Consider the following 72089-nt stretch of genomic DNA (forward strand, 5'->3'; position numbering starts at 1 on the left):
CCAAGTCTCCACTAGGTTAGCTAGATACAGAGTACCAACTGGTGTATTCACAAACCCTCAGCTAGACACAGGGTGCTCATTGGTGTATTCACAAACCCTGAGGTAGACAGAGTGCTGATTGGTGCACATACAATACTCTGGCTAGATATAAAAGTTCTCCAAGTCCCCATCAGTTCAGGAGCCCAGCTGGCTTCACCCAGTGGATCCTGTACCAGGGCTGCAGGTGGAGCTGCCCGCCAGTCCCCAGACCCACCTGCACTCCTCAGCCTTTGGGTTATGGATGGGACTGGGCCCCACGGAGCAGGGGGCAGTGCCCATCAGGGGGGCTCAGGCCTCGCAGGAGCCCACTGGAATGGGAGGAGATCAGACATGGCCAGCTTCAGGTTCCAAGCCCTGCCCCACTGGGAGGCAGCTAAGGTGCAGTGAAAATTTGAGTGTGTCGCCAGTGGGCTGGCACTGCTGGGGGACCTGGTGCAACCTCCGCAGCTGCTGGCCCTGGTGCTAAGCCCCTCACTGCCCTGGGCTGTGGGTGCTGGCTGGCCGCTCCATGTATGGGCCTGTGGAGTCCCCGCCCGTGGCAAGTCACACTGGCCACGAGTGCAGCCCAGATTCCCGCCTGGCCTCTTCCTCCACACTTCACTGCAAACAGAGGGAGGAGGCTCCAGCCTCAGCCAGCCCAGAGAGGGGCTCCCACTGTGCTGTGGTGGGTTGAAGGGCTCCTCAAGCGCTGCCAGAGTGGACGCTGAGGCCTGAGGCCGAGGAGGCACTGAGAGTGACGGCTGCTAGCACATTGTCACCTCTCACTCTCATTAAATAAGAGCATGGAATGTCAAGACTATTATTTTAAAAAGTTACAGTTCAAGAGCTCCTTCATTTCTCAAATTTGTTGTTGGCATGAACCAAGAACAATGCCTCCAGTTTCGCAGTATGAGACGGAAGGAAGAAATTGCTATTTAGTTTGTCTCTGTAGCCCAAGGTCATTTCCCAGACTGTGGTATCCAATTTGGATTGCTCTGTAAACAGCACAAATGTTAACCAAATAATAATTTGTACAATGGCATGTGTTAGGACAGATAAAAGAGAGAAAGCTGATGCCAAATAGCTACATAGCCGGTCATTGTATTTTCTTCTCTAACTCATTCTGGCAATATTAAAAAGTGGTTGTGAGCCAATGTCCCAATGAAAAAAAAAGAAGTATTTTGAGCAACATGATTAGCTATCTTGTAATGCAATATTTGAGTACACAAGGATAAACATAGTTGGGCAAAATTCTACATCTCACTGTCTTTTCCAAATTTTTTTTTTCCTAACTGTGCTTTATCTTTGATATATTTCTACTACCTCCTGTTGCTTTCAAGTCACAATTTTTAAAGATTTCTGTTTATAAGTATCTGTTAGTTAAGGTAATCTGTTAGTTAAGGTTAGTTTATAAGTATCTGTTAGTAACATGTGAACTCACAAATTTTGTCCCTAATACAAGTTGATTCCTCCTTACATTTAGTTTAAAGTAGATGTTCCTGATCTCTAGGCACCTTCCATTTTATGGCTCCCTGATCTTTATGTGACTTCCAAAGTCCCTGCAGAGGGGAAAGAGTAGAGAGAATCACATTTGGAAGGTTTTACTGGCCAAGCCTGAAAGAGGCACATATCATTTTAGCTCACATTCCATGGCTACAACTCAGTGGCACAGAACATACCTCTATAAGGGAGATCAGGAAATATAGCCAAGCTATTTGCCTTGGAGCTTAGGGGAAATGGACTGGCTTAACAGATATCTCAACATTGCCACCAAGCATTTCTAACTTGAGGTGAGCTAGGAAAATTACGTTTTAATTATTTGGGGAGGGTTTAAAAATTCCTGGCTGAATTAAAATGACAGGTGAATTATTGTGGTTTACCAGTGCTCTCATAGATGTCTAAGAACACATGTATTCCTAATCAAAGGAATTTACTAACAGGTAATGTCACGATTATTATGAGAGCTTAAGTCCACTTAGGAAGCTGAATAGTGTAGAAAAGTCAAATACTTCTGAAACATACGCAATTCCTTGAAAAAATCTTCTTGAATCAAAGCACAATGCACAGATGTTTCATTAAAATATTAATAGATAGTTTTGATTTTTAAAACCTTTTCTTATAATTTTTGTTACAAGACCTGTGTATCTAACTTCTAAGCCAGCCCCCTGACAGAAACAAATTTCATAACTTTCCCAAATGTGAGATTCCATTTCCTTTCAAACCATATTTCATTCTTAGGAGATAGTGTTGCAATGAGCCACATTTAATAGTCTTATTCAGTGGAAAACATTTTCAAAATCACCACCTTTTTGAGTATCCAAACTGTTCTCTAGATTCAGAGAAATAAAAGAAAAAACATGCTATAAATATCTTCATTAAGCAAACGCTATGCAGAATAAATGTGCTCTTTTCTCACCTCAGTGTAGTTTTCAGTATTAAGAACAGTGATTATGTGGGCAAATTAAGGTTTTGGTTTCAAAGAAAGTACATTTTCTTAACTCAAGGATGAGATTAATTTTTTTCATATAGTAAGAATGTATTAGAAATAAATATTCATGCTAGTAAATATTAATGGCTATGATCACAGTTAATTGTTGTATGGTGTTCTACGTTATGGGACTGAATTATATTTTACTTAATCATTCCTCTTGTTAGTCATTTATTTTATTTTATTCTATTTGTCAAATAAGGACATTTAAAATTTCAATAGTTTTGGGTAACAGGTAGTTTTTGGTTACACAGGTAAGTTCTTTAGTGGTGATTTCTGAGATTTTGGTGCACCTGTCACTTGAGCAGTGTACACTGTAGCCAATATGTAATCTTTTATTTCTTATCCCCCACCCACCCTTCCCCCCAAGTCCCCAAAGTCCATTATATCATTCTTATCATTCTTATGCCTTTGCATCCTCATAGCTTAGATCCCTTTGTGAGTGAGAACATACGATATTTAGTTTTCCATTCCTCAGTTACTTCACTTAGAATAATGGCCTCCAACTCCAACCAAGTTCTGTGAAGGCTATTATTTCATTCAGTTTTATGGCTGAGTAGTATGTCATGGTATTTATACACCACATTTTCTTTATCCACTTGTTGGTTAGTGGGCATTTAGGTTGGTTTCATATTTTTGCAATTGCAAATTGTGCTTCTATAAACATGTGTATGCATGTGTTTTTTCATATAATGACTTATTTTCCTCTGGGTAGATACCTAGTAGTAGAACTGCTAGATCAAATGGTAGTTCCACTTTTAGTTCTTTAATTTTTATAACTGCTTATGTAGTTGCCTTTAGCACAAGTTTACAGTTCAAGTATGCAAATTGCTTTTAAAAAACTAATGGTACTTACAAAATTTTTGTTTGACATTTTTTTGGCTAGTTCTTCTTGTCTCTTCTCTTCATTCCAAATTTCTACTTCTTCTGTTTCCAGATCTCTTGGCTAAAAGACAGAGCATCTTCCTTCAGCAAATATACTCATACTGTAACCTAAAACATAGAAGTCAAAAAAAAAAAGATTAGAAGAAAGGCAGAACATATGTGATTCCTTTTAGTTTCCTGCTGGGATGTGTATGTATCCCCCTAAAATTCATAGTTGAAATTCTCACCCCTAAAGTGATGGTGTTAGGAGAGGGGCCTTTAGGAGATGATTAGGTCATGCATGGCATTGATGCCCTTTTAAAAGAGGCCTGAGAGAAACACCTGGATGCTTCCTCCATGTGAGATTAAAATGAGAAGAAGCCTGTCTATAAGGAAGCAGGTCCTCACTAGACAACAAATCTGCTGGCATCTTGATCTTGGACTTTCCAGACTCCAAAACTGTGAACAACAAATCTCTGTTGTTTATAAGCCACATAATCTATGGTCACAAGGCCTGCTTGTGGTTTGAATTACTGCCAAATTACTGCTATTGAGCTTACCAGAATCTTTCACATTTTTCCCTTTAAAATAACAATAATAAATCTCTCTTTGTAATTATTGCAATCCCATCTTTTTTGTCTATATGTGACATAGACCCGCAAATCTGTGTTATGGTGGGAAGATTCATTGGAGAGTCACAGGAAGCATTTCTAGCTAGATTTTCGTTCTCAGGGTTTGTATGAAAGCTGCTGGCTACCCAAGAGAGAAGAAGGGGAAAGGAAGGGCATGAAGGTCATGGCATGAAGAAAGCAGTAGTAGTAGTAATGAAGAAAGGACAGAGGGCACTTCTCCTAGGACCCCTGGTTTTTTAGGGTTCAGTGGTAAAATCCCACCCACAAGTAGAGAATGAGCAGATAATTTTCAGACAGCAGCTCTGCAGAGGGTGTAATCACATCTGTGAGAGAGGAGGCCCATCTGCCCCTGTCCACTTCTGGCTATGAGTGGATAAAATGGAGTGCCAATACTTTGAACGACAGTTGGGATACTGCAGAATCTATAGTTTTGTCATATCTGCAGATTAAATACATGCATTTTTTCTGTTGAGTAAACAATATCAATATCTTGAGCATGCATTTAACTGAGGAACATTAGTCTTCCCATGGTAGTATGTTTTGTCCTAGTTGAGATGAAATACACTCAAACTGTGACCGTGTGTTAGAAGTGATCCATCATGTTATACACATGTCAAACAAAATCCCAATGACTGAAATACCATTAGCATAAAATAATCAGCCAATCTATAGGTACTTTGGAATGCACACTTTTCACTCGTTTGCTTATTCCTTTATTCATTTAATTATTTTTTTTCAGGTTTTAGTCATGTGTCATTTTTTTTTCTGTTCAGAACTTTGCCAGGTTAAGAAACAAAAAAAAAAAAAACGTAAGAAGTGGCCCTTGAAGTAGATTCAGTCTAATGCCTTTGAGACACTTATTGACCCTTATAGAGTCAAGTATTAAAAAGCATTGTAGCCAGAATATATTTGTGAGCATATGAGGTACTAGTGCAGAAGGGATTTCAGGGTCCTTCTTACAGCAAATTCTTCTTCTTCTTCTTACACTGTGCTCCTCTAGCACCAAAAACATCCACAAGGGAGGGTATGATAGCTTGGATATCTGACCTTCCAAACCTCAAGTTGAAGTTTGATCCCCAGTGTTGGAGGGGGGGCCTATTGGGAGGTGTTTGGGTCATTGAGGCAAATCTCTCACAAATGTCTTGGTAATGAGTTGAGCTCCTGCTCTGTTAGTTCCCATGAGGGATGATTCTTAAAAAGAGCTTGGCACCGCCCTCCACTCTTTCTATTCTATTACCTTGTGATCTCTGCCCACACTGACTTCCCTTTACCTTCTGCTATAAGCGGAAGCAGCCTGAGGCCCCTAGTGGAAGCAGATACCAGCACCCATGCTTCTTGTACAACCTGTAGAGTCATGAGCCACATAAACATCTTTTCCTTATAAATTTCCCAGCCTCATGTATACCTTTATAGCAATGCAAAACAGGGTATGTCATAAGCGTTGTGAGGTCTCAGTGACTCATGTGATCTAGTCAATTTTGGATTTCCAGAGAGACCTTTTTTTTTTTTTAAAAAAAAAGAAAAGTTCCACTGAAAATAGATGTAATGCTATATATTAGTGTAATGTAAAACTAAGCACAGAGCAAGTATTTTTACAATTGCAAAGTATCCTTAAGTTCAATAAATTTACAATTAATGTAGTGAGTGTGTTTATTGAGGCAAACACTCATAATGCTATTTTCAAAATAACATGAAAGGAGAGTCACAACTGATTCAGCAAAATATGCCAGTTACCCAAGGACTTGTTTTCCATTCTAAATAGGTTCATTATAAAGTCCTGAAATTTTAATGGACTTTGGTATTTGATAGCCTTTGACCAAATAGAATGCCGTTATATAGTGTATAGTGACATTTCTTTCATATAGCGAGAGAGATTTTTTTAAATAATAAGAAAACGGCTCTGTGACTTAAAGTAAATCTTAGAGCAACTCACTTTTCATTGTTATCTGATCATTGACAGTATTAGCAAGCTGTCCCTTCTGTTCCATGTGATACATCCAAGAACACAGAGAGGTGTTCTGCAACAGCCACTCAGTGCACACAATTTTAATTCAGCATAGAGTGTCATAGACCTTGCTGCTCTCAGTTAATGTCTCTCCTTTTAATTTTGCTTCCATGATTGGTCTGAAATTTGGTACTACTTAATTACTACGATCTTTGGTTTCCCTTCAAGATTTCTATTTTAGATTCCCTGTGAATTTGCCTCCTTTGGCCACTTCAGGCTAAGTTCAGTTCCATCTGAACTTCTCTACCTCTGAAAGAACCTCTCTTTACTACCTTCTCATATTTTTCACTCTGTCAGCAGATTCTGGGCAAAATTATTCCTCTTACAGCATAATTTCACATAGCTATTGTGTGGAACATTGCTGTTTCATTTGCCTTAGGAAATTTAGGTTTCCTAATTATGGAAATAATAAAAAATGAATTAATTAAGTGATATTTAAAATGCAATTATTTTAAAAAAGGAGAAAACATTAGGACTTGTAACTTTAGGACACAAGCTTGATGAACATGAAAGACCACCATGATTTTTCAGGATACAATGGCACTGAAGTATATATCTCTCGAAGTTCTTAGATGACTCCAATGTAAACCAACATACTGCGTCTGATTCTTTCCCAGGTACATTAGGGCTCTGAGTAAATTACCTTCCACATGAGAAGTAAAATTATTGCAAAATTGTGATCTCTGCTTGCTCATGCTGGGATATTTCTTGTTGCTATCAAGGAAGTTGTATCAGATATATGTCCAAGTTACTGGACTGAGAGGAATTGGTATGAAATACGACCTGAGGAGAATGAGGGATTTATCAGTGTCTTCATGTTACCTCAATCTTTTGCGAGCTCTTGCAGGTCAAGAGAGGGAGGCAGGGGAAATCATAGCTGCATGGTCACAGGTATCATTACCCTTCCTTCCTCTGCACACAATGGGTCTCCTTGGTAACACATTTTCTCTCTTGCCTTTGAAAATTGTTATAAAGTAGAAACAATTTGGGTTGTTTTAGCAATCAAGATGACTAAAACCAAGGCCAGGAAATAATTGTTTTTCTCCCCGGTAGAAAAAGAGCTATCCCATGAATGTAAGTTAGTCATGAGTTAAGCATTTTACTCATACTTGATGCATCCTGTGTTTTCACAGGACCTTGATATTGGCGTCTCATAAACTGGGTTTGAATATACCTTGGAAACCCAAGTGACTATTGCCAGGAAATCCACGTGACTGCTGCCAGGAAAAGAACAATTCAAGATTCATTATAAGAACCAATTTTAGGGGCGAGGAAATAAAAAACTGGGCATGGTCCATTTTCTGCCTTGTTTTCTGTTAAGTGGAAGGGACCACAGTCTTGTTAGTTACCGATCGGAAAATGGTACAGAGCAGCGCTGCAATTATTTAACACAAATTTACTGAGACTATGTAAATATTAAACTTGAAATTACTGATAAAAAACGTAGTGTGTCAACTAAGGATTTTTCTTGCAATCTTGAAACTAAAAAGAGGCAATGTATTTAAATAGATGAGGATCATGCACTTCATTCCTTCCAGTCCTGAATACAAATGAGGTGACATTAGTATCTCCCTGGCCTCTGGATCCACCTAGTAATATAGTATCTTTTGCATCATTTAAAATAACATAAAATTACAGCTGAGAGTCTCTGGGGATGTCACATATGACAGCATGAAAGTGTTGTAATCCATGCTCTGCTTTAACCCTTTGGAGATGCCCATTTCTCTCCACAACCCCTAAAGGCATCCCACAACTATTAATACTCTTTCTGGCAGTTCTTGCCCTGAGAATGCTGATGTCTACAACCAGGATTTTATTTCTTGATGCTCCAAATAGCCCTGTTTATATTGAGGTCCTCCATGCATTGAAAGATGAGAAGGCTCCCACATCTCACAGAATCCCTGCGTGTACAGTTCCTTCAGATTCTGCCTATAGGCTTGCTTGCATAGACTCAGGCATAAATCCATGAGGCTTGGCAAGATCAGTAAAATTTTAAGCGTGACACCATTCTTCAACTTCCTAATCTCTTTCCTCCAGTCACTCATATGCAACAGCTCACCCTTCATTTCCAGTTCTAGCTCTTTGACTCCATGAGGAATTCTTTTATTCTTAAAATAAACCCTTAGGAAAATTTGAGGAATGCAAACCAGCAGTTCCAAAGGTGTAGTCCATGTACCTCTGTTGCGGGGTGGAGGGGGTCCCTGAAACCCTTTTAGGTGTTCCATGAGGCCAAAAACAATTTTATAGACAGAAGACTTCCTTTCATTTACAGTGTTCCTAGACTGCCAGAAAGTTTGTATTCTTGACATGAAGTGAGCACTCTTGAGGTCTCCACCCATCACCCATACTAATCCCTCTGAAAACTGAAAAATAGCAGGATTTGCAGGAGCTAAAAGAGCGCCATGACTCCATAAGAAGTCCAGTGCTAAAACTTAAGAGACTTTGGTTTTATGCAGGGCAGGGTGACTGCCCTGTATTGCAAGGCAGAAAAAAATCTCTGTGATAAGAGATAGAGCCGGTACTCTGTGAGACATCTGCCTGTGCTGCCCATGAAGCGAGACCTCATGATCCCTGCCAAGTGGGTCCTCACTACACTGCCCAGCCCCTTTAGCTGGCTGGCCCAAACTGAACCAGCTAGAGACTGTCCTTTAGTAACTTGGAAGGAGGACAAAGAGGATCTAGCAAGTGTGCACACATGACTACATTGACTATATTTGTCATGTATAACAGCAGTAAAAATGTTGTTTTTTTAGAAAGAGAGAGAAGCCTGAGACAGGCACAGAGTAAAGCAGAGATAAGTGACCATGCGGCCCCAGAAAGTGAGCAGCAAGAGAGTACCTGGGCACCTTCAGTGTGGGGTGCCCTCCAATTGCTCGTTTCAGGCTTTCACGAAGAGGGTTTCATTCCCAGTTCTTTCATTCCATAAAACATCCCTTTCTACAAAAATAAATTTCCCTTTTTAATTTAAACTAACTTGAGTAAGTTATGTTCTGTAAGAAGCATACAATTCCTGATGAAGTTAGAAATTGATCAGAAAGGGCTGCTACTAGCCCACATGACACCATTGAGTGAGTTTTTAAAAAGCATTTTTTTGTTCTTCAAATAAAATACATTTCAAGTCAGTGTATTATTTATATAGCAATTATATAAAGTATATATTATAACATACATAATTTACATAACTAATATATAAATTATATATAATAATTAACTATTTAATATTAATAAATAGTCATGTATCTGCATTAGTAGAAAGCACCTGTGTGTAATAGGTCATTTTTTTTTTCTTCTAGTTTTTCTTCAAATTCATAAGATATGGTTGATATGGAGGTAGAGGGTAGATTTATATCTTGCCCTGTTGGTGACATACCTGTACTTATAGTTTGCTGAAAGTAGTAGCTCTGATTACTCTTCTCTTTTATTCTGGTATTTCATCAAAATTTTCAATGTTCCATTTAATGATACAGAATAGTGTTATTACAGTTTCTCCACTAACAGTTCTGGTTTTCTTTAATCCTGACATCTATGATGAAATGATACAGTGTGAAGCAGGTCACTGTGTGCTGAATACCAACTTCTCTGAGTCTAGTGAGACGGAAGGCCCACAAATACAAGTTACATGAAGCGAGTTTATCACTTGCAGATAGGCAGCAATACACAAAAGAAGTCTTGGATTCATTTCAAACAGGTTCCCCAAAGTTCAAGAAAGCTTCCTGGGCCAGATGGAACATCAACTCTGCATGCCTCGCTTGAACAGCGGCTGAGGACCTGGAAAGCAGTCACCCTAGGTTTCACATCCTGGGACCACTTGGTTCAATGCACTGAGACGTTAAAGCACAGTAAGGCAGGGCGGTGAGGATCCACTGCTTCTGGGGCTGGGGACCTGCAAAAGAGTCTGGGCTGTTCTAGCCAGTTCTCCACTTGTCTTGGCTGTTACATTCCAAGCACATTCTACAATTATTCTTGAGGACGACACATGAGAACCTAAGGGGTGGGATGGTGGGGGACAGAACATGAATCCGTCCAAGGCCACCAAGGGAACTGTCCTGCATATAGCAGTTAGTATGTTATCTTAAACTGTGTAACATTTTAAAACAATATGCATCTAAAAGGTTTTTAAATTTGAATGAAGTTATATTTTAAATAATGAATCCTGGAAGCAAATAATGTTGCACTTTAGATGCCAAACTGTTACAGAGTAATTGTTAATATGAATACATAGAACACTTTAATAATGATAATAAATTTTATTGAATAGTGGCTTACATCATAAAATTACTTGTATATTTAATTTTAAAATTCAGCAATGTAATTTTAGTACAATTCAAGGAGTATATGAAGCTACAATATGAAATATCAAACATAGCCACTGTGCTAAAAATAATAGGGGCTCAAAATTTTTTTAGAATATGGTGGTTAATGGTAAGTACATAATGTGAAATACAGTCTCTTTGTTTAGAATATTATTTTAGATGTTGTTAAATCAACAATGTCTTGATTATTAAACAGATATAGATGTGTATATATATATATATATATATATATATATATATATCATGTTAGAACAATGCACTGTATTTCCATCTGCCTAAAAGTTGGTATAACATATTGACTTCATTAGAAAGAAGCACTTTATTGGCATCATAATTTCAGAATTAAAAACCTAATTTTTATATAAAACCTGAAAATATTATCAGTGTGAGCTTTGTAAGTTGCAATTCCCAACATAATTCTTTGGCTTCATACTTAAATGGGTGATTTAAAAAACAATGAAATAAAAAGGCCAAAAAGTATCAGAAATGTTAGCAGTTCACAAATACCATGAAAAAATATTGAGTGTATAATAGAGTTCTGGAAACAACTTTACATTCTCTATTCAAGGAAGAACTCTCCAAGTCGATTTAAGCTGAGCTAATGCAAAAGTCCTTAGGTGAGAATTATTCAGAATGTTTCAGAAACAGAAATAAGGTCAATGAAGCAGGAACATCGTGAAAGAAAGGGAGAAGGAAGAACAGAGCAGAGGGCAAGGCGATGTCCTTGGCCAGGGAGGGCCTTAAACGCCAAAGTGGGGAGACTGGATTCTATTTCAAGGTTTATGGGACATCACTAGAGAATTATAAGCAGCAATGTCCAGGTCTGGTACATATTTTGAAAAGACACTTTGGCTGCTCTGGTGGTGGATAGATGGGGATGGAAGAACAGTGGAAGCTGAGGAGATCAGTCATCACTACAGTAATTCAGATGAGCAATGATGGAGTCTTGGATCAAGGTAGTAATATTGAGAAACATGAAAGAAAGGAGATTTGGGAATTATCTGAAGGTAGAGTGAAAAGACTTGTGTATATTGATTTGGGAAGAGGGAAAAAAGTGATTCCTAGGTTTGAGGCATGGACAACTGGGCAGTTCGTGTTCTTATTGACTGAGACTGGGAAACTGAGAAGGAGTTGCTTGGGAATATAGAGAATCAGGAATTCTGTTCGGGGCACTTCATGTTTGAAGTATCTGGGAAACAAATATGTATAGATATATTAAGTAGTCAGTTGAATACATACATATGAAATCCAGGGCTAATGCTAGACACAGATAAATTTTGAAGTCATTGGCATACAAGAGATATGACCTGCATGAGAGTGTTCAGACACGCAAGGAAGGCATAGGGACATTGAACTGAGACATGTTAAACTAGAGAGTAAAGAAAGGATGATAAATCAGCAAGGAACAGGCAGCTTGGTAGAAAACCAGGAAGGTGGAGCCAGGAAAGAAATGAGAAAAGAAAGTGTCTTAAGTAGTAGTTAGTGATCAACTTTACTGAATGCCGACGAGTGGATAAGTACAACGCGAGTTGGGATGGGACCATTGGATTTGGCAACATGATGGTTTCTCAGTTTCCTTGATAGAAGCAGTATTGGTGGAGTGGTAAGGACAGAAACCCAGCTCAGGTGCTCTGTAGCTAGTGCAGGATTCTATGCTATGGTCCCATTCATGTATTAGGTTGGTGTGAAAGTAATTGTGAGTTTTGCCATTCAAAATAATTAAAAGTAATGGTAAAAACTGCAATGACTTTTGCGCCAGGCAATGTTCTGGTTGGGAGAGAATAGCATTATGATGACTGGAAAGAGATTGTCTGGAGAAATCAATTATCCTAGGATGCTGCAAAAGGCTTTTATCTGCATCCCAGCTAGGAAAAGTGATGATACAATTACTCCATGATGAATTTCATAACATAGAGACTCATTGGTTGAGCCTACATCATGATTTTTTTTTGGTTGGCACAATCCAAAACTTTATTTCTGGACCCTAAAATTTGAATTTTGTTCAACTTTCACGTGCCATGAAATATTACCTTTATTTTGAAAAAATTTTCAGCCATTTAAATATGCAAAAATCACTCTTAGCACATGGACCATACAAAACAGGGGGCAGGCTAGGATTTTGGCTTATGGATCAGAATATACATCAAGTAGTTAAAACTGTGGTTAGGTTTAGGAATATGAAGGAGAACAAAAGATAAGGTTTTTTTCCCTTTCACTTTTAAATTAAGACATACTAGGCAATAGAAACTTTACAGGTCAGACCAAGTTGTCTATTAGCACAGGCTCAGGGTTTTCTGGGACAAGAATAGACGTTGGATTAAAGCATTTCCCAGATGAAACTAATTACAAGTCTCCTAGTATTGTTCTTGTAAAATTATATCAACTCTAAAATCTCATGCCCATGTTTCCTCAAGTCCATCATTACCTACTATCTCTTGGCATCCTTTAGCTGTATTTCTCTACTTCTTCTGCACTTTGGGGGCCAAGAGTAGGCAAATTATATTACTTAGTTTCCCTCGTACAGTTTTCTTCTACAAATAAAAGGCCCCAGTGGAAGATCAAAGGTATGAAGAGAGAAAGGTTAATCTCTTTTGTTCTGTCTCTGCTCTAGAAATGTTTCTGGAAGAGGTTATATCTCTTCAGAAAATCCGTGTTGGCCATAGGGCCCTCTCCTCCATGGTTCTGGTATCATGTTATGTAGTCCCTCTTTCATACTTTTGTGCTCAGAAAACATCTAATCCTCTCTTTTGTTCCCACGTCCCTAAGAGTCATAAGCCATTTCCTACATTACTAATATTTGGGTCATCTCTCTATTCCCTTTTTGCTCTCTCGGTTTTTTCAGCTCCTGTGAAACAAAGTTGCCGTATCACATTCCCTCGATTTGAAATATTAAAATGTTTTATGTTATTATTATTTTTTTACTGGACCCTAACCAATCCACCTCATAAGCAGAGCCTTCTTCAGCACTCCAAGCACAAGAACAAAGGATAGCCACAGACTGCTAAGTCACTCCTCGGAGTTGCTATTAAAGACATGGGGTGAGGACAGCCACTCACTGGGCAGAATGTAGAGAACACAGTTCATTGCCAAAGAAATGAGTCAGCAGAACAATGTTTATAAAATTCTGATATAAGTCACTGACCAGGTGGTGTTGCTGTATAAATCCATGGATTTGTCCAAGGTCTTGAAGTTTTAGACAGCTATCATTCCCAGACAACTGTAAAAAGTTGCCGTCTACGTCCAGACCACTGTTGCTTATGGCAAGGATGCTTTCCTCCCGGCCCTATAAGAAGAGAGAGGGACTGGGGAGGGTATTATCCCCTGGACTGCAGACCTACAGGTAGTCTAACAGACACAGGATGGGGCATGCTTCTCTGTGGGATGATGACAGCTGGGAAACCCACACCTACTCTTACCTTCTTGTTAGACATGGCCTTGTGAGTTTCCACTTTTTCCCTCAAATAAAGCCTATTCCTCAATCTGTTCCATTTGCTGTTCTGTAATCTATCATGAATCTTAATATATGACAAGTAAGGACCCAGATAAAGCCAAACTTGCATGGCTGGCATGTTTGAAGTCATAAATAATTACAGTATGAAATTAATAACAATAATGTATTACAGTTGACCCTTCAAACACAGGTTTGAACTGCATGGGTCCACTTATAAGCAAATTGTTCTCAACCAAACGAAATAAAAAAATACAGTATTCACAGGATGTGAATCCCTTGTATAAGGTGGCCTCGACTTTTTGTATATAGGTGGTTTCTGCAGGGCTTTAGTATGCATGGATTTCAGTATGTACAAGGGTCCTGGAACTAATGCCCCATGTATATGGAGGGGCAATTGTACTTTAAACCTATAGAATTGGCAAAAATTAGAAAGCCTCATAATCGTAAGTGTTGGTGGGATATGGGAACGTAGCAACTATTGTGTCCTGATAGCAGGGGTAGTGTGGATGAACTTAGTCAAATTAAGTACACATAAACATTATAGCCTACCTCTTTCTGAGCATTTTTCGCCGAGAAGTCTTTATGCAGGCCCCTCATGAAGGACACATATTAAGTATACTTATTGCAGTGCCATTTGGGAAGGCAGGGAATAGAAGAACCTAGACTGTCCATCAAAGGAGAGTAGATAGGTGAAATGCAGTGGAAGGTTACTATGGATTATTATGCAGCAATGAAATGAAACAGATTAGGTGTACACAGAGCAATACGGAAGGATCTTAAAAAATTGAGCTCAGTGCGAAATGTGAATTATATAACATGATATTATTTAAATTAAAATATGTATGCACACAATATAATATAAATTTTACTTAATACCTAATGCAATATGCAAAGAAAAATGTACTAAACAAATACATTTGAATGGTTGTCAAAGTGGATAAGGTAGGTATTTAGACAAAAAAGTAAAAGAGAATATATAAAGGAGAAAAACAGAGAGATCTTACATGGCCATAAAATGATGTCGTACCTTGAACCTCAAACATGATTAACTCAATCACCGGCAATTATGTAAACACACAGCCACAAATGCAAACATATTACATGCTAATTAATTTAACAATCTAGATGGAAAACATACATTTTCAGAAAAAATTTTAAGATTGGAGAATAAATATAAAATTGAAATGGCCAATAAACCTTAAATAAATTAGTATATTCACCCAACACTATCTCCTCCTAAATTCTAGGTTAAGACAATTTTAGATAAATTTTACCAGCTTCCAAGAAATAGTTAATTTCTCTCTACTACATGCATTTCTAGAAAAAAATACAAGAAGTAAAATTTCACAGTTCATTTCGTGAGGCTTATATAACCTTAATTCCTAAAGTAGATAAAAGTAGTAATTGAAAATAAAGAAAATACTGGATTTTAAAATCATTTTGTTGTTAATTTCTAATTTTACTACATTATGGTTTGTACCAGTTCATCATAGTCTATAAGATATTGAATTGGGGAATTACTGAAGCTTTCTCTATGGACTCATGCCTCATGCACTTTCTAAAATAGTTCACATGTGTGTGAAAACAATGAACATTTTCTGTTAAGTGCATATGTCTAACAAAGCCTAGCGATAACGAATAGTTCAAGCTTATTGATCTCTGCCAATTTTTTTGTTTGCATCATCTTCAGCTTTGGAATGGAATGGAATTGACTAAAATCTTCAGGTATAATTATTGTTTTATTTATTTTTCTGCAGTTCTGCAGTTGTTGATTTATATATATTTAAAAGTGCATCATTAGGTACACATATGTGTATGACCATCATATCTTCTTCTCTGATTGTAATGTAAAACTCTTTGTATTAAGATAGCATAACTGCTACTAGAAAATCCTAGATATTTTATAAATCATCAATGATTTAGTAAAATATAAAATTCTTTCTATCTCACACAAAGAGTGATTAACTCCAGACAGGTTGGTGTGTTCCTCAAGGCCATTAAGAGACCAAGACTGACAATCAATGCTACCTCCAATACATAGCTCCCAAATTTGCCTTGAGCATCAATATTGGCCAACATACGTGGGACATAAACATCACACGTGACTTTTAAGGGCCAGGCCTGAAAGTGATATACTTCTGCCCATTTTCCCTTGGCCAAAATATAACTATAGGGCAACACCTAACATCAAAGAAAGCTGGAGAGGTAGTCTTGCTGTGTGTATGCTTCAAATTGAAATAACAGTCTGACTGGTTTAAAAATTATAAGTTGATTTGATTTCTTTAAATACTTTAAAAATATTACTTCATTGCCTTCTTGCTACTAAAGTTACTGTTAAGAATTTTCATATGGATCTGGTTCTGTCTTCTTTGTAAAAAGCTTTTAGAACTTTCTAATGTCCTTATATTTTATTATAAGTTCTACTTTTACTTCATATGATCTTTTTTGAATACCTCTATTTTTCATATGTTGGTAGTTCTGTTTCTATCATCCATATCTCCTAGCTTTTTTATGTATTACTTCTCATTTCCCTTTCATGCTACCTTTGGGAAGAGTTCTTCAATATAACTAAGTGCACTAATTTAATTCTTAACTGTTTTCATCCTACAATTTATTCTAAACTATCGCAGCTACTTTACTTGGCAGAACTAACATTTTCATTTCCTATATATGATTTCTTCCTACTTCACAATACTTTCATCTTTTTGTTTTTGAGACTATTTATCAAGCTTGTCTAAAATTATTTCTTTATTTTTGTAACTGTATTATGTGATATTCATTGTTATTTTTGCTTTCTTTGTTGGAAGGATTGCTCTCCTGAGTCTACTCATGCTGCCTTGCAATTCTATACACTCTTAGAATGTCTTTCTGTTCTGATGTGTAATGCATATTGGGGAAAAGCTAAAGCCTTGGTAGGACCTGTCATCTCTGTGAGTTTAAGGAAAGGGCAGGAGAGGAGATAGTGCACACAGCCCCAGGCACTACAGAGCCACTCTATAAACCATCAGATACAGAAGGATTCACCCTTAAAGTCATTTTAGACAGAAGCAGATTTAGAAAAGGCCATTCCCTTGATTTGATATAAAGCCTGCTGTTTGGAACAGAGAGGAGGCAAAGAATGAATACCTGAGGGAAGCTCATCTTTCCATAACTGTTTACATCAGCCCCTTGCTCCAGCAGTACTTTTGTGTTACCCTTGAGTTATTTTCAGTATTTATTATTTGTTTTTCCAAGACCAAGCAACCTAGGCTTGAGGGAATTCTTACAGTGATGGGGCGGACAATGATTGGAGGGAAGAATAAAACTTAATGCCTCTCCTCCAAAATATTTCCTCACAGATGAGATGGGGCATTCTTAGCCAGGTGCTAATGCCACTTGTACCAGGGTCCTTCTCCACACTTTCCCAGATGCTTTCAGTCAGTCTGGGACTCTCAGGTGTGCATTAGTTTTTCAAATCATTGATTCCTCCTATCTCCTGTAATTTATGCAGGGCTAAGTCAAAGGAGGGAGAAAGAATAATTCTAAATCAGATTATTTGCTTTTAATTAGGATTCTGTTACTTTTGGGTAAATAGAAATATCAAATTTTACTGTAATCAAATATTTTGTTTTTTTGACTTTATTCCATGTGGTCTTCCCTTCAATCCAACTCATTTGGGAGATACAACAAAGACACATTAGAAACCTTTTCAGACACTGGTTTTCTACTTTTTGACTAGGAGGCACATAACAGTATGTGGGTGTATGTGTGTGTGTCTTCTGTTACAGTGTCAAAGGTGAAGAATTTAAGCAACAAGCCACCTGAGAAGTCAAGCAGAAGCGTTTGGCATTGTTTTTCTAGAAGACATATCTATTTTACTCCATTTATCCATTTATTTTCTGGATAGTAGGGAGCTATTGAAGTTTTGTGAGTAAAGAATAAATGTGAGAATAGTAGTGTTTTCATTTGATTGCACTGTGCAACATACACTGGAAGAAAAGATGGTAGAGAAGAAGAAGGCCATATAAGAAGCTATGCTGATACTTCAAATATGAGATAATGGTTTAGACATGGGTTGTATTCACTTGTTTGTGTTGCTATAAAGGAATATCTGAGGCTGGGTAATTTATCAAGAAAAAAGTTTATTTTACTCATGGTTCTACTCTGCAAGAAGCATGGTGCCAGCATCTGCTTTTGGTGAGGGCTTCAAGGGGCTTTCAATCATGGTAGAAGGGAAGGGGAATAGGTATCATACAGTGACAGAGAAGAAAAAGAGAGAGTGGAGGAGAGGCCAAGTTCCTTTTAACAGTCAGATCTCAAGAGAACTAATACAGTGAGAACTCACTTATTGCCAGGAAGATGGCACCAAGTCATTCATGAAGGATCCAATCCCATGATCTAAGTTTCTTCTACCAGGTCATGACTCCAACACTGGGGATCAAATTTCAACATGAGATTAGGAAGGATCAAACATCCAAACTAAATCATAGGTCACTCTAACACAGTAAAAAAGAAAGAACAGAATGAAACTTGAGGACATTGAAGTTGGAATAAGATGATTTAATGATTATATGTGAAGAGAAATTAAGAGACAATAATAATTTTACTAAAATAATATAGAATAGAGAGAAAATTGTTTTTGATATGGAATAATGACCACAGTATAGAAATAGAGGAATGGGTTTAAAACTGTGTTTTAGGAATTATTATAGGTCCTTAGATATATTTCAAGCCTTATGAAAGTCACTGCACTTAATTTAAAAAGAAATTATTATAAATGTTGATATAAAATAATACCCTCACTTAAATGCGTAATATATAAATTTTATCTCATTGACAGCAACCAATGGCTTTAAACCTGAGTCTCCACACTAACCCATTTTTAGTGTGTGAAGACTAAGAATAAATCTGCATGTTTCCTCTGTATCTACTAATCTAGAATTCTTATCAAATATTAATCAGAGGCTGTTGCTTCTCAATGGTGTTTTGTGAATTTAGGCCTGATAACATGGACACACTATATACCTGCATTCCATGCTATGGTTTGAATATTTGCCTTCCAAAATCCAGGTGTTGCCAATGTAATGGCACTAAGAGAAGGGACTTTTAAGAGGTAACTAGATCATGAAGGCTCTTATCCGAATGAATAGACTGGATGCCCTTATAAAATGGCTTGATGGAGAAATTTTAGAGAGAGTTGTTCCCTTCTTGCCCTTCTTCCTTCCACCATTTGAGGACAAGGTATTCTTCCCCTCCTGAGGATGCAGCAATAGCGGGCTATTTTGGAAGCTGAAAGCAGCCTTCATAGTTCCACCAACCTGCCAACACTGTGCTCTTGGGTTTTCCAGCATCCAGAACTGTGAGAAATAAATTTCTGCTCTTTATAAATTACCCAGTCTCAGGCATTCTGTTATAGCAACCACATGGACTAAAACAATCTACATGCAAAACAAGTTACAGAAATCTAGCTGAACTGCCATCCACAACTCGATGTATGTATGTAACATACAGTCTAGTTATCACATTTAAGGACTTTATAATAAGTACATACTATTTTGTTAGTTTTTTTTTTTTTTTTGACGGAGTCTCGCTCTGTCGCCCGGGCTGGAGTGCAGTGGCCGGATCTCAGCTCACTGCAAGCTCCGCCTCCCGGGTTCCCGCCATTCTCCTGTCTCAGCCTCCCGAGTAGCTGGGACTACAGGCGCCCGCCACCTCGCCCGGCTAGTTTTTTGTATTTTTTAGTAGAGACGGGGTTTCACCGTGTTAGCCAGGATGGTCTCGATCTCCTGACCTCGTGATCCGCCCGTCTCGGCCTCCCAAAGTGCTGGGATTACAGGCTTGAGCCACTGCGCCCGGCCTATTTTGTTAGTTTTAATCTGATTAAATATTGGGTTTCTCTTTAAGACTTGGGCTACACAATGGACTCTAGATATAGAAAGATTTGAAAGTTACTGGTTTAGAACACACTACGAAAGTTTGGAGAAACAGATGAAAATAACAGAACATCGGGAATGTAGGATTAAAAATTCTGTTGATGATTTTGAGGCTGGTGATTGATTTGAAAATAACTCAGGTAATTAAAACTATGAGAAGGTATGAGTATATTAGATGCACCTAAGGTATGAAGGGTGAGAAGGAGAATAATCTAGGGCTAAGACAGAAGGGAAGTCAGAGGCTTAATCAGGGTTTAAGGACTTTAGATTACTGGTCTTACTCTGAGAAACCAGCTAAAAAAATGCAGATCTCCACTGAGGTAATCTCTTAGCTTTATGCCTATTGACTCTAAGACAAATGTCTGGACAGTAAAAACTAAACTCCAGAGAGTTTAGGAAGTTGTTAAAGGGGACTTTAAAATGTCTGGTAGAAGGAAAAGCCTGCCCAAAAGAAAGTAGTAAATGGCTAAACTGATTCTGTGATAAAGTGATGGTCCAAGAGAAAGTGTAGGTAACACATCTTTCTTTCTTTTTTTTTTTTGAGATGGAGTCTCGCTCTGTCACCCAGGTTGGAGTGCAGTGGCGAGATCTCGGTTCACTGCAGCCTCTGCCTCCCAGGTTCAAGCGGTTCTCCCGCCTCAGTGCCTCAGCCTTCCGAGTAGCTGGGACTACAGGCACCCACCACTATGCCCGTCTAATTTGCGTATTTTTAGTGGAGACGGAGTTTCACCATTTTGGCCAGGATGGTCTTGGTCTCCTGACCTCATGATCCGCCCGCCTTGGTCTCAGAAAGTGCTGGGATTACAGGAGTGAGCCACTGCGCCGGCCACAACATCTTTTGAACTGACCAGAATGAGAGGGAGGGAAAGGGAGAGAGGAGAGCAAAGGAAGAAAGTAAAGGAAATGGAGAGGAATAAGGAGAGAAAGACTTCATTTAGTATCTGAGGTTAAAATAAATCTTCACTATGTATTTCAAGTATGTGCAGTGTCAAATCTGGAGACAGATGGAAAAAGAATAATAAAATGGCATTCTGTTATACTACAAGTTAAAATCAATCAAATTGAGAGGTGGGAAACTGGAAAATAAGACTGGATAAAACCAAAGAGAGAATAAATGCAAAATAAGTCAAAGGATAATTGAGCACATAAGAAATGTATAAGAACTGGAGTTCCATCAAATTTCTCTGGAGCATGAGGAAATGCAAAACTAAACTAGGAGAGAAGGAAATGCAAAACTAAACTAGGAGAGGAAAAGAGTAGTTTCACAACAAGCCATGCAGGAAAGGAGGGGGGATTTCAATGAAGTGAGTCTGTTTCCATATTCCATGCTCTGGAAGTTACTTTTATTTCTCTCCCAGGAGATGGGAACACTTACATTCCATTAAGGATCCCAGGCAGCTCTTGTCAGAGTTTATATTTTTCACTCTCAATTTTTCTTTCTGATTGGAGGAAGTATTTTATCGTCTGACTTAATAAACTGTGTAGAAAACTTGCTGTTGAATTCTAGCGTCTTTTCTAAAAGTCTAAGAAGTGATTCAGCCGGGCTTTGGGCAAAGTAAACGCTTGTCTTTCTGTTTATTTAACTTTCTAAACTTGTTGCTTTTCTCCATATTGCATAATGAGTAAGCTTGTGCAGTATATTTCTGTATATATAATCTATTTAAACATGCATACATATTTATATACAGAGAGAAAGACTGTGAGTGCAATTTCATGAACTGTGTCTCTGTGTGTTTATGTATGCATAATATACAATTCAGGAGGCTTTAGTGATGATAAGAATAGATTCAGTGAAGCTTAATGTGACACTTTCTAGGGATGGCACATTTCACAGTAGCATAATTATACACATAAACTGCTTCCAATTAAGACTTGTCTAAACCAAGTTTTGCCTTTGAGACTTTCTAATCTAGAAAATAAGTGCAAAGCACTCTTGGGCCATAATCACATTAAATTATCTCAACTTTCCCATAAGGAATGTACACAAAAATAATCTTCTCTCGAAGCTGGAAAAATTGAGTCAGAATGATGAATAGTTCTTTCAAGAATCTATCATAAATCTAAAAACATGCATAAAAATTCATGGAAGTTCCTGCTCTCTGTCTCTGTTTTCTTAAGAAGAAAGTCTACTTGAACCCACCTGCAGGTTCAAGGCAGCCCCAAATGCTAGAACCATTTCTGGTTTTAGGTGGAAGGGATTTATCTTGTGCTATGATCTGGGGGACTAAACACAGCTGGAGCAAATCTGGTCCTTCCATTGTGTGTTAGTTCTGATAACATTTCCAGGACAGAACTTCTGTTTTGGAAACCTGCTTTGCCATTGTCAGGCCCCTTTGAAGTCCAGTCCCAATTTCCAGGTGCCCTGCTTCTCACGGCCAGACCTCCTGTCACTGAGTTCCACATCAGTCCATGGTGCTCTGCTCTTCTCACTTGGGAAGGCACGATGCCATATCCTCATGGCCCCTGGTGAGTAACTGCCTAGCCTCTGGTCTTCCTTCTATCACCAAGCCCACTACAATAGCAGTGTCAGAGCTTCAGGCCCAGTTCCCAGGCCCTGCCATCCATCCATTTGTGCTGTAGGTTTCTCCCCTCTCCTAGCCAGCTCTGCATCTATCAGACTCCTTCAATTAATCCAGTATCTCCTGATATTGGTGGAAATTATAATAGAAACATAACAGCATTCATTTTGTGATTGTACATTCAATTTACAGATTTATAATTTGGGAAAAAGTGAATAAAGGCCAGCCTGAAGGTTGATATAAATTAATTAAGAACAACAATCTGCTAGACAAAATAATAAGGCATCAAGTAGAATATTTACATTTTGTGAGAGAATAAATTTTCCAAACACATTTCTACCTATTTACATAAAATACTAATGAATTCCTTGGGAATCTCATGTACTCAACAAAGCACTTCCTTTAAGGAATACTTTTCAGATAAATTCCGCTTACTTTGTAGGTTAATAACACTGCATGTCTTTAAAAAATTTGTATTGATGGCCTTCTAAAGGGCTGCAATTTCTCTTCACTTAGTTAAAATTGACAAAAGATTATTACAATAGTTTGAATTGCTTAGCGTTTCTATTGTAAGTACTTCTGTGAACTGACAGATATATAAATGCTAGCAGAAGTACCTATAGTGGAAAATCTACAGGAATCAAAGTCTCAATTTGAAATAACTGGCAAAAAATAATTTTTTTCTATGTTCCATTGAAAACTTGTACTGTCTGAGCAGTGTTAATACATGATCAGCCTAATCGTGTGAGGGTGAGAATGTGGCCAATGTAAAATTCAGTTCTCTTTTCTTTATATTCATTCTTGGTGTTATTTCCCTGCTGTTGAGTTTTCCCATTAAGAGTGTGCATAAGGAAGTAAAGGATCTCAGAGAGCTGGAAAGTGTGTGAATGGAGAAATACTTGAACCCTGGATCTCCTTTAGAGGTCATGGTGAGTCCCTGTGAAATGTCACAGAGAAGGACACTTTGGAGTCCTGGGAACTTGTGCAGTAGGTAGTAATAAGAACAAATGGGGAAGGGAAGGAACTAGCATGTTTTGAACTCATACTATGTGCCAGGTACTTTACAGATATAACTTGCTTACTGGGTTGGCTGTACTTAGTGTTAGATAATGAGCAAATAGTTTTATTTCTGTTTTCACCAGTGCCCTTCAGACTAATGCTATTTATTGCTTTTCTCATCTCTGAAAAGTAATCTTGCATAAGATTCACACAGTGTTATTCACACAGATCTCATAAGATTCGTACTGTGTTGTTCACACAGATCTCATGTTCAGGTATTACAAATTTGATGGATATTGAAGTTTCACCTGACTTACATTACAATTTAGACGATTGGAATAATCTCTGGTCAATTTTAACTAAGTGAAGAGAAATAGCAGCCTATTTGAAAGCAGTCAGTAAAAAAAAACTTTAAGACATACAATCTTTCATTTATCATCTGATTTATATCTTCTCTTCCATCCCTGCACCCACCACCAGCTTAGTATTCTGGGGTAGGATAAGGGGGAAAGGGTCTGCTTTTAAAGAATTCTCCCAGGTTCTTCATCCTCAATTTTTATGATCCATGTGAGGAAGAGAGGAAAGTAAAAAGGGATAAGAATGTCTTTTATTTAGCTAGAGATATTTGCAGGCTTTTAAAAAGATATCAAATGCGTTTTCATGTTCAACACTGGGCCATTCTCTCATCAGGCAGTGATGTAGATCCCTTGGCAAACCCACAAGGGTCTTCCAAAGCTGCACTAATCGCCGATGTGGAAGCTGCTCTCTCTAGATAACCTGCAGCAACCTCTTTCAGCCCCTGCTGTAGTGGTGCAGCCTACCTAAACTTTCACCACATGGCTTTGCTTATTCTAGAGGACAGTCTTTTGGGGCAGAGTACTTTAAATAGAATGCAAACCTAGCTACCTTCCATAATGTCCATTTTGGCCTATATCCTTGCATATCCTTTGCATGTCCTTATCCCACCAGTATTCTGGGAGCTGCGTAGAGAAGACCCACGTGATCTGCATCTAACAAGCATCCAGCCAGGGGTCATGGCACACTCACCACTGTTTTAGAAATAGTATTTTCTGCCTCAATCATTCTATAAAATGTTCCGTATTAGTAGGATTTCTTCTTAGAAATTTTATCAATAAGAGTAAAATATCTCATGTTGAATTGTTTTGGGTCATGTTCTACTTTTCTTTCAAATAATTTAAATAGCAAATAGGAAGCTGTCTATCACCAAGTTCAGATCACAGGTGAATCTGGCACTCCTCTCCTCCCTCCCTTGCTTCCACTCTCTCTCCGTGTGATCTAAGATGGATTCTCATTCTGTCACACAGGCTGGAGTTCAGTGGTGCAATGTCGGCTCACTGCAGCCCCTGCCTCCTGGGCTCAAGTGGTTCTCCTGCCTCAGCCTCCCTAGTACCTGGGATTACAGGCGTGCGTAGTCTGGCTCATTTTTTGGGGGTATTTTTAATAGAGACAGGGTTTCACCATGTTGGCCAGGCTGGTCTTGAACTCCTGACCTCAAATGATCAGCCTGCCTCAGCCTCCCAAAGTGCAAGGATTACAGGCGTGAGCCACTGCGCTTAGCACTAGCTCCCCTTCTCTTTCTACCATGAGTAGAACCCCTCACTAGAAGCAAAGGCTGATCTCATGCTTCCTGTACAGCCTGCAGTACTGTCAGCCAAATTAACCATTTTTCTTTATAAGTTACCCAGATTCAGGTATTCTCTTATAGGAATATAAAGACAGTAGGCAACATGTTCTTCTCAAGGAAGGGTAATTGGAATGAGGTATCATAGGGATAATAATAATAACAACAGCCAGCATGTAGTGGGAATTTACTGCATGCAAAGCCCTCTTCTGAGCACTTTAAGTCATTTGATCCTATAAGCATCCCTGTGAGTTAGGTGACCTTATCCTCATTGTACAAAGGATAAATTAAGGTAATGGTCATTCCATTAATTTGCTCACATGGTGTTCCTGGGTTTCAAAACCATGTATTTGCAATCCAGAGTCCAAGCTCTTCTCTCTACCTTATACTGATTTTCCATGAGCATGAACATAAATAAATAATTAATTTTATAACTTTTTATTTGGCTTTTTCTCTGATCTCAGGTTGAGTTATTAGAGCAGCACTAATACCATTAAAGAATTGACAATGAAAAGGTGATTTATTGATGACTTTATTTTGTCTGTTAAAAAATCTAATACATATTAAATATTACAGATCACATCAATAGATATTTATGAGTTTTTAATTAAGAGGTAATATTTTTAAAATAAAAACTCTAGCTTGCTAGAAAGGATCAGAATATGGATTGAAGGTTTGTAAAGATTTACGTGTTTGGATATGTTGGAGGCAACCTTGTAATTTCCAAACAAAAATAAATGCCTCTGATAATTCCTGGAAAAAAGAATAAGTACTGAGGTGTTTTTACAGCTGTTCAGAGCTGTTAAAGCCCTGCATGCATGTGGCACAGGTTTGAAGAATACGAAGAAGTGCGATTGGGTGGTAGGAAGAAAGGAGTGGGAGTCAAGGTGCCTTAGAGGTGTGACTACTGCTGATTCATAACCTTTACGTAAAACCTCTGGGATTTTATTTCAGTTCTCTGCATGGCGTAAAATGAGGCACTGCATTACTAGTGAGTGAATTGTTATAAGCAAAAGTGAAGGGTAAATCTGTGCTTCTCACAGTAAGGAATCTCAGTGTATGGAAAGTTCTAAGAGGGCAGGAAGGGCCTCTGCTTTAGGCCTTGATATATCCCCAGAAACCAGCAAAAATCCAGCAGTGAGCATGTATTCAACACATATACATTGAATGAATGAATGAATGAATGAATGAATTACATGAATGCTTTCTTATAAGAGTATTGACAGAAGGACTTTGTTGCTAATCTAGCTTGGACATAAGAATCTGAGTTTAACTAAAAAATGACTCGACCAATTTGCACTTGGTATAATCCCTGAGAATGGATCAGTCAGGCTGCTTTAAAGCACAGCCTAAGAAGGGGAATCGAATCATGTACAAGTAATTTGTTAAGTGGGAACTGTTAGGAGATGGGGAGAGACGATAGCGAGGGGAAGGAAGACGAGCCAGGATGCAATTTCAGGTGAAGTCTAGTCTTAACCTGCTCCTCTTTGAAGGATTCGTCTGTAAATTGCACCACACTTTGTTTTGCCTTAAGACAAGGGAACTGGGCTTTTCCAACCTTGGTATCAATTGTCTGCTTGAGAACTGTAAACCCAGAGGCAGAGGCAACAGCACCCCCAGTGAATTCCTCTGGAAAAGCTATCAGGTCTGAGCCCTGCAGGAACACAGAAGGCAGCTGTGGGCCTGGATAGGGCACCAACCACATCTTCTATTTCTTCACTTTGAAATTCCCAAACCATTTCCTTTGAGTTGTCTGAAATCAAAGACAAGGTTTTGGAAAACTTAGGAAAACAGAACAAATGCTGATAAAAATGCCATGAAGTTTCTGGCTCAGAAAATAGCTATCCTTAAGGCTGCATGGGCTAAATAAGTTGCTTTCTAACCATCCCTCACTCCTTCACTGAAATCATCAGTCTGACTCTTTTTGGTCCAATATTGAAAACCGTTTTGGAGACAAACAATGAGACAGTGAGGGTGAGGGTGGGAGTGACTACTAGGCTATCACAAGCTATTTGAAGCTTTGGGTGAAAATAATGGCCCCAAATATACACATTCTTGTGTATTTTAGCCAGAAAACCAGTGCTTCTAGAGAGCCTGCTTATATCATCTATATCTATGTCCATCTGTCTATATCTATATAATTTTTTTTGCAGAGACACAGGTTGTTCTATTTGACTTGCAGTATTTATACAGGTATAATATTTGTGTTAGAATTGTTTACTGTAGCATACATTTTTCCTTGGCTAGCTAAAAGAAATTAAACAGCTGTGGGATTTTTCATGACAATACTAGAAAATAAATTTAACTTATTTTATAAGACTTCCAGGTCAGAAGATATAAGAAGTACCTTAAAGGGATACAGATCCTACTGGCAATATACATAGTGTTTCCTCAAGAATGATCCAATTGTTGTTCCTTTAAAGGAGGTAGGTCACTATTATTACTGTGGTTATTATTGCCTGGAGGATCTCTGAATAGAACAGACTGATGATTTTAGCAATGAAGCTCCAATATTAGTTTTCATTTCTGGTGTACTAGGTTTTGAGATGGCCTGAGAAGCATTTTGTTGCTATGGAGTCAAGGTCCTTTTTTAATTTTACAAAGATGAAGTTTGGAATTCATAATATGATAGGAATATAAGGATCAGAACAGTCTTATAAGATAATATCTTCCTTTTGATATGTTGAAAGGAATGGCTATTACATTATTTCTTTTTGGTCAGCAGAGTCAGTTGCACAATGACAGATCCAGCCATGAATTAATTCAGAATAGTATCTAAAAGAAAAATGAGCAAGAGTTTGTTTTTCCTTATGTGACAGAAAAAGATCTTAGGGGATAAGAGGAGCAGAATGACGATAATGAAGTATGTGTTGACAAACATTTATTTAGTTAGTAGAAGGTATCAAAGTATAATAATAAATAAGATTAGAATTAAACAAAGAAAAATAATACTGGGAATCAAAAAATTAATCTTGCTCTGCTGTCTTTGATGGATGCAGTTTATGTTTGCAGTGATCATCTCCATCCGAGAGTCTTGGGAGGACACAGTTCACCCTCTGCAGCAGCCTATTTCTGGATGATGCCTGGGAATCTTCAGTTTATATACAACTAATGAAATGGACATCCAGTGGTCTAGAGAACGTGGTATAAGTCTTGTTAATTGAGAAACATGAGTCTAACGATCAATATCTTGGCATTTTACTGCCATGCTAATTGTTAACAGCACATTATAATGTTCTTTCCATCATGCTTCAAGGACAGAGATCTCCAACGCTTTGGCCGGAGGATCAACTTTTCAGGCTGCAGATCATGCCAGGGATGCTTGGGTGGTTGTTCTAAAAATGGAGCTTGAAGCAGCTGGTGATAAAGCTGGAGGTAACAGATAAGCCCTGTGTAGTATTTACTCACATCACTTTGTAAGAGGTAGACTCTGAGGTTGGAAATGAAATTCTCAAACACATAGGATGTCTTGTTATTAAGTGGTGAGAAGATAGCACTTAGATCCTAGAGGGAGTTGGTCTTGCTGCTATCAAGTCTGAATAGTAATACTTTAGTCTTTGAAGTTTCAAGAATTTATTAGAGCTTTGCTTACAATTCCATTGGTTCTCTCCATGTTTCCTGATCATTTTGGATAAAAAGGACAGTGGAGTTTCAGAATAAAAGGTTAACTTTCAGTGATATTTAATCACAATACCAGTGAAATATGAAGCCCATCATCATCACTCCATCTCAAATTAAGAAAAGAAAATTGAACATTAATAATAATATTATAATTAATTTATTATACATATATCATATAAATATATAGCTATTATAATATATAATGTAATATACATTATACATTATTTTCATTGCTTACAGTGATATATTATATTGTTATTATTAATTATTATTATTGCTACCTTTGGAACTATAGCTCTTTGGCCAGGAAAACCTTGAGTTCACCCTAAGATTAAGTAAACAATAGCCAGAACATAGTCATAGCCATTGGGGCTATACAAATGCTTACGGCATTTTTATAAAATTTATCTGGAGGTATTCAAAGGGGTTGCCATTCCTTTTTGTGTCCTTCCTTTAGTCCTGCCAGGATCAGAACACTAGATGCGTTAATTGTTCTGGGGTAGGGCCTGGGAGTCACTCGAATATTTTAAACTCCACAGGTGGGTCTTGCATGAAGCCAGCACTGAAGACCAAGATCTAGAAGCAGGCCTGGTGCTGCTGCTTTGCTACTGGAGTCCAGGTAGCACGGGGGAAATAAGAGATTCTGAGGAACTTGTCCTCCTCTAACTGCTGAAGCCTTTGCCAGAGCTGCTGCACAAGCTCATTGCTGCCTGTCATCCAAGATATTTAGGAAACAATAATCAATAGGTAAGCTAAAATTTTTATGGAATGGAATTTTGACTGGGTAAATGTGTGTTTTAGAAAAGAAAAGATTGAAAGGTAATGTACTCCATTTTTTAAATTATTTTTATTTATTTTTATTTTTTTTGAGATGGAGTCTTGCTCTGTCACCAGGCTGGAGTGCACTGGTGCCATCTCAGCTCACACAAGCTCCGCCTCCCAAGTTCAAGCGATTGTCTTGCCTCAGCCTCCCAAGTAGCTGGGATTACAGGTGCGCACCACCACATGCAGATAATGTTTCTATTTTTAGTAGAGACAGGGTTTCACCATGTTGGCCAGGATGGTCTCGATCTCCTGACTTTGTGATCTGCCTGCCTCAGCCTCCCAAAGTGCTGGGATTACACGTGTGAGCCACTGTGCCTAGTCTATACTGCAATGGTTAGTAGTAGCAATAAAGTTACCTCTTGATATTGGGATTGTAAGTACATCTTTCTGCTTCTTAATATGTTTCTATTTTTAAATAATAAATACAAATCATTTTTTCTTTAATCAGAAAAATGAGTGTAATAAGTACCACTTGTGAGTATAAGCCTATACATTTATCAAGTCATTGCTCTTCACTATGATTATTTCAAGATAAAATTTTTTTATTCTGTATTTTCCTATCAATAATCTTATTTTTCTTTTGCCTAATTCCAAAAGACTGCTTCTTCACCAAATGAGTTTATTACTCTTGCTGCTCACGAAGGCATTGTCTCTATGGGGACCCATGAATGTTACCTGAAGGTTATGAAGGCAAGGCTGTTTTCCTTGGACGTGACCTGTTCTCCACAGGAATGGTACTCTAACGCTATATTAGATTTTGTTTCTTCAAACAGAATATAAATTAGTCTCTTTGAAAATCAAACTGTCTGAAAATAAATTAAAATGTCTATTTAGTGCCCTGAACTCAGATCAATCCATCTAAATTTCAGATTTTTCATGACAATAGATAAAAGTGTATAATATGGGGCGCACACACACACTCACATACGCATAAGGTGACACTGAAACTGAAAGCTAGCAGCACTACCACAGGGATTTAGTGGCTACTGGCTTTTTTTTTTTTTTTTTTTGGCACAATCCAGGGGTTAGAAAGTTCCTTTGTTAAGGGCTGCTACTTGAAATTATAGTCCATGTCATTAATGCACTTCATTTTCCAGCCCCTCCAATCCCTGCTTTTACATGACCCTATGTCTTTGCATACATTACCATCTCTAGCTAGAGAGAGAGGGTAACTGGCGTAAGTGTGCACTTTGGGGTTATATAGATGTGGCTTCAAACCTGTTCTTTTACAACTTGTTCATTATGTGGCCCTAAGAAAGTATTTTATGCTCCCTCAGCTTCCATCTTTCCATCTTTAACATGTAGATAAGAACAGTGACTATCTCACAGAATCCTGAGACAATACTTGTGAAGGACTTGGTAACTTGGAAAACTGTTTAGTCTTTCTGTTTCTCACCCTTCTCTAACGCTTGTCTTTTCATAAAAACACACTTTTGAGATAATAAAAGATAAGAGCATTGACTGAAGCCCTCCTAGTGGCAGAGGTTGTACGGAAGAGCAGAACCCATTCTCAGCCAATGGTAATGGATAGTCAGGGGACAGCCAGAAGTGCAGGGGCTTTCACATTTCACTTGCCTGTTTTTTTTTTTTTACTTCACAGATGGATCATTTTTTTTGCCTGGGGCTAAGGTCAAATACAGAGACAACCCCAGATTGGTCAACTCATTCACCAAATTTCAGTGGGTATATGCCATGGTTTGTATATTTGTGTCCCTTTAAAATTCATGTAAAACTTAATCCCCAGTGAATAGTATTAAGAAGTGGGGCTTTTAGGGGGTGACTAGGCCATGAGGGCTCCACATTCAAGGGTGGGATTAGAAAATGGCAGAAGGGAACTAGGCAAGCCCTTTCCACCTTCTACCATGTGAGGATGCAGCAAGAGATGCCATCTTGGAAGCAGAGAGCAGTCCTCATCAGACTCCTAATCTGCCAGCACCTTCATCTTGAACTTCCAGCCTCCAGAACTGTGAGAAAATAAATAGTTATTTTTATAAATTACCCAGACTCAGATATTTTGTTAGTAGCAACAATGGACTAAAACAGCCCCTTTTCTCTCCTCTCTCTCTCTCTCTCTCTCTCTTTGGTGGGGGCGGGGGGGTGCGCAGGCTAGAGTCTCACTCTGTCACCCAGGCTGGAGTGCAGTGGCACAATCTCAGCTCATTGTAACCTCCACTTTCTGGGTTCAAGCAATCTTCCCACCTCAGCCACCTGAGTAGCTGGAATTATAGGTGCACACCACCACGCCTGGCTAATTTTTGTATTTTTAGTAGAAATGGGTTTCACCATGTTGGACAGACTGGTCTCGAGCTCCTGGAACTCCTGGCCTCAAGTGATCCACCCACCTCAGCCTCCCAAAGTGTTAGGATTACAGGCGTGAGCCACCGTACCCAGCCTCAATCTCCTTTTTGCAATTTGACCAATCCCTTCCTTTATGCTTGCCCAGCCTCACCTATTAAATTTCCTTCTTCTGCTTTCATACACGGTCACTGTCATAGAATAATGTAATTCCGAAGAAAACCTACAAAAGAAAAGACATTTTACATAAGCAAGAGATAGGATCATTTTAATGTTTGTTGCATCTACACACTGATGTTAATAAAAACTAGAAACATCTCAAGCTGAGGATGATAAAAGTTCATACACAGGAGACCCAGGGTGAAAATTGCAAGTGTGAGCTCCTTTCCTCATCAGAGCTTAGCTTTCCTTAATGTTACTCCAAATAATTAGTGAGAGGTGACGGAAGTATCAACAAGAAAACATAAATTATTTAAACTACCTGCTGAAGAACCTGAGTAGAGATACTGTAAAAACCCTGTGTTTCTTCATGCCAACTGGCTACATTACTCATGAAGTATATTATCATGAAGATGACTATCCAAGGGGGAAATTACCAATATTAATATTGCAATGACAGATCCATAAGTATTCTTTTTCTAGACCACAATATACAATATGTACCCATGGGAACCTTCAGCTCATCTGAAGAAAAACAGTGCTAATAAAGACCATGCTTCTCATACTGCCCTGATTATCTAAGTGCCAAATGTTCAATTATAGATATTTCAGTGATCTAAACTTTAGGACCTGGAAGCAGCTTCGAAATTTAATTAAATCCTCATTATTTACTCTACTAATTACCTAAATTAAATATTTTCTTTACAAATGAAGCCCCTAATTAGGGAAAAATGAATGTTAACAATTTTGTTTTGACTTAGTCATTTTTTTTTTACATGGAAATAGGTTTGCTGGTTTTAAACAGTATGAAAACTGAGAAAAGGAAAAGTTCACTTTTTAAAAAACATTAGACCATTTGTTTCATTTATAAAATGTTCTAAAGTAAGCATGGATACATATGTGTTATTTGAATATATTTTGTTTCCAATTCCATCCTTAGATGTAGCTTGTATGGAGGGTAAATGGTTTCCTTGTTTTTTAGCCTGGCTTGCTTATTGCTTCTTCATTTCGTTGTTCATGATACTGGAAGGCAAAAAAGGAGAGAGACACAAATATTAATGTTCTTCGCACCTCTGGGTCAAAATGAATACGGGGACACCTTGAAAGTACGATTAACATAAGCGTAAGTATGGAAAGATGGTGGATGAAGCAGAGTGAAGCGGGTGCTGGAGCACAGTTGCCAGTGGGCTACCTGTGAATGGCAGACACTGTGTCAGGCATGGAGGTCTCAGAAGAACAGAATCCAGGCATGGAGTCGGGAGAGAAGAAAATGAAAAATGACCAGTTAGGTTGGTGAATTGTTACAGAGTCTACAATATTATTTCCTTCTGTTACCTTAACCCTAAATATTGGAAAATATACAAAAATCTTGGAATATTTGGAAGCTGGCAAAGCAGGAGAATAAACATGAACACAGCATGAGAAATGAAGCCACGTGTGCTACTGCAAAGAGTCCTAAGGAGTTGCAGAATGCTTGTGGTGGGCAGTTTGGAGTTTAGGGAGATACAGCGGGACTGTAAGTCCTAGTCAGAAGGTCAGATGGGAAGGCTGAAGAACTCCTTGTAAAATCACGGGCTTCAGCCTGAAGAATAGCACTGTTCTGCAGGAAGATGCCATTATCCTGAAATGAGGTACAACTTTTGGAGCAGTGTGAGAAAAGGGAACGAACATCTAGCAGCCACATCAAGGAAGTGAAGCTTCAATGTCAAAGGAAATTAAGAGTTTTCATAGTTTGGTGTTCTCCACCTGATTTGGAAGTGGAGTTTTTGGGCTTGATATTTGCAAGTAAGGTGTCTGTATAAAGCATTATTTAAAAAACTTTAGGAAAAGATTGCATTCATTTGTATTAAGTTTAGTTATTGACTTGAAATAATGTTTTTCTTGACTGTCATCCCTTTTTCAAGCAAAGTAGGACATGGGAAGACTCAGTCCTCCACCTTCTGCTAGACAATGAACAAAATGAATCTCAAGCACCAAAATACCCATCTTGGGACCATAACACAGCTGCATCTTCATGACACTGAAATGCAATTGTCTTAAACTACACTTGTGGATTGACTAGTTGTAGGAAGCACAATCACCACAGTGAAACAGGTTTGACCGACGAGAAGCATGGGGAAGCATGCTGTTTCAGTTGGGTTGCTTAGCTGCAACAGAATTTCTGATATGCCAGATGTATTTGTCTGCCCTCCTCTTCTCTACATGACACACACTACAAAGCCCTACATAGGACTCCTTGTTAAACCCATAAGTTGTTGTAAACATAGGCTCCTTTTAGAGAGTCAGAGTGACTAATCTTGCATATGGGGAATTGTGTGAATATGTTATTATACTGAAGTTAGGAAAGTCGAAGTCTGTGGTCTTTCAGGAATTGAGAGAAAGCTAGTAGAAGCAGAGCAGTCATCGCTTTCAGATCTTCAGGGTCTTACAAACAAGGATTTGACTTTTACTCTGAGCTTCTGTTAGCTTTAACTAGAGGCCTTTGTTTTTTTTTTAGAGATGAATCAGAAAGTCGACAGATCCTTCTCGATTCTTCCTTCCATTTTATTGTACTCTCTGTGCAGCTGGTTACCTATAAACTGTCTGTATTTTTCTAAATAAATAAAGTCTTGTGACCTTTGAAAGGCAGCAAAGCACAATGAAAAAGGCAAAACAGACTATGAGATAGAAACACCATTGTTATCCCAACTCTGCCTACTAGTAGAGCTGAACTGGAATGTGTATTTAATCTATCTCTATATTTTTGCCTCATCTGTAAAATGAGAGTAACAGTCATTTAATTCTTTAGGTTTTAATGAGAAACACTCAATGACATTACATTTGGAAGCACTCAGTACCATGTTGGCCACGTATTAAATATCTAATAATTGGTCATGGTTATTACTAACAATTGGTTTGATTCATTTCAGTATGACAGGATATTGGTCTTGGGTTTTCATTTTTCAATTTGATATAACCAGTTTTTTTTTGTTTTTCTAAAATTATAATATTTTATGTTGTAGATAAAATAGGTATGAAAGTTATTTCTTAGTTTACATCATAGCTAAAGAAGAGTGACATCTTTATTTTGTGCTGTTTATTCAATGCCGCTGAAGGCAGTTATATCGCACACAATCTCTACACAACTGGTGCTGATGAAATTGTGCCTGTCCCCTAGGTCAGGTTACGTGAATTTTGTTTCTGCCCACCTGTTGTGTGTCCATACACATAGCACTTTGGTAGATGTTACACCTTCCTGTCTTTGAAGAAGGAATCTGGTCCAGAAGAGAAAACAGAAACACTTAAAATGGCCTGGAAACAATGGCAAGTGAACAAAAGCAAATCATTGTGTTAGAAGATAAATATAATAGGTGAGAGAAGACAGTTGAGTGTGAGAGATTCTTAGGGAAGGTGGGTTTGAGTTGAACATGGAAAAAGTGATGACCATGGACTTTTGAAAATTAGCTGTTTGTATGTCCTAAACAATTCAAAAGTTGTTAATAAAAAATATCGATTATAGCTGTAAAATGGAAATAAAGTAATTCTTAGAGTGAAAAAATATAAACATGTATTGTGACCCTTTATGAGCTGAGAATAATGTTAAGCATGTTTACTCATTCATTTTATTCAATAGTTAAGTTTTATTTGCATATACTAGTTGTTATTCTAAAATTGTTTTGGCCATTTTTACTTTTTTATCTTTTATATTACTTGTGCTATCCTTTTATTTTTATTTTATTTTTGTACAAATGGTAAAACTGAAGCTCTGAAAAATAAGTACCTTACTCAAAGTTACACATGGTATGGAAGACCTAGAATTGAAACTCATCTGTTTGACCATAAACCAATTTGTATACCATGTAGACTCATTAAAAATAAGTTAATTTATAGACCTTAGGGAAATGCTATAAAGAAAATTTTCTTCTTAGCAAATTTTTTAATTCTCTAGTAATAGGTGAATCTCTGTGTGTTTTTAACTAGCTGTATGTATTAGATGTGCAAGATCAAAATCAGTGGCTTACTTAGAACAGTTTGGTGAGAAAAATAAATCTCCTACAATAAACATGGTTTACAAAAAAGAAATGTAAACGACAAAGTGTCTGAGATAGGTCTCAAATCAATTTTGAAGTTTATTTTGCGAAGGTTAAGGATGTACCTGGGAGAGAGGTCTGTGTTTCTCCAAAGATGTTTTTGAGGGCTTAAATATTTAAAGGGGAAAATGGGCTGGAGGGGAAAAATGGAGGGTATGGCAATCCACATGTTGCAGGAGAAAACGAGCAGGTACAGGATAGTCAATTATGTATTCATCTGGAGCTGAGTAAATCAGCACTTTACATAAGATAAAGTGAGCATAGAGTAGCTGCCTGTGAAGATATTTAATCTTTTATACCTAGCTCTCTGCTTAGGAACAAAAGGAAAGTCAGTTTCTTGCATGATTCAGCTTTCAGCTTAATTTTATTCTTTGGTCATAGATAATTGGGGTACTGAGTTTTTATTTTCCTTTCACATTTCTTCCCCAATTTAAAAAAATCTTTCAGAGAAAGCATTTTAGAAGAAACTGAGTCTCTGGTCTCAGGTTTTGTCTGATGACTCATGGTTGGGATGGTTTATTCCTAGACAGATATGTCCCACTTTGTTAGGAGAGGTCATTTTCAGTAGGTTGTGCAGTCTCATGTCCCATGAGGAAAATATAGTGGGAACACGAGAGAAATAAAACAACACACAAACAAAAAAAAAAAAAAAAGAGGGAAGAACAAACCTGGAAAACCAAAATAGGCCATATTACCCTGAAGTCTACACATCAGTAGGTAGATATGAAAGTGGTTTGTGTATATAAATAGGATGCTGTTATTGTCTTCTGAAGTTTACATTGTTAGCTTTAATTCACAGGGCTTTAAGCTTAACACAAGTTAATTTTTCATGTTTTCAAATCAGGAAAAGTGGGGAGAAAAGGAAGAGAAAAAAAGGAAAAAATTAAAAACATTATTTTGGACTGAATTCAGTCCAAATTGTAGAAAATAGTAAAAACTGAAAATAATTAGGCAGGGCTAAAATCTAGTTGTAGGAAATAATAATAATTGAAAAGAATTAGACAAAGCTGGAGTCTAATAACAGCTGTACTATAGTTTATTTTGAAACCTGATTTATCTCTCTCCAATTCCCCATTTTTATTAAAGATAAAATCATAGAAGGCTCAATTTAGTTGTAAAATAAGTTTTAGTACTATTATTTGTGGCTTGACTCTTTGCATAAAGTGCAGCAAGAATAATCATTTGTCATATAAGCTCACTGTTTTTTTCTTAACTGGCTTTACTGGAACTTATTTTGTAAGGTGTACAAAACTACACCTTTTTAAAAGCCTCAAGCCCAGACAAGGATTTCTCTGTGCCTGAAGTGCATTTCTCGGTGCCTTTCGGTGTGAATTGGGTTTATTTCTCTCTTTTCAAGGTCTCAAGAAAAATTGGGGTTCCTGGGTCTGTCAGAAAGTGACATTCTTTACTTACCACAGGTCAGAACCCTGTAAAGGACAAGGTATGGGGCCAGATTTTCCAAGGAGATTTCATCAGCTCTGTAGGTCAGCCCCTTTTTCTTAAGGCCACGTGAAAATATGTTATTCCAGTCAAAGCCTTGGTAAAATAACCAGTGTCTCCCACTATGCTCTGTTATAAAAGAAAACAGATTTTTATTGAACTTTTGCAAATCACTATATTGTCATAAATTAATAATACTCACAAAATAGCTTCCAAATTTTGGAGAAATTAGGTTGAGAGAAAGGAATTATGTTTTAAATTTTGCTCCTAAGAATACACTTTACTAAACTGTTAAGAGCTATATGTAGCTTAAAAGAGGATAAAGCTTTTTGTGTGTCTCAAAAATAAAACAAAAAGAATCATCAAATGTTTTAAGTAAAAAGTTGTAAGACATTATTTCAACCTTCTGTTAGTTCAGTTCATGCAATTAACTCCTATTCTACTTGATACTGAATTAATAATCCTTATGAATACTCTGGCTGTCCATGAAAGTCCTAGAAGTTTTTCTCTATATTCCAATGGTACAATCTCCAAAGTTATCAGAAACTTGTATTTACAAATATGCCTCAGAGTTCTATAGCTGATTATGAACTGCCCTATAAAAGTATCAAAGTTGGTCAGGTGTGGTGGCTCATGCCTGTAATCCCAGCACTTCGGGCTGCCATGACGGGTGGATCACGAGGTCGGGAGTTCAAGAGCAGCTTGGCCAAGATGGTGAAACCTCGTCTCTACTAAAACTACAAAAATTAGCCAGGTGCGGTGGCAGGCACCTATAATCCCAGCAACTCAGGAGGCTTAGGCAGGAGAATCACTTGAACCCGGGTGGCAGAGGTTGCAGTGAGCCGAGATCGTGCCACTGCACTCCAGCCTGGGTGACATAGTAAGATTCCATCTCAAAAAAAAAAAGAAAAAAAAAATCAAAGTTAAACAATTATGGATGACAAAAATCTTAGAAAAGCCATGAATGAAGACACAGTTCACAAGGAAATTGGTTACTTCTGTGACACAGAACAATTTTACATAATATCGTAATTATTACTGATGGCATATACAAATAAATATCAGAATCACAGAACTCTCATATAATTTTAGAACATATACTAATCACACGTTTATATAAACGTTATAATCCAAAGAAGGTTAAACACCATTTCATATTTGGCAATCCTCCCTGCATGATTTTATTATAGCAAATAAGCTAAATATATCTCTTCTGAACTTCTGGAGACTTAATATCAAAAAATTAATGAGATCAAAAGGACTAAACTTTGAATATGATTTTAAAAGTGCAAAATATCAAAAGTTACTTAATATCACAAAATAGAACCATGGGTCATTGTAAAATAAGTAATTAATTTAGCCAAAGTGATAACTCAACAATTTCTTAAAACAAGGAAAAAAACATTTATTCTATGAGAGAGGAGACTTAATCTCTCAAACAACAAGTCTTAATAAAGAGAGCAGGAGGCCAATTAAATCTGTCTCTCAAATCTTATAAACAAATCTATTAAATTTTAGTCACCTTGACCATTAGACATAATTTTGATGTCTTTTTTAAGCCTTCTGTTTTTTTCTTAAATTAAAAAGTAGGTTAATGCTCCAAGGAAACCTTGTTAATCTGACACAGGGGCCAAGATGCTGGGGTTGCACCAGTGGGCCTTTGATATTAATGCTTTCTTTAGAGAAAAACTCTGAATTAATTTTCTCTCTCAAATTCAGCACTTACAATCTCACATGCCCACCTCTTTCATGGTAGTTCCTGGGTTTAGAATGGTTGATTAGTTTTAATTTCTGACACTGTGTCTCAGGAACTTGTTTATTTTGTTGATCATCTTCTCCTGGGTCTGAAAATGAGGCTTTAACTGTGGTCAGTGTTTAAGGTTTAGCAGTATTTGATGTTCTTTATAGACCCAGGAATCAAAATCCTGTAACTTAACAGCACAAAGACTTTAAAAGCAATACATAAAATGTTACATGGATGTACCTTAATTTTTCTTTTTTTTAATTTCAAGGTTTTATTTATTTATTTATTTAGACAGAGTCTTGCTCTGTTGCCCTGGCAGGCATGCAGTGGTGCAATCTTGGTTCACTGTAGCCTCCAGTCTTCTTGGATCAAGCGATCCTCTCACCAAGCTTCCCAAGTAGCTGGCATGACAGTCACATGCCACCCATCAAACCAATTTTTGTATTTTTTCTGAAGATGGGCATCTCACCATGTTTTGCAGGGTGGTCCCAACCTGTTTTGATCTCCAAAAGTGCCGGGATTACAGGCATGAGCCACTGTGCCCAGTCAAATTCCAGTTCCTCCTAAGCAAATCAAGAAGTTAGTAACAATGACATAGGAATTATTTCAATAAATAAAATGTAAAATCTGTTAGACCAGTTACCAAAAAAAAAAAAAAAAAAAAAAAACCTTCCACAGTATGATTGCTTTTCCCTATGTGGACTCCATTTAGAAAACTTTAAGTCAAACTAATGAAAATGATGGTTGAATTAGTTAGACATAGAGAGTGTGTCCTGGGTTATAAGTGAAAGTTTTCAGATTTATAGAACAATTTAGACATATTAAGAAAAGCTGAGAGCACAGAATGTTATATTGGATGAAAACACGTCCTTTATACATTTAAGAAAATCATTTTAGCATCAGGCCACAACAGCAGTTAGAAACTGAAGGGAAAACAATTACAGTAGCTAATGAGAAAGTTGAAGGAGACAGTTATTTAAGGCCTTCTCAAAGAAGAGAGAAAGTTAAAAATAGTAAGATGCAATAAAAGTTGAATTTGGCAGTAAAAAAAATTAAAATCTCTTGTAATTGTATTAAGAATAAATCAATACCTTAAGAAAATTTTGCTGTTCTAACCAATTTTTTACTGTATTAGTGTTTTTTCATATCAAAGCCCAATCTCTAGAAAGAGTATTATTTCCTTGTATAGCCAACTTGATCATATAAAGTTTTGTCAATCATGAATCCTCTTTTTATAAACCTTTTACAGCTTACATAAACCATTTACAGCATGCTTGAACTTCCTGTTTTATCCCAAATATCCCTCTTTCTTAAATAACTGGTCATTATATTTTAGGATCCAAAAATTACCATACAAGACTCTTTCTCATATTAATTATTTTCCTTTGACTCTTTCTTACCAAAAAATACCTTTATATATCTATAACTTTCTTTACATCTCTCATATTTACTATTTCAGAAATAAACTTTGAGTTAGAGAAAAACTATATTGCTTTAAATGAATTTTTTTTAGAAAAATAGTTCCCATTTAAAAAAAAAAATGGAAATGACCCAGACATCTAATAAATATCTATTATTTAATTCAATATAACTTTAGATTCTAAATTATGTCAAGTTAATTTATAAACATTTATTTCATTAAATTTACCCAATTACTTTATTTTTAATAGATTGTTTAAGACAACTGTGGTAGTCCTCACTTAATGTTATTTTCCTCTTAACCAATTTTACAACCTGTGAATTTCAGGTGTTTATCAAAGTAAAAATATTAAGGTTAAATAAATGTTGGCTTTTTTGGTCAATAATTCAGGATTTAGGTGTTTTCATTAAACCAAACTATTAAATGCCTTATTTCTAAAAAACAAATACACAAATTAATTCTCTTTTGGGCTGAAAGCTTTCTAATCCTCATGCCAATTTTTGACACTTTATAATATCTGGCAGAGATAAGTATTGAGCTACTTGACCAATAAATCTAAACAATAATGTATGTTGACAATACTGAAGACATTTCTAATTTTATTTTACCAATAATTTTAAAACCAGCTTACTTATTAAGCATTTATTAGAGTCTCATGAACTTGAAAAAGCATTTGGGCTTAAATTTTTATTTTTCTAATGGAGCTCTTTTATATATATTTGGAAGTGAAACATTATACACACAACACATAAATACATAGACATATTAGACATGCAGACAGATTAGATCTTATAAATTCATAAAACCTCTTTTTCTTCCTATTTTTGACTTCCAATTTCTTGATAACCTGTTTCATTACTCAAGGCAACTTGTCAGCCAGTTAGCCCTAAATTTGCACACTAAAGGAATGACTCAGGTGAAAATCAGACAGCAAAATTTACATTTCCTAGTGGAGAGAGAGAGAGAGACAGAAATAGACAGAGAGAGAGAGTCAGAGAGAGGGGAAGAAAGTCCACTGCACTAGAGGGAAATTAAAAATGAATGCCAAGTCAAACATAAAATTATATAAATCAACCATAGGATTTTATAAGGAAATCAATTTTATTTAGATGGGTAGTTTAAAATTCAGTCTTTATCTTTTAACTGGACCTCTGAGCTCTAGGTAGGGCCCACACTGAATCCTGGGTTTCCAAAAAGAGATATCATGAAACTAGGTCATGAAATGCTTTTACAGTGCACTTTGTTGCAAAGACATTTCTGTAAAACAAACAAAAGAAAATTCTAAGCCTCCCCAAACAACTAAATGGACTCCTTCTCTCAGCCAAGCACATTATTATAAAGTAAACACTAGATCAGGTTATGATGGGAATGGGTGGTTGGATATGCTTCATTATTACCTTCCTCCTTTTGGAATTCAGGCACAGCTGACCAGCATTAATGTTAAAACAGAGACCTTAAGACTGACAAAACAGAGTCTTTGTAGCAATAAGATACCAGCATGACAGATAGCAGACCCTGAAATAAATTAAACTATTTTACCCCAAAATATATTTCTTTGGCATATTTTGAAATGGCCTTGCAAAGCTGTTATAGAGAAATCTACAGTCTGCAGAGAATTCCATTCCATTTCCAGATCTTTTTCCTGATCCAGGAGAGAATTAATTAAGAGTCTGGCACTTTATAAGTCTGATAAGAAATATGTATAATCTATTCTCTCTGAAGTCTGCTACCTGGGGGCTTCATTTGCCTGTAAGAACCTTGGTCTCCACAACCCCTTATCTTAACACAGACATTTGCTTGTATTGGTTCTAGGTCTTTAGGTAAATCATGTCAATCAATTGCCAATAAGTAAACCTTTGAATCCACCTATGACCTGGAAGCCCTCACTTTGAGTTGTTCCACTTTTCCAGACTGAATCAATGTACATCCTACATGTACTGATTGATGTCTAATGTCTCCCTAAAATGTATAAAACCAAGCTGTAGCCTGACCACCATGGGCACATGTTCTCAGGATCTCCTGAGGAGGTTTCACAGCCAATTGGTCATTCATGTTTGGCTCAGAAAAAATATCTTCAAATATTTTAGAGTTTGACTCTTCATCAGCATTTCTCTATGTGTTGAAACCATATCCTTTGTCATCTTAAGCATGTAATAGCAGCCTCTGTAGCAATAACTATTTTAGTCAAAAAACAAAACAAAACAAAACACATACAAAAAAACCAGGTAACACAATACAAAAGCAAGTGGTTTAAGATCTGAGAGGAATTTGTTTGTTTATACTCTTGGGAAGTCCATAAGGAAAAACAGAGGTTTCTTCCAAAAAGGAGTCTGATGACTTATCTGATTTCTTTAAGGAATCTCAGGCTGTTAGAAATTATGTTAGGTCCTTCGTGTAGTGGATCATGGCAAGAGGAGGGAGAGACAGTCAGAAGCAAATGGGAAAAAACAGAATTCAGACTACTGAGAAGAAAGAGGAAAAAAAAAACTTTTTCTCAAAAGACAAGATCCTAGGAAAGAAAAAAGGGGACAAAGCTCTTAAATATATATACATCTTGGGTATTTGCTTTAAACTTAACTGACTTTTAATCACTGGAGCTCTTAAAAAGTCCTTTAAAATTTCTTATTAACATATTTTAGTTGGGACAAACTGCTGACATTTCAAAAGTAACACCAATATCAAACCAGATAAATGACTGGATTAGGAAACAAACTCAGGCTGTCATGATGGAAAAAGGGCAGAATTATAGCTACTGAACTACAGCACGGGTTAGGTGGCTGCCATTGCTTTTTCAGTTTGGCTTGGCTAGCAAAAGGTAGACTTGTCAGGTAAATAAAGTCCCTCCGAGGGTCAAAAATTTTTGCTTTTGTTAGCCTTTTTGTTTTTGTTTTTCCTTTTTTTTTTTTTTTTTTCCAGCTTCAGGAATTTAGCCAATCCAGAGGTCTTGTTTCCCATAATTTAGAATTTTCCTTCAGATTTTGCCAAATCAGGTAGCGCTGGTCAAACCAAAGGGGAAAAAGACTGTAATAACAAAAACAACAACAACAGAAGAAACAAACAAAAAACAGTTAAGCAAAAGAACCAATTGCACAATTTATATGATTTCTGAGCTCTCTAATCGTAAAGAGAAATTAAAAGCCAGCTGGTTGTTAGTCTTTTAGTCTTTAAGGAGAATTTCCAAGACAAAACTCCAATTCAGCTACTTACCTGGGAATGGAGTGCTCTCTAACATTTTAGAAGGAGAAGAAAAAAAAACCTCAAACTCACCTTCACTGTTGGAAGTGAGCTGAAACCCCAGAAAGAAGTTGTCTGCTCTCTATCGTCATCACGCCTTCCTCATTGGAAGTGAGCAAAACTCCAGAGAAGGAGTTGTACAGCAAAATAAACCTTAGATCTTAATCAAATTTTGCGTGATCAGGGATTCACTGGAGAAGGGAGTTCCCAGGCCTCCGCAAATTGTCCTATTGGTTTAAGCAATAAATATAGCTCAAGCTGGTGTAGATAAGATCACCCATCAGAGATTTGTCAAAGGTCAGGGTCACCTCCATTTCTGTTGGCCACCAATTTGTAAACCAAAAAGTATCTGAGACAGGTCTAAATCAATTTAGAATTTTATTTTGCCAAAGTTAAACATGCACCTGGGAGAGAGGTCTGTACCTTTCTTCAAAGATGATTTTGAGTACTTAAGTATTTAAAGGGAAAAAGTGAACTAGATGGGAAAGAGGGAGGGTATGGTAATCCTATGTTGCAAGATAAAAGGAGCAGGTAGGGGATTAATCAATTATATATTCAACTCATGCTCAGGAAATCAACACTTTACATTAGACAAGGTAAACAGAGAGTAGCTACCTGTGGAGATATTTAGCCTTTTATACCTAGCTATCTGCTTAGAAACAAAAAGAAAGGCACTTTCTGGAATGGCTCAGCTTTCAGCTTAATTTTATTCTTTTGGCATAGTGCATTGAGATCTCATGTTTTTATTTTCCTTTCACAGGACCAAAACAGTTTTTTTACAAAAAAGAAATGCTTAACAAATGTGTTTCCATACTTCCATACTTTATAAAACAAACCTTTATAAATCTTAGCATCACAAATCATTATTCTACAGAAATATTTCTATCATACCATTTAATATTATGGGAAATTCCTTTGTCTTTTTTTAGTAAACAGATTTTAAAACTCAACATTGATGATAAAATAGCAAATAAATATAAGTTTAATTGAACTGTTATGGTAATTGATATGTAAACATTTCCCAATCTCATTTTTTAACTTTAAACAAGTATAATGGTTAATCTAAAGCTTTACTCTCTCAAAGCACTGGTGGTGCCAATAACATTTTACCATGTCATATTCTCAGTAATTTTTTCTCAATATCTAGTAGTTAAAACTGAAAAATCCTAAGTCAAATATAGTTTTGATCAAGAATGAATCCAATTTGGGACTTATTTAAATTTTAAAACATATGCATATGTATTATAAACTGCATATCTATCCGTACATCCATCCATCCATCCATCCATCCATCCATCCTCTATCCCCTCTCTGCCCCATTTCTCCTTCTCCCTCTTCACCTGCCTCCCTCTCTCTTCCTTTCTACTTTGGACCTCCCTTACCTCTCCTTTTTAGGGGAGGGGAAGAGGTTTAATTCATCCTTTCTATTCTTAGATACAAGTTTATTTGAGAGTTTTCTGTTTATATTCATAACATTGTGAGGTAGCAATGAAAACATTGCCTATCCTAATATGCACTAGAGCCTCATGTGGATTTTTATCTCATAAACATTTTTCAGCATTTTTAGTAAAGAAACATAATTCTCATATCAAAATTTCCAAACATAACTCCTTCTCAACATGAAGGATTTTTATAAAGGATAAGGAATTGCATAATTTGGAAAGCAGCAGGAAATGGACAACTTGGAAAGAACTGTCTCTAATTTTTAACTGGTTTTGTAGAAAGCTTGTTTCTGAGACCTGCTGGGTGTCCAAATTGGTTCATGGGTTCAGATAATAACATTAGAAATCCTTTTAGAACAAAAATAATGGAATCTCAGGTCTTCTGGGAAATTCTGGATCAACGGATGATATACAATTTCCTGAAAGGTTTACTTCAGTTGAAAAGTTATACACATTTATTCTTATTTTAACTGTTTTTTAAGATCCTGACAGATAGAATGATTGTTAATTGTATGACTGAGTAAAATATCTAAAATTTTGAACCTTCATTTCCTTCATCTTCGAAATTCTACATTATAGGTTTGTTAGATGACTAAACTAGATAATATATGTAGATGGCATCCTGCCTGAATTATCAGTCAATATGACCGGTATTCATGATTATGGTAATAATCACAATGACATCGATGCTGTCAAAGACAAACTCAAAGCTTTGCTATCTATGTCAGTTCTTCATGTAATAAATATTCCTTGCTCTGATTTCAGATATTCTACTGCCCCAAATCTCCAACTGGATGTTTCATGGGTATCTAATATTAAAATTTATCTTTAACAATTTGTAAACTTCAATTTCTCCTTCCAGACCTATTAACCAGTATCATCTACACTCCCATTAACTCCCCCTTCCCAAGCCTGCCACCATGACACTATCCTTATCTTGGCACTTGGCATCCTTAGAATGCCCCAGGTCTGCTCTCCGGGACAGAAAAATGTCCTCCTATGTGTCTCCCTTGCAAGCACACCATCTGCCTTCCCTCGTGTCATCTAGTCTCTTATCTCTGCCTAATCTGAGAATGAAACTGGCGACTACTTACTGGATGCTTTTTCCTTGACAAGCACAATAATAATTATTTTAGGTCTATATCACACTGAAATTTTTCAATAGCTTTTTCATTTACAGATGGACATATCACCTCACATTCATTAGGATGACCATTATATTTTTTAAAAGTATTGGAGATAATGTGGAGAAACTGGAACCCTTGTGCACTGTAGGTGGGGATGTAAAATGGTGCAGTCACTATGGAAAACAGTATGGAAGTTCCTCAAAAAATTACAAATAGGGGCCGGGCACGGTCACTCATACCTGTAATCTCAGCACTTTGGGAGGCCGAGGTGGGCAAATCACGAGGTCAGGAGTTCAAGACCAGCCTGGCCAAAATGGTGAAACCCTGTCTCTACTAAAAATACAAAAAATTAGCTGGGCTTGGTGGCAGGCACCTGCTACTCAGGAGGCTGAGGCAGGAGAATCTCTAGAATCTGGAAAGTGGCGGTTGCAGTAAGCCAAGATCATGCCACTGCACTCCAGCCCAGGCAAGAGTGTGAGACTCTGTCTTAAAAAAAAAAAAAAAAATTAAAAATAGAATTACTGTATGATCCACCAATCCTACTTTGGGGTACTTATCCAAAAAATTAAAATCGGGATCTCAAATAGATATTCTCCCTCCTATGTTCACTGCAGCAACATTCACAATAGCCAAGATGTTGATGCAAACTAAATATCCATCAATGAATGAATGGAGATTGTGATGTATATATATATATATGAATATTGTTCAACATTCAAAAAGAAGCACTGCTCTATGCAACAACATGAATGGACTGGGAAGACATTAGCTAAGTAAAATAAGCCAATCAGAAAATGGCAAATACTGCATGATTCCACTTACATGAGATATCTAAAGTAGCCAAACTCATAGAAACAGAGAGCAGAATGGAGTTTGTCAGGGGTTGTGGGGAGAAAGAAATGAGGAGCTGCTGTTTGATGGGTGTTAAATTTTAGTTTTACAAGATGAGAAAGTTCTAGAGACCTGCTGTACACCCTTATGCTTATAATTAAAAATATTGTACCTTACACTTAAAAATTTAAGAGGGCAGATCTCATGTTATGTATTTTTTGACCACAGTGAAAAACATTATGCTACATACTGGGGATATTGAAAAGAAGAGCACAGTTTACTTCTACAGTTGTCGGTTTCTAAACTGAAAAAACAACCTCAGTATGAACTATATTAATTGCAGCACTGTTACTAGACTCTGTCAACTAAGATTTACATTTTAATTCCTTTGATAATACACAAAGTAATATACTATCTTCAGTGAGGATTATGAACTCTGGATGTCTCAATATGCAAAATGCAAATTTGAAAGAGAAACATTTTGTACATATTTTCTGGGCATATTAATTTTTTGAAAGTAGCTATTCTTAGTGCAGATGGATTTTCTCTTTTTTTGTCCAGCTTGGATGTACCTCAGACAAAAAATGTTCAGATGCATTCCTAATAGAACTTTATCATGTCTGGGCAAACAAAATCTCAGCAGTATCAAATACATTATTATAAAAATGTCCTGTAATTAGATATAATAACCTATGAATAATTAAACCTTGCAGAGATATGGCACAACAAAACCACACAAGTTGTAAGGTAGTTTTTTGGCTTCTTTTCATATATCCCATAATAGTTATGTATTAAGATGACAATATTTAAGAAAAATGACCAAAGAACAATGCTCTGATAGGCTAAGATGTCACTGATACTTATTATATTTTTTAAAATATGTCTTGTAGTTAAGTCATCCAAAAACTTTATTGATAATGTTAACTTTTGTTTTTATAGTGTTTGAAAGTAATATAGTAATTTAAAAATTAAGGCCAATTGAAGCTTAAACTTTATATTGATCCCAGTCATATTTTCTAGCAACTCCTATTCTACCTCAGTCTTTTAATTTTATGTTGTTAGCGGCCGGGCGCGGTGGCTCAAGCCTGTAATCCCAGCACTTTGGGAGGCCGAGGCGGGTGGATCACAAGGTCAGGAGATCGAGACCCTCCTGGCTAACACCGTGAAACCCCGTCTCTACTAAAAATACAAAAAAAACTAGCCGGGCGCGGTGGCGGGCGCCTGTAGTCCCAGCTACTCGGAGGCTGAGGCGGGAGAATGGCGGGAACCCGGGAGGCGGAGCTTGCAGTGAGCCGAGATTGCGCCACTGCACTCCAGCCTGGGCGACAGAGCGAGACTCCATCTCAAAAAAAAAAAAAAAAAAAAAAAAATTTATGTTGTTAGCATATACTTTTTAAAGTAGATATATAATAGCTGTACATATTTATGGGATACATGTGACATTTTGATACATGCATATCATCAAAATGTAATGATCCAATCAGGGTATTCAGAATACCTATCACCTCAAAAATTTATTATTCATTTGTGTTGGGAACATTTTAAATCTTCTCTTCTAGCTATTTTGAAATATATAATAAATTATTATGGCTAACTCTAGTTACTCTACTGTGTTATCAAACATTAGAACTTATTTATTCTATTCAACTGTGTTTGTACCCATTAACCTAGCCCCTCTTCATCCCCCTTTCCTCAGACTCTTCCTAGCCTCTGATAAGCATCATTCTACTCTCTCCCTCCAGGAGATCTACTATTTTGACTCCCACATATGAGTGAAAACATGAAATATTTGTCTTTCTGTGCCTGACTTATTTCATTTAACATTATGACCTCCACTTACATCCATGTTGCTGCAAATTGCAGGATTTATTCTTTTTATGGATGAAAAGTGTTCCATTGTGTATCATTCAGTTTTATAATTCATCATTCCTTCCTCAATTCTCCTATACCACTCAATTCATTCTTCCTTCTAGAAACTCTTATTTATGATGTAATTATTGGCCTAGGTGCTTACCCCTCGCCCTCTTTCAGAATATAAGTTATTTGAAGCAGGGCTGTATTAGTCCGTTTTCACACGGCTGATAAAGACATACCCGAGACTGGGAAGAGAAAGAGCCTTAATTGGACTTACAGTTCCACATGGCTGGGGAGGCCTCAGAATCATGGTGGGAGGCAAAGGGCACTTTTTACATGATGCTGGCAAGAGAAAATGAGGAATATGCAAAAGCGGAAAGCCCTGATCAAACCATCAGATCTCATGAGACTTATTTACGACCATGAGAACAGTATGGGGGAAACCACTCCATGATTCAAATGATCTCCCACGAAGTCGCTCCCACAACACATGGGAATTATGGGAGTACAATTCAAAATGAGATTTGGGTGGGGGCACAGAGTCAAACCATATCAAGGGCTCACAGATTATTACTCTTTGTACGTGCAGAATTTAGGGTAGTGTCTGAAACATGGTAGTTGATCCAAGCAAAAAAGAATTAATATATTCAAATATTCTACAATATGCCCATCTCAAACACATAAAAAAGATACTAAACGTTGTTTTTATCCTATTTTTTCTAAGGCCCTGAGCTCTTAAGTTCACCCAGGGGAAGCAAACTATTTCTAAAAGGGACATAAAGTAACACTGACATTAAAGTCACTGGATATATGAGGCTGTCACTAGATATAATAGATTGGCCACCATGGTGCTAAATTTAAGTCATCCAGGCTATATTGTTAAGATGACTTTATCAAATCTGTCTTGGAAAAGCTGTAACACAAATCTTGGACAATCGCTTCTCTTAGCACATTCTGTTTACAAAACTTCAGTAACTAGAGTGACCTTTGTTTCTCTGGATAAACCAGAGTGTAGTCATGACCTATCCCTGGATTCCTAATTTGCTTTTTTGCCATGTAACCTGGAGAGTAAACAGGATGAAGAACTTCAGAATCCAGTTTAGTTAATGAAAGGGTTGTGGTTCAGGAGTTAAATGGCCTAAAATTCCTCCACTGAACAATTAATTAATAATTAATACTGGTACTTACTTATGCCAAGCTCTGTAAAAGATTCTGAGTGATAGTAAATATCTTTTCTCTTTTCCCTTGTTAGTGAACATCTTTTATCTTTCTTCTTTTTCTTTACCTTTTCACTCTTATTTAGGAGTTTATTCCACATTCCTCCTGGTTCTTGTTTCAGCTCAATTCCTTCTCTTGAGCCAAATGGAATGAAATAAATAAAGTCATTTTATCTTATTCTTCTTTTTATTTCAAAGAAAATTCAAACATGATCAAATTGAGAATTTGCTATTTCCCTCAATATGTTCTGAAAAAATAAATATATTACCCTCAGGCTCTTACACATAAATATTTTACAATGATTTCTTTCTTGAGTCTAATTTCTCTTGTCAGCAAAAGATCCAAATTTCCACTGTCATCCTATGCCATTCCTTCTCAATTTTATCACCAAATTCATAATTGGGCCAAGGTCTCTACCTCACGTACAGTGAGTACCCAATACATATTTGTATGGATATCTTAGAAATTGATTATGGTTGGTTGAGTACAGGTAAAGGTAATAGGGTGTAGGTTCATGTTTACAAATATCTTGATAGAAATTCCCAGAGAGGCAGGAAGGAATTTTCTCTAAATGCTTACGCACCTTTTACATCAAGGCTAAATCCCGAATGTTAAAGACTAGGTAGCACAAGGTACCGACCTCTTCAGTAGAGTTCAGATGAAGAAAGGAGAAATCCTGTGCCTGTAGACTTCTTGAGTGGAGGAAACCCAAGAGATCAGAGGTTCTTTAGGACTCTGAGTTACCCGTAAAAATGGCTGACCAATAAAATAAAATGCCTCAGAAAAGTGACCCACTGGAATGAACACTCTAGTATCCCAAATGCGTTAATGATAGGATTTGCAGATGCATAAAATGAAGGTAGTCTGGGCAGGAGTTGCTTTCTGATTGACTTGTCTCTAGCTGATACGTTGTACACATAAGTGGTAGTTTGAGGTCTATTAAGTTGAGTGTCTATAAAAGCTTGCTGACTCCAGACTGCTGTGCTACCTTTATCTATTTCTCTAGATTTAAATCTCAGGATTTGTGTTCTGAAACCTTACATGGCTTGGATTTAGTCTTACTGTAATAAGTAATCAATTTCTTCTTTATTTTCCACATGCAATCTTCTCACAGTTTATGGAAGATTTTTGCAAATATCGCTATGACACCTTACTGTCTTGTATTTATACCTTTTGGTCGTATCTTCTCATACTGTCTGTGGGATTGCCCAGGAGACTTACTGGCAAATGGAACACTTGCAAACTTGGTGGACACATATGCTGAAAGTGTTTGCCCATTAAGGCTCACCCTCTTCCTGTTCTTGGAACTCTACTGCTATTTCTGAAAAACTAAGCTCCATTCAACTCCCAGACATGTGAAAGGCCATCCTTGATAATACAGCCACCAGCCATCTTGTCAGCTGAATGCAGTGCTGGAGAGAACTCAGTAGAGAAAAGCTTAGCCCTCACAGATCAGAAAAACCACCTGAGCAACCTTCAGAATAGTGTGCTAAATAAATGCTTGTTATTTGGAGTGACTACATTTGGGGGTGATTTGCTTTGTAGCAAAAACTAACTGACAGAGAAAGTGATACCTAGACTTGAGTGCTTCCATAACAACAAAATGAAACATGTGAAATTAGCTTTAGGATCATTCAGTGGGCAGAAGTTATAAGACGTTTTGTGAAATCTGGAAAATTGGCAAGCAAATTATTAGTGGAGGATGAAAAGATTGTGATATATATTATGTAAGATTACAAAACAATGGTAAAACTGTTGCCTAGAGTAATTTGGCAGATGAAAAATGTGGATCTTGGAAAGATAATTTTCAGGAACACTTTAAAATTTTATTGGCTTCTTTTAGTTGTCTATGATAAGTTATAGGAAAAGAGAGATAAGCTAAAGAAAGAACTGATCAGTTTGCAAGCAGGGCTCATATGGAATAGAGAGGAGCCAGGGTGTGCTGGATTGGGAACATAACTGTTTCTTATGTGAAGTCTATCTAGCCAAGAAAAGATTCTCAGACTAAACTAAAACTTGAGGGTGTTTATCAAGATCAGGGCACTTCCAATAAAACATTTATTCTATGTCAAGATGAAATCAAGGACTTAAGAAAAATTTATGGTGATATCTAGTGGACTTTCTCAACTCGACAAAAAGACTTCTAAAACCCTTAAAAGCATTGCCTCATGGCAGCTTAACAAACTGCCCAAAGCAGAGAGAGGCCAGTTTTGAAAATAATTGTGGATATGACTTTTGTTAAATGATACATAGAAAGCACATAACCTTGTTAAGGGAGTTATATCAGCAAAGGGCAGCTAACCCAGAAAACAAAAACAAACAAACAAAACCTTGAGACAGTTCAAGTAAAGTAGAGGCCTCTATAAGGAACTTAAATCAACAAGCAAAAAACAAACAATAAGCGTATTAAAAATGCTCAATATCACTAATAATTAAAGAAATGCAAATCTCACACTAGTCAGAATGGCTATTATTTAAAGTAAAAAAGTAACAGATGCTGGTGAGGTTGTGGAGAAAAGGGAATGTTTATGCACTGCTGATAATAATGTAAATTAGTTCAGTCATTGTGGAAAACAATTTGGTGATTTCTCAAAGAACTCAAAGCAGAATTACCATTGGACCTAGGAATCCCATTATTGGATATATACTCAAAGGAATATAAATTGTTCTACCATAAAGACACATGCATGAATATGTTCATTGCAGCTCTATTCACAATAGCAAAAATATGGAATCAACCTACTTGCATATCAAGGTAGTCTGGACAAAGAAAATGTGGTATACATGCACCATGGAATACTGTGCAGCCATAAAAGGGCATAAACTCATGTCCTTTGCAGGAGCATGGATAGAGCTGGAGGCCAGTATTCTAAGTGAACTAACACAGGAACAGGAAAACAAATACCACATGTCCTCACTTACAAACAGGAGCTAAACATTGAGTACATATGGTCACAAAGAAAGGAACAACATACACTGAGGCCTACTTTAGGATAGAGGGAAGGAGAAGGATGCGGATCAAAAACTATCTATTGAGTACTATGTGTATCACCCGGGTGACAAAATAACCTGCATATCAAATCCCCTGATATACAATTTACCTATGTAAAAAACCTGCACATGTACTCCTGATCTAATTTATAAGGTAAAATTAATAAATAAATAGAAGGCTCTGGACAATCAAATTTCTATTGGAGGAAGACTTAGAAAGCAACTCAACTGTCAACTTGGGCAATTTATTTTTTATAGAAAAATAAGAGTGCCTTGGAGGAAGGATCCAAAAGTCCAGGGAACTATAGTGAAGAATCAGGGAGGAAAATGTCTAGGGATCCACTCCAGTGAGCAGAACAGCATTCTAGTCAATAAACATTTTCTAATCCTTGGTGTAGGGTTTCAGGCAACATTTGCCCTGCAAGGTTTCAGAATTGTTATGGACCAATGATTATTATGGCTTTTTTGTTATTTCTCTGTCTGAATAGGAGCATTTTTTTTTTCAGTTGCTCTGACTCTGTCTCAATATTATATTTTGGGTGAATTGAGAATCAAATAGTTTATCTTTTTAGTTGATATGCTTTGATCAAGAGGAGTTGCAGCAGAGTTGTTCATTCCCACCTGATTAAGCCTGATACTGTAATTTTATGAGGTTTCTGGTAGTTTTGGGAGAGGATACAAGCAGAGTCCTCTATCTTAATGATGGGAATATTTTTTGAGAAACATATTATTAGGCTATTTTGTTGTTGTGTGAAAATTGCAGAGTATACTTACACACACCTAGAGGGTATAGTCTACTACACACCAAGATTGTATGGTATATAGCCTATTGCTTGTTAGGCTAAATCCTTTACAGCATGTTACTACACTGAATACTGTAGGCAATCCTAACATGATGATATTTCTGTATCTAAAGATACTTAAGCATAGAAAGGCTACAGTGAAAATATAGCATTATAATCTTATGGGACTACTGTCATACATGTAGTCTATTGTTGACCAAAATGCCATTTTGCAGAGCATGACTATATTTGTGATGTGGGAGGGATATGAATTTTTTTGTGGGCAGAGTGAAATTAGGTCAGATTGTTTGCAGAATGGCTGCTAAAATTCCTTTCCCAGTATCCATGACCCTTGGTAGTTCACTCCTACACTGACTTGGGAGTGTGACTTATTTGTACTCCCGTGTGACTTACTTTAGCAAATGGGACATTAGCAAACTTAACAGTAATTGTAAGTTGAAAATCGATCTTTTCCTGACCATTGATCTCTTCATCCTCTATGTAAAGAAGTTATGGCCAGCCTGTTTGATGAGTGAAACTTAGCCAACCACCACTGTTACCCTACATGCCCCTGCCAACCGCTAGACATCTGAGTGAGGCTCTGCTAGGACACTGAGTTGCCAGTCACTCTTCTAACTAAATATACAAGGGACTTCTGAAGAAGTTATTTAGGTCCATCCAAATCATGAGAACTAAACAGGCAACCCACAGAATTGTGAGTTAGTAAATGATTACTTAAAACACTAAATTAGAGAGTGGCTTGTGATGCAGAGTAAGTTAACATTTTGTCTAAAACCCTTATCATATTATATTTCAATTATCTATTGGGGGTCTGTATCTATGATTGTACTATTATCACCATGCTGCAACAGCCCATGTCTTAGTCACCACTGTATTCCTAGCACCTTTTATAAAGTCTGGGAGATAATTGGGAAGGGAAATGTAAAGAACTCTATTGCCCTTGAAAAATTTAGAACTGATTGTGTCACTTCCCTAGTGAAAATTCTATGGTATTTAAGCACGTATAAGGAGGTATTTAATATTTATAAACGCAAGTTAAGCTTCTAGCATGCCTTTTAAAGAAATTAATAATTCTTCTTCATCTTTATCTTCCCCATCTATACAACTTTTATAAAATTAATGCATCAATTAATTCATAAAAATTTTATTAACACCTATATCAGGCATATACTATGCTAACATTCTAACAAGGGAAACAGGGCTAAAAACATAGGCAAACACAAACACAAAAATAAGAAGTATCACCAGTGCAATAATGAGTATACATATTGGGTACATTAATAAGTACAAAGGAGAATATCCCATTCAAGAGGCAGTGTAAAGAAACACTTCAGTGCTGCAGTATGAGGCTGTAATTGTCAGGAAGAAAAGGGAAGGGAGGAACTTTTCTGGCAAAAGGAACCGCATGAATAGGACAGAGTGACAGGAAGCTGCAGGGCACGTGGAGGTGTAAGATGTTTCCTACCTTTTGACTGTAGGGGGTGAGGGGTCAAGTGCAGTGCTTGCCTAGAGAAATGAAGCAAGGACTGGTTATGACAAACTCTGCTCCCAACAACAAGCATTTTGGGAATTCTCCAAAAGGCATTCTAAAAGGCATTGGGAATACTCAGAGGGTAACGAGCAGAGGTGAGCCATGATAAAATGTGTATGTTGGATCAAATAGTCCCAAAGTGGTAAAATATGACAATGGTCAATTTTTTTTTAATCCTACCAATTCTAGAACACATGGGAGAAATACTATGGCTTTTGTTGCATGTTCTGAATGAGAAAAAAAGAAGAAAACGTTGTCCATCAATTCAGTGTTGCTCATCTTGTATTCTAAGTTCCTTGGGAGAAAAGGAGGGAGTTTTGTTGATGAATTACCCTTGTCAAATGCTTAATACTATGCTGTGCATCCAGTGATCTCTCAATTCAAATTACTTGATGCTCATGAAGCAAATACTCAGTAAATGTGCATTTTAAATGCAACATGTTTTTCTACTTACTTCCCAGGCATGAAGGGTGTTTAGATTGAATAGATTCAGAAGTTCAGTTCAGTTATAATAGAACATTATTTCTTCATTTTAAGATGCATTTAAAAAAAGCATAATCCATCAGCCACTTAAAGGTTATTTCCAGAACTCAGACTTGAGGGAAGTTATTGTACTTTGTGTTTATAGTGACATTATTTTGTTTAAACAAATAATGTTTGTTTTTACACTCTTCCAGTTTGTATATTTTCTTCTTAAAAAATTCAGTCTTGAATATGCTGAGTGAAATTAATAATTTAGTAAAACTGGGAGGTTGAATGAGGTATTGGAAGGTCTTGTTGGCTGCAGCTGGATAGAAAGAGCAGTTGCCTTTCCACCTGTGATGAATGACCACCCTCAGACACAGAGGACTGATTTCAAAACGAGGGCTGCAAACCCTATGTCCATGAACAGGATTCGCTAGCCATTAATAATAATGTTTTCGAATGGATACCCCTGCTAAATGGGCCCTCAGATGCCACTTTTCCTTTCTTGAAAAAGCATTTATTTTTTTTTCCTCCTTCAATTTAATAGAGCTAAGCTCAAAAGAATCACATTGAATCACATTGTCTGAAGCATTGTTATATATGGCCAGTTAATCGATAAACTGATATATCTCAGATAAAATGCTACCGTTTTAGGGACAGCCTTATACTTACCAACTGTCCATGTATGTACTTCCAATATTGCAATACAGGAAGTGGTAGTGAAATCCTCAGGTAAACAGGAATAAAACATTTGTATGACCAGGGATGGGACCTGTAAGGAGAAGGGTGAAGTCTTGGTCAGATTAAAAACAATGGCGGTTGCAGACAAAGGTGTCAGAAGTGCTGGGGATGATACAGATTTCTTGACGTGAGGGACTAATGTTGAGCCTTCTGGTCACCTCCCTCACTTTGTTTAAAAAAAAAAAAAGGAACTGCTAACATTGAATCTTAGAGTCAGGCTTAAGAAAATCTAATTTTCTCTGAGGTAGCTGAATATCAGGGTATAAAAAACAAGGGAAATTATTTTACATCCCTTGACAGCTATTATGCTTACTGTACTGAGCATGCTCAGAACATAGGTGAAGAAATACGTTTGAGACTTGGAAGCACATCTGGCAAGTTCATGTCTCAGACTCCTAACTTAGATTCTTTCACTGAATCATTTATGTTTCTCTTTGGTACTGAATCATCATTTAATTTAGCAAAGTCCCTATGTTAATGCAGAAATTTTCTAGACCAGATATTAATCTTGGGTCTATGAATCATGAATAATTTTTGAAAATCTGGATAGCAGAGTGGGATATGGGAATTATCCAGTCAGGTTTCAATAAAAAATTTCTTCCTAGAAACAAACAACAAAATGCACATACCTATAACAAAACAAAAAAAATAGGAAGAATACAATAAAAATAAAAATAATAAATTGTGACATTCACATATGGTTTCTCTTTTAAAAAATTACAAAGTGCCATGGAATATGTTGTTTATAATTAAATGAGGCATAATTGCCACCACTCTTAGGATACTTTATCAATGAAAGTTTCAAATTGGGAAACTAAACTTTGTTGTCCATTATTATTATGATTGTGTATCTTTGTTTAGATTAAGCCTGGTTTTTTGACTGGAAAATATTAAAGAAAATGAAGTATTTTTGAGTTTATGTATCCTCTGCTTTTTAACTCTATTTACAAACATGATAAAACACAAAAACTATCATTTTTTCTTGTAAGGAAAGGTATTTGAAGTGGAGGTATCTCTGTCCCATCCATCCAGAAAATACATCATGTAGTATACAGTATTTTTCTGAGAACAAGGCCCAATTTTAACATCTTTGAGTATAACAAAACCTTGAATTTACTTCTTAAAAAGCCTCATGGTAAAGCATGCTCAAGATTACTCATCCTCTTCAAAAAGAAGAAAACCCTCTGTTGAAGTGAAGCCCTAGATATGACCAACACACATGTGGGTTTGAGTAGAGGGAGAGAATGAAAGTGGAGACCTTTGTAACATTGCATCTCTTAAGAAGTGCTGACATTTTCTTTAAACCAAACAGATCAAGTACGCCAAGGAGGAATTGTTGCTTAAGGAATTTCACATCTCTGAGTGAAACTACAGATGCTCCTCTCTATAGCAAGTTTCTGGTTTAATGTTCTGTTTTTGGCAAACATTTGTCAAATAAGTTAATAAACTGTAAAGAACACATATATGAACAATGCTAATACTTTATGTATTATTGGATTTAACTTGCTATTATTTTCTAAAAATGTGTGCATCTATTTTCATGAGGGTTATTGGTATGTTATTTTCCTTATCAGGTTCCACTATTACATTTATGCCAGCCTCATAAAATGAGTTGAGGACCTTTCTTTCCTCTATTTTTGGAAGGAGCAAGAAATGTATGATTGTGTTTGTTTGATAGAAGCCCCCAGTAAAACCATATGGGCCTGGAGTTTTCTTTGTGGCAAAGTTTTTGAAATGAAATTATCTTTAGTAATTGTAAAGTTACTCATATATTCGGCCGGGCGCGGTGGCTCAAGCCTGTAATCCCAGCACTTTGGGAGGCCGAGACGGGCGGATCACGAGGTCAGGAGATCGAAACCATCCTGGCTAACACGGTGAAACCCCGTCTCTACTAAAAAAAATACAAAAAAAAACTAGCCGGGCGAGGTGGCGGGCGCCTGTAGTCCCAGCTACTCCGGAGGCTGAGGCAAGAGAATGGCGGGAACCCAGGAGGCGGAGCTTACAGTGAGCTGAGATCCGGCCACTGCACTCCAGCCCGGGTAACAGAGCCAGACTCCGTCTCAAAAAAAAAAAAAAAGTTATTCATATATTCTTGTGTCAATTTTTGTAAGTTTTATTTTTCAACAAATTTGTACATTTCATCTAAATTATCAAATTTGGTGGCAAAACTGTGTTCATGATATTCCCTTAAACGGCTTTTAATGTATGTAGGATTCATATAATTCCACTTTCTGTCTCAATATCTGTAATTCATGTTTCTTCTCTCTCTCTTTTTGATAAATCTATCCAAAAGTTGGTCGAATTTATTATCTTTTCAAATAACTAATTTTGAGATTTGTTCATTTTTTCTATTGCTAGTTTTCTATGTGATTAGTTTCTGCTTTTTATTATTTTCTTCAGTATGCTTTGGTCACTAATATACTATATTCTTTTTCTAATCATTTAAATGTATAAATATCTCAGTGAGTACTACTTTCACTGCTCAAGAAAATTTTGATATGTTGTATTTTTATTTTCGTTTCATTTAGAAAAATTAAATATATTTAATATCTTTTTTCACCCAGGGATTTTGTAGAAGTTGTTTAATTTCCAAAGATGTGAGGTTTCTTAGAGATCAGATTACCATTGATTTCTAATTTTATTCCATTGTGATCAGTGAATAATTTTATACTCTTTTAGTCTATGGAGACTCTTCTTGGCCCAATATATGACCTGTCTTGGTGAAATTACCATGTGCACTTGCAAACAATGAGCATTCTTTGTTATTGGGTGTACAGTTCTACAAATATCAATTAGGTCAACGTGGTTGGCAATGTTCAGATCTTCAATATCTTTCCTAATTTTTTGTGTAGTTCTATCAATTTCTGAAAGATTATCAATAAAATCTATAATTATTAATATAAATTTATCTATTTATGTCGATTTCACCTCATACACTTTCAATTTCTATTAGGTATATACTCATTTAAAATTGTTCTTATAAATTGCTATTTTTATTATTATGAAATATTTGTCTTCATCTTTGGTAATAATCTTTACTTGATATTTTTCACTATATCTCATTTTGCTATACACATTCTGACCTTCTCCAGCTTACTGTTTGTATGGTATATCTTTTCCTATCAATTTATTTCCAATATATGTACGTGTTTACACAGACCAACTATCTGCTAGAGACCAAAAAATCTGTTTTCCTTTATCTGAAAATGTCTTTAATCTGTTTTCACTTTTCAAAACTATTTTCACAAGGGTACAGATTTTAGGTTCACAACTTTTCTTCCAGCACTTTAAAAATATTGGCCCACTATCTTTTGGCCTCTATTGTTTTTCGTGAGAATTCTACAACCATTTGAAAGACTGTTATTTTGTAGTGCTATCTTTAATGATGTTCTTAATGTACCATTTTCTCTGATGTCTTTTAAAATTTTCTCTCCATCATTATTTTTCAGAAGTTTGATTATAATATGACTAGGTATTATTTATTCTGCTCAATGTTTGTGGAAATTTTTGAATGCATAAATGCATATCATTCACCAAATTTTGGGATTTTTGGCTCTCATTTCTTCAAAAAATGTTTCATGATTTATTCTTTACTGTTTTTCCTTTGGGGACTCCAATTGCATCTCAGTGACTAATATTTCTTACCAGTCAGTGAAGAGCTTTCAAATCTTTTGTTTTTAAAATCTCTTTTCTATATCTTTTTCAGATTGAATAATTTCTATTGGTGTATCATCAAAGGTACACATGCTTTCCTTTGTCATCTTTATTCCTCTAATACATTAATTCTTTGAATGTTTTCTTTTTGTTATATCTTTCAGTTTAAGAAATTTGATGTTTCTTTTTTTTGTTATACTTTAACCTCTGGGATACATGTGCAGAACGTGCAGGTTTGTTACATAGTGTATACATGGGCCATGGTGGTTTGCTGCACCCATCAACCAGTCATCTACCTGAAGTATTTCTCCTAATTCTATCCCTCCCCTAGAACCCCTCCCCCTGACAGGCCCCAGTGTGTGATGTTCTCCTGCTGTGTCCATGTGTTCTCATTGTTCAACTCCCACTTATGAGTGAGAACATGCGGTGTTTGGTTTCCTGTTCTTGTGTTACTTTTTTGTTTATATTTCCTACTTTTCCTTCCCTGCAATTACAATTTCTTTTATGTCCTTAAGGCATTGTTGTAATAATTGCTTTTAATTCCCTGTTCTAATTCTAACAAGTGGATCATCTTGGGTCGTTGTTAGTTGTCTTTTCTGTTGAGAATGGGTTGTTTTCCTACTTCTTTGTAAGTTGATTAACTTGAGCTTGTTAATGTTAACTTGTGAAGACTTTGGGTTCTATTATTTCTCTCAAGAAGTGTCAACCTTTTTTTGTTTGTTTCAGCGATTAACTTTTTTTTTTTTTTTTTGCAAACTCTCTCTTGGTCAGTAGCATGTATCTCAGTTCAGTTCTTCTAGCTTTATCTGTAGTGCTTGGAATCTGCCACACACATGAATAGTTTAGGTGTAAGCCAGGAGTTTAGGCTTTATTTATTTACAGAATTTGGAGCTTCCTCTGTCTGCTTTTCTTCTTTCTGGGACCTGCCTTTGATCTTTCAATGGCTGTGATTGTCCCAAACTCTGTCTTCTTGTTCTTTAACCCAGAAGTTTGGTGGTTTTCTATCAATTTTTAAACACCTTACCAGGCACAGGTTGTGAAGGTCTGTCAGTGTAGATGTCCCCTAAAAGGAAAATGTGTCCAATGCTGCTCCCTTTTTCCAAGTGCTGACTCCCCATCCCAAATTTGTTGCTTCTTCCCCCTCATTCTCCTCCTCTTCCTCCTTTTTAAAATTTCTTCTCTAGTAACTTCTGTAGTTGTTTTTATAATTACTCCAGAATGTATAGTTGTTTCCTGAGAAGGATCAGCCTAGTATGAGTTTACTTGACCATTATTGGAAGTGGAATATACACATGTGGAATACACATGTATTTGAGCACAAATTACATTTTCTTTATAAAGAAAAGGGAGGCCTGTCTTTAAACAAATACTTTGAGAAGCATTTGACAATTACCTGAACTCCTTGGCAGATAATTTTGGCCAGATATTGTAGTGAACCTGTTAATTCCAGGTTCCTATAGTCACCATTATGAATGCTCCTGAAAAACTATGATACCCTGGCTAAGCTGCCATTTCAGACAAAGATATTAGAGGTGGAAGAACCACAGATATTTTGCTATATTGTGTGAAGTGCTTCAGCAGACTGGAGTTGACAGTAAAAAAACTATTCCAGACCAAAATATAAAGACAACTGAATACACCTGGAAGAATTATCATTTTGAAGATCACTTGTGTCAGGCAGCCAGTATTCACCAACTCTCTATAAATTCCCCACATTTCTCAGCCTCCCTTACAGTTATGTTGGGTTTACATGACTAATTCTAGACTATGTATTGTAAGTGCAATGACACCTATCTCTTCCGAGCTAAGGCATTTTAGAGTTAGTGGGCTGCTTCTACCGTTCTTTTCCACTTCCATGGAAACCTCAGTGACCACACGCTCTGCATGGCATAGTATTTCTATTGAAGGGGGTTGCCTGGCCTTTGACACACTTGGCAAGAGCAAGAATTAAGACCTTATTTTATTTAGCTACTCATTTTGGTGCTGCTCTGTTGTGTCAGCTATTTTTAAATACTTGAATATATGACTATACAGTTTTTATTTCTATTCAAATATGATTTATAAGTTTTTTATTAAAACTGCCCTTAGAAAATTTACTGAAAATTTACTTGTCTTTAATTGCAGGATTTTAAAATTTGTGTGTAGTGCCTTTTTCTCCCTAAGAGTAGTCAATTTTTACTCTCAAAAAAGAGGAAATATTTTTATACCTAGAGTTCAGAATAAAAGATATTTCCAATGGAATAAAATAAATGTATAATATTTTTATTATATAATTGAGTTATTTAATTTAGTCATTGCAGGGAAGTTTTCAAAAGTTCTTATGCATGAATTGAAGGTATTAGATTATGAAAGGGTTGATGGCTTCTAGAGTGATGCTGTAAACATATATGTTTGCTCTATTTTGATACTTTCAGTCACCAAGTTATTCTGTCACAGGATAAATGATAAAGTCTTAATTTCCAAATATTGCTGCAATAATGCAAACTCTGTGATGACACAGGCATAACTTTTTGGAATTCTTCAGCTTGAATCTGAATGTGAATATCACACATTTTGACCTACGTATATATAATTTTGGCAAAACCACTCTCCTGTTATACCCCTAATTCAGTTTCACCTGCTTCTCTTCTCCAGTCCAGCTGGGGTGTCATGCTTAGAGTAGCCCTGCCCCTACTGCCATTGCCATTGGTTTGCAGATATTTATCCTCAGAGGCCTTCTCTTCTTATGCCATTTTAACATCCTGCTCAAGAGCATTGAAAACTTACTAGATGGATCCAGGACCTCTTGACATCTTAACTGAAAGGAATCACTAAGCTCTTTCCTAAATGAAGATGAAAATTAAATAAATCACACACGTCAACAAGAAAAAATGTCTGAAAAGCACTTCAGTGTTGACAAGCCCAATATAAAAACCCCTCACATCTACTCTTTGCCTACATTCTTGGAGAAATATCATTCAGTTATCGCCCATCAGCCTTGATATTCTCCCTTACCCCACCTCTCCTCAATCCTCAAGTTCTACCAATGTTACCTCAAAGAATCTCTATGATCTATCTCAGTCTCTCCATCTCCACTGCCAGCACTCCAGTTCAAACCACTAGTGTTGCCCACCTGAGCTGCTGCAACAATCTCCTGTCCCCAACAGCCTCCCTTGCCTCAATCAACTTCTCACTAGAATTCTATACCCAGAGTGATGGTTTTTAATGTGCAAGCACAATTATGCCATCTCTCTGTTTAAAGCCCTTTTATTTTTCCTTGCTCTTAGGAAGGAGAACAAGCCTCATAATATAGCATACAAGGATGTGAAAAGTCTGCCCCTCAATAGCCACTCTGGTGTTACTCCTCACCAATCGCCCCTCACTCTTGCTCCTCCAGTAATGTTGCCTTCCTTATGGGTCTGTCAGGGCTGGTCAGTTAGCCTGGTACATTCTACATCAAGTTAATATACATTCATCCTCATGTTACCATATTACATCCTAATGAAACTTCCTAACAGGTCTTGATGTTGTGTTTCCTCTTACCTCTTCATGTATTTTTCTTCATAGAACTAAAGATTGTATTTATACATCTAATGTGTGACTTCTAAAACAGGTCTCTCTTCTGATAGATAAGGAAGGTGCTATGCTTATTTTAGCTCACCATTTTATTCCTAGAATCCTCCTACTATATAATTGAAGCTCAAGAAATATATATGACTATATGAATAAACAATTAAATGAAGAAATATAGCAGATTATCTTGCTAGATACATTTAATAGAAAATGAAATACAGGAATAATAGAGTGCTATATACTATTGTCTAATCCTAGGATTGAAGGGTAAGAAAAGGTAATTAGAACAACTTTAATGCCAGATCTCCTAGTTAAGTGGGAATTCCAAAGTGAATCTTTTCTTTCTGCTTTTTTTCATATTATGAATGCCTCAATTTAAAAATATTCTGTCATTTTTATTATGTTTCTAGATCACATGTGCATAGAGGTAGTAGCATTTCTAGTATTAAAAAAAATTAGAATGATTGACTATGGCGCCTGATAATAAACTTCAAGAAATGGCCTAGGATTTAACAAGTATGAATTATACAGTGCATTTATACAAAATAATGAACTTTTTTTTTAACATATTCACCCTATTCCCAAATACCGTGTTTATTGCAATGTTGTGAGAAACATTATTTTAAAAGTCAAATCTAGCATGCATCATTTGTTTGACGAATTTATGCCTGCAACCATCATTTCTCTTTTTTAAATTTCTACTTAAAAAGATGTGTCATATTTTGAAAAAAAAAAAAAAAAAAAAACAAAGACTTGACAAGCTTTCACAAGGACAGAATTTCTACAATTGTGTCTGCAGAGGAATCATTAGTGTATTTTTACTCATGACCGTTTCATTTCCCTTTTAGTTGTGTTTGCCAGATTTGATATCCTGCTGTTTGGATAAATAACCAAGATTATTGAATGCTGGGTAAATGAGTTGCCTGAAGGTTGACTGGTCTGGAGATTTATGTCTCAGAAGCCATAAGAGCTCTCTCGGGACACTGACCTAGGCGTGCTAAGGAGTACTGCCTCTTTCTGTCTCAAGGACATGTTTCTATTCGGAAGATGAAACACTGCATTGGTATTAGATGGATGGTTTTTAATTCTGCCTTGTGATCTACAAGAAACTAACACTATGTTTTAGTGACTTAATGAAGATGAAATGAGTGCCTTTTTGCACAATACATTTAAATTTTTTAATGTGTATTTTTTATTTCCATAGGTTTTGGGGGGACAGGTGGTGGTTTGTTACATGGATAAGTTCTTTAGCAGTGATTCCTGAGATTTTGGTGCACCCATCACCTAAGCAGTTGTACAATACATTTTCATATTTTGCTTACACTGGGAAGTTTGGTAATACCTATGAAAGTTTCACAATCAAATACTCCATATTTCCATATCTAAGAATATATCCTATACATATATTTTCACATATGCATAAGAACCTGTGGTCAATTATATTCATTATAGCATTGTTAATAGAAGAAAAAAACTTAACCTAACCAAAAATATAACTGGTTTAGTAAATTATGGCATATTCACTCAATTGAGTATTATGTGATAATTTTAAATGAACATATTATATCTGTAGGTCCTTTTTATAGAGGGGTATGCTGTTTCTCCACTTCACTGAAAGTTTCCATATGTAGAGAATTTTCCCTTTAACAGTCTACATTGAACCCATGAATTATTCAACAAACACTGGATTAAGTGAATGATTCTAGTAAAAGCCCACAATTGTTAGAGTAACTTTTACTCTAATAGTCACTCAGGGGTGAGAGATAAATATATTCAGTAGTTTTATGAAAAATTCTACATGTTCTAAATTGTTTTGGTTTACACTTACTCCTCCACATTTAGTTATCCTCAGCAACTGCTGAGTAGGTAATGGGCATTGATTAATGTTTCTCAAATTGGTAGACCCAATCCAGCAACTCAGACTCTTTAGTCCTTCTGCCTCCACTCAGACAGTGGGAGAAGTAAGTTGTAGTGTGTCTGCTCTGCACTCAACTTTTTCTCCAGTCAGCTGCTCCAAGGTCTCTGCTGGGGAAGAGGGGATAAGCAAACCCTTTGGTTCTCGTTTTAAGCTAAGTCCTCTTAACTGTTCTTCATCAACACTAAAACCGGTTTTTGGGTTCTCAATCTGGTGACCCTTGTCACATCTCAATTAGTCAAGAAGTCTGGTGAAGAAGGGTCTTTTTTTGTTTGTTTGTTTTTGTTTTTGAGACAGAGTCTCGCTCTGTTGCCAGGCTGGAGTACAGTGGTGTGATCTCTGCTTACTGCAACCTCCACCTCCTGGGTTCATGTGATTCTCCTGCCTCAGCCTCCCGAGTAGCTGGGATTACAGGTGCACACCACCATGCCCAGTTAATTTTTGTATTTTTAGTAGAGACGGAGTTTCCCCATATTAGTCAGCCTGGTCTCAAACTCCTGACCTAGTGATCCGCCCTCCTTGGCTTCCCAAAGCGCTGGGATTACAGGCGTGAGCCACTGCGCCCAGCCAAGAGTCATGCTTTTTATTGGACCATCTCAAAATCCCCAAAGCATTGATATTCAGTGATATCCAGATATAAAATTAAATGGAAAACGTAAGATGTTCAGTAATGGGTATCATTTATATTTAAAGGAGTGTTTACATTTATGTTGGTATGTTCATTAACTCTGTCTGAAGTTCATAAAGTGGGTATCACTGTAGAAAAAAATTTTCAGGACAAAAAGAGCCATGGAGGGAAGCCTCTTTTTCACTATATATTTTATCTATTTTTTAATCTGTGTGCACATATTACTTTTCGAAAAATAAAAAATGAAAATGTAAACATATAAATAAATGCATTCTAATTTAAGCATAATCTGTTTTTATATGTAATATGGCTATCTTAGAGGTTACTATTAATTGAGGTAATGGCTATGCCAGGCTCTTTGCTAAGCATTATGGTTCCTATCTTATTTATGGTTCCATCAACTCTATAAGGTAGCTAGAGTTTGTGTATTTTTAGATGAAGACCTTGGCCCTAAAGAGTACACCAAGTTACACAGTATTTATCACAGGAACAGTGTAAACCCAGGTTTTTATATTTTCAAAGGCCATGCTCACTAATATCACACTGAGGTTCTGCTTATAACACATTTCATTTATTCACCTTAGAAGGATTGCGTTGAGCCAAGGAATGGTAGTGAATGAGAAGTATTCCATTTCATTTGGTGTTGGAGATCTGCGCAATGCACGGGAGTGCTTTGTATTAAGGCCTAAAAATCCCTTGTTTAAGTTGCAAGTGCATTTAGTATTGACCATTATAGCAGAGCTAAACATACCCTTTTACGATCAGGCGCTAGTTCCCTGGAGAAGCCATGGCAAGTGGAGCACAGAAGAGGTGCATAAGTGGCTCTATCTTTCTAGTAGGCTTGATTGTGGCATCACAAGTATACATGTGGCTTTGTTTAGGGGACATACAACAGAACTGGCAATGTGAAGCCACCACTGACTAATACATTGCATTTATTTCATATATTTGTATGCTATATACATGAAAAAATATATATGAAATAAATATATTGCATTTATTTATTACTAGTCTCTAGTATATTAGACTAATATGTATATTAGAGACTAATACATTGCATTTATTTCATATATTTTTCATATATGTAGCATATAAATATACATATATGTATATCTATACATATACATAGACAAGTACTTACTCTGTTGCTCAGGCTGGAATTTAGTGGCATGATCATAGCTCAGTGTGACCTACTACTCCTGGGTTCAAGAACTTCTCCAGCCTCAGCCTCCCAAAGTGCTAGGATTACAGGCATGAGCCACTGTGCCCAGTCTATCTCATAATTTAAAGTACACTGTGTTTCTTTTGGTATATTTATGAACTCCAGATCACTCCATGTCATAGAATTTCCTTAGGGGCTAGAACATTCAATTCTTCTTAACTCTGGCATTTTCTAGTTAACTTTCTTCATTTTCCGCGTCTCTTAAATGAGGTAATAAGAACACATCTCATAAACTTGTTATGAAGATTAAATGAAAGAGCTGACATGTCATGCTTAGGGCCCATACTAAGTACTCAATAATTCTTACCTATTTATTATTACTATCATATTCTGTATTCTAAAAATCAATTTTATATGTGCCTAAGACCTTAAAACTTTAATATCCCTTTTATATATAGTAATAATTATGTGAAACATTGTATTTGGACAATTATGTCAAATAAACTAATATTAACTGGAATATTTTACATTTATAGCTCCTTTTTTGATTTTTTTTTTTTTTTTTTTTTTTTTGAGGCGGAGTCTCGCTCTGTCGCCCGGACTGGAGTGCAGTGGCCAGAGCTCAGCTCACTGCAAGCTCCGCCTCCCGGGTTTATGCCATTCTCCTGCCTCAGCCTCCCGAGTAGCTGGGACTACAGGCGCCCGCCACCTTGCCCGGCTAGTTTTTGTATTTTTTAGTAGAGACGGGGTTTCACCGTGTTAGCCAGGATGGTCTCGATTTCCTGACCTCGTGATCCGCCCGTCTCGGCCTCCCAAAGTGCTGGGATTACAGGCTTGAGCCACCGCGCCCGGCCTGCTCCTTTTTTGAAACTTTAATGTATTGGAAACTCAAAGCAGCCTGGAATAAATTTCACATTTTTTTTCTTTCATCAGTCAGATTGATTAAACCAAAAAGGAGCTGAAAACGTGTTTTTTTAGTCTTAGAGTGGTATGGGTGATAATGTAAGCAATATAATTGTTAAATAATTGAGGCAAAAAATGAATATTTTGAATAAAAATCTCTATTTGCATTCATTATATTATTGTAAGCGTATAAATTGGTTGAAGTTTATAATAAGCCAATTGCTCTCCAGATACACACTATGAATTTATTTTTCTGATTTAATATTATACACTGCTTACATTTCTGAAGTGCATGGTGAGGGGGTTATTATGTTATTATGGCTGTTATTTTATCCCTAAAATGGCATAGTAGGGATATATAAATATTAGGCACTTGACATCTTCAATTTTTACTTTAAATATTATTATATCTGTAAGTCTTATATGTGTATTTATTATATTCATGCATGACTCATTTTGAAATTATTCCTTGGCTACAATTTCTATTGAATTTGATATGTCATCCATTTAATTTAAAATTAATATTTACTGTTTTTTCTTAATGTTCGTTTTTATTATAACTAGTTCTATGATCTAAAAGAGATATAATTTTTATCAATAACTTATTGAGACATAATTTACACACAGTAAAGTGCCTAAAGTGCCAAATTTTAGACATAATCATCATTGAATTTTATCAAATGTATATACCTGTGTAATTCTCTTCCAGATAAAATATATAGAAGATAGTAAACATCACAGAAGTCTCACTCTGTTCCTCTTGATTACTATACTGAAGTTTAGATTTGTCTGTTTTAAAACTTCATGTTTAATGAATCATACAGTAGGTTCTATGTTGTGTGTAATTTTTTCTTTTGCTCAACATTATGTTTATTAGATTCATTTAAGTTATTGTGTGACACATTTATTGCTTTTTCCTTGTCAGATAGTTTTCTGTTTTATGAGTATGAATAGCATATTTCTCTAATTTGCTTTTGATAGATTTTTCTATTTCTTGTCTATGAACAAAGCTGCTGTGAACATTTTTCTATGTATTTTTGGTGCAAATATGTATTACTTTTGGGTACATACATCATAGTATAATTACTGATTCACAGGTATGTTTTTGTTCAGCTTTAGTAGACATTCCTAAATAAATTTTCAAAGTGGTTATGACTAATATATATTCCCACTGATAATGTATAAAAATTTCATTTGCTTTACATCCTCAGAAACATTTGGTATTGTTATTCAAAGAACAAGTGGCGGAATCTCATGTTTTCTGTGGTTTTGTATTATTTTGCATTGTTTTATACTTTTATTATATTTGATTTATGTTCTGTGCACTTAACCTATTGTAAGTGTATATTTCAATGATTTTCAGTAAATGTAGATGGTATTGAAACAAACCTCAACAATTCAAGAAGACTTTCATAGTCCCCCAAATATCACACATGCCTGTATGTATTTCATCTTTTCTCTTGCCTAAAACTCAGAAAACCACTGATGTGCTTCTTGCCTTTATAATTTTATTGTTCTCAAAATGTCATTTAAATAAAATTATACAACATGAAATCTTTCGTGTCTGTACTCACTTAGCACGATACTTTGAGGTATACCCACATTATTTTGTTTATGACTAGTTGTTTCCTTTTCCTTTTCTGAGTACTATTCCACTGTATGTATATACCACATTTTGTTTATGCACTCATGAGTTGATGGACATTTGGATTGCTTTCAACTTTTGGCAAATAAAAACAATGCTGCTATGAACATTCATATGCAAGTCTCTCTGTGGAGGTGGGTACTCATTTCTTTTGGGTTGATCCCTAGAAGTGGAATTGCTGGGCTGTATGATAAATTAGTTTTTCATTGCTGCATAACAAATCACCACAAAGTTAGTGATTCAAATCAGCACCCATTTATTTTCTCATAAATCTGCAGGTCAGAAGTCCAGGCAGGCTTAACTGGGCGTTCTGCTTAGAGTCTCACAAGCTGAAGCCAAGTTGTAGGCCATTTGGGCTCTCAAATGGAAACTGGAGAAGAACACTTCCCAAGGATCAATTGTTAAATATTGGTGAAATCCAGTTCCTTGCAGTTGTAGAACTGAGGTTCTCATTTCCTTGCTGGGAGGTGCTTTCAGCTTCTAGAGGCAACCCAGATAATTTTTCAGGCAAACCAGCAATGGAGCAGCAAATCCTTCTTTTGTTTTAGATTTCTGTGAATTTCCTCTTTTCTACCAGCTGGAGGAAATGTTCTGTACTTAAAGGGCTTGTGTGATTAAAATGGGCCCAACTACATAACCCCCGTTAGACCTCAAGTTAACTGATTAGTGCCCTTACTGACAATCATAAAATCCCTTTTTATATTATAACCTAATATAATTACAGCTACAATGTTTTATTACATTAACAAGTCTGAGGGTGTCAGGCAAGAAATCTTGGGGACCAGTTTTTAATTCTACCAACTACATATGGTAACTGATGCTAATTTATTTTTAAAACTTCCCTATTGTTTTGTAAAGCAACTCTGGTGTATTACTACAATCATACTGTCATTTTTATGAAGCTTTTAGATTTTCCACATCCTCGTGAAAATTTGGTATTGTAAGTTTTATAATGCTCATTATATTATACATGTAGTTGTATTTCATTGTATTTTGATTTTCATTTTATTTATGGCTAAGTATGTTAAACTTACTTTCATGTGATTACTAGCCATTTATATTCTTCAGTGAAATGTCTATTTAAATATTTTGCCAAATTTATTTTTTTTTAATTGAGTCATAAGAGTCATATTTTCTGGATTCAAGTTGATTATCAGGAAAATGATTTATAAATATATTCTATGATTTTATGGCTTGTATTTTCATTTTATTAATGATGACTTTGAAGAAGAAATGCTTTTACTATTGATAGAATCCAATCTTTTTTTTTTTATGGATCATGCTTTTGATGTCAGATGTAAGAAATCTTTGACTAACCAAAGGTCATAAAGATTTTCTTCTAAAGGTTTTATATTTTTTGCTCTTACATTTAGAACTATGGATCCATTTTGAGTTAATTTTTGTGGGTGATGTGCAGTAAAGGTCTGTTTTAGTTTTTTATTGCTGCATTAAATTAAGTCATAAACTTGGGGATTTAAAATAATACACACTTATCTCACAATTTCCTTGGGCTCACAGCCTGAGTACAGCTTAGTTGGGTCCTTTGCTCAGGATCTCTCAAGGATGCAACCAAGGTGTCAGTCAGGCTACATTCTCATCTGCAGAAATAACTAGAGAAAATAGAAAGAGTCACTTCCAAACTTATTCAGGTTGTTGGCAGAATTCATTTCCTTATGACTGTGTGACTGAGAGCACAGGATTTTTTTTTTTTTTTTTGGTTGCCTGCTGAGACTGACAGTTCCTTGCTATGTGGGCTTCCACCACATGGATGAAAACTAAATCAAGTCAGCAAGGAGAGTGTCCCATGCCAGTTTGTTGGGACAGAATCTTATAATATTATGTAATTATGGCCATGACTTCTCAATACTATTGCCATATAATATTATCTGATCATGAGAGTGACATCCCATTACCTTTGCATTTTTTATTTGTTAGATGCAAGTTATGGGTTCCACTGACATCCAAGTAGAGGGGAT

At 36.5% G+C, this 72089-nt stretch overlaps 1 long non-coding RNA gene across 1 annotated transcript; it reads left to right on the forward strand.

The window, feature by feature from the left end:
- Positions 1-28733: 28733 nt before the first annotated feature.
- LOC117086060 lies at positions 28734-36466 on the forward strand. Its single transcript, XR_004438192.1, has 2 exons — positions 28734-29083; positions 32726-36466. It is a non-coding gene; the product is annotated as an uncharacterized LOC117086060 (long non-coding RNA).
- Positions 36467-72089: the final 35623 nt, after the last annotated feature.

Source organism: Trachypithecus francoisi, unplaced genomic scaffold (genome assembly GCF_009764315.1).
Source record: "Trachypithecus francoisi isolate TF-2019V2 unplaced genomic scaffold, Tfra_2.0 Lachesis_group1, whole genome shotgun sequence".
Classification (NCBI taxonomy): Eukaryota; Metazoa; Chordata; class Mammalia; order Primates; family Cercopithecidae; genus Trachypithecus; species Trachypithecus francoisi.